Source organism: Cibotium barometz, chromosome 9 (assembly GCF_041138505.1).
Source record: "Cibotium barometz isolate CiBa-2024 chromosome 9, ASM4113850v1, whole genome shotgun sequence".
Lineage (NCBI taxonomy): Eukaryota > Viridiplantae > Streptophyta > Polypodiopsida > Cyatheales > Cibotiaceae > Cibotium > Cibotium barometz.
This window is the reverse complement of record NC_141054.1, coordinates 58,978,021-59,050,109: the sequence shown is the minus strand read 5'-3', so window position 1 is coordinate 59,050,109 and position 72,089 is coordinate 58,978,021. Positions and strand designations below refer to the sequence as shown.

Here is a 72,089-nt window from a genome sequence, read left to right as displayed (position 1 = left end):
TGGTACTTCACTCTAATTTATTAGAAATGATAAAGTACGTATGTCACTTCACTCTTATGTATGAATTACAATTGCTGGCAAAGGTAGATCCATCCAAGTGACCTCACAATCAACTCTATTGGAAAATAAAGCATGGTTGAGCTCATGGTGGATCAAAGTAAATGAGAGACATGATTTAGCATACAAGGTCAGATTAAACTAATAGAAGAATAATGACAATGATTAACTAAAAACCCACATAAATCTCTTGCATTAAAATGATCCAAGTACATCATTATATAGCTCTTCATGGAGTCCCAATCCATGCTTTGTGTGCACCCTTGTGCCTTGCATGTGTCAATAAATGCTCACACTACATGTGCCTCCTTGCACTTTCCATGTGCTACCTTTTGACCTTTGACTTCACCTTTTACGAATGACCATACAAATAAACCTTTGACATTGGACCCTTCATCTATTCCTTTTATAACGTGCTCCCGCCCTTGCTCTACACATGTTGCACTCTCACACATTGCATTTCTTAACACCTCCCCCCCTCAATGTGATGAGGTTCTAACACCTAACATGCATTGATCTAAACTACACTCCAATTTTTCTCTATGAGCTACAATGTTGGCTTTGTCGTGTTACTTTACACATCAAGAGAGTGGGGTTACAACTAGGGGTTTGGATCCATGCTCCTCATATCATCTAGAAAAGATGCTCGATGTTGCCTCCATCTTGGGAGGCCTCATTGCTATCTTTCTTCTTTGTCATTACATTGGCTCTTTGACTCTCTTCTTATGCCAGTAATCCTTTGCAATGTGAGCAATTTTGCCACAGTAATGGCAGGTCATCTTTATCCTTGGTCTTTCTCTATTTCTCGTTCTTCCTAGTCCTCTCAAGAAGAGTGCTTTTTCCTCACTTGATGTAGCTTGGGCTGTCTTCCCGCGAGATTCCGCTTCTCTTCTTCTATGAGTTCTACTTCCACTCCTATACTGGTTGGATCCCCGGAGGTTCTTCAAGGTGGCCCACCAAGGGGCCGTACTCCTCATATGTCATGCTTTTTAACAATATGGCTATGGCATCCTCTTCTTACTAGTGCCCTAATGCTGGCCAATCGTTATGTTATACTCTTGATTTTGTTAAGGTTTGCTGAAAAAGAGTCACTATCTTTAATGTCCAAGCCAAAGAATTGTATTTTTAAGCTTATTTTTTAATTCTTCTGGTTTGCCCCAAACAATTTCTCTAGCTCATCCCAAGCACCCTTAGATGTATCTTGTGATGCAATATGATGAATAAATCCATCTCTCAACCCTAATGCAATGATGGCTAATCTTTTTTCATTCCAGCTTAACCACTTATTCTTTTCATCCCTTTCATCCTCTAGATACTTTTCCCTTCCATTTACAATGCCCCATAGTCCATTTCATTAACATAAACTTGATCTTAACTTGCCATGTGTGGAAGGACTCCCCTTTAAGTAGTCATTTATAGGGTTTTGAGAAGGTCTTAACACTTGAGTATCACTTAAGGTTAGTTTCTAATCTCAAAACAAGAATGATTTGAATGGAATGATTAGTGCTAATGCAAGTAATTATGAAAACCCAAAACCAGGCTCTTTGTTTTTATGAAAAAAAACTACCAATGTTAAAGTGATCAATTGACCCTTCAAATAAAGAGAGAAATTGAATGTGATGATATAGATTTGTAGAGCAACTCCCAAACTTATGATTTGAGCTCTCACCTGCCCAAAAACGCCAAGAAATGAATGAATTAAAGGCCTATTACAGAGGCGGGTTTAAGAGTAGAGCCAGTTTTGACTAAAAACCCACATAAATCTCTTGCATTAGAATGATCCAAGTACATCATTATATAGCTCTTTATGGAGTCCTAATCCATGCTTTATGTGTACTCTTGTGCCTTCCATGTGTCAATGGATGCTCAAACTACATGTGCCTTGCACTTTCCATGTGCTACCTTTTTTACATTTGACTTCACCTTTTACAAATGACCATATAAATCAACCTTTAACATTGGACCCTTAGTCTATTCCTTTTCTAATGTGTATGCTCCTCGCCTTTCTCTACACATGTTGCACCCTCACACATTGCATTTCTCAACAAAATCCTTTCAGTGTGCATACTAAATACCTAATTTCGAGGGGGCTCTCTAAGGCCATAATACATTGAAAATTGGGCATTTAGAACGTACATTACAACAAAATGTAGTCCGATGGTGACCAAAATTTGCAAGAGTGAGGGTGGTGTCCACATATACACTCTTGTAAAGTTTGGTCTCATCTTGGGACCACATTTGGTTGCAATGTGTATGCCAAACACCCAATTTCAAGGGGGCTCTCTAAGGCCACAACACATTGAAAATTAGGGGTTTGGCATGCACATTGCAACCAAATGTACTCCAATGGTGACCGAACTTTGCAAGAGTGAGGGTGGGGTCCACATATACACTCTTGCAAAGGTTGCATCAAAGCACATTTGGTTGTAATGTGCATTTCAAACGCCCAATTTCAAGGGGCTCTCTAAGGCCACAACACATTAAAAATTGGGGTTTGGCATGCACATTGCAACCACCAAATGTACTTCAATGGTGACCAAACTTCGCAAGAGTGAGGGTGGGGTCCATATATACACTCTTGTAAAGGTTGGTCATCACATCAGAGCACATTTGGTTGCAATGTGCATGCCAAACGCCCAATTTCAAGGGGCTCTCAAGGCCACAACACATTGAAAATTGGACCTTTGGCATGCACATTACAACCAAATGTGCTCCGATTGTAACCAAACTTTGCAAGAGTGAGGGTGGGGTCTAAATATACTCTTAAAAAGTTTGTTCATCACCATTAGAGTACATTTAGTTACAATGTATGTGCTAAACGTCTAATTTTGAGGGGACTCTCTAAGGCCATAACACATTGAAAATTGGGCATTTGGCATACAAATTATAACTAAATGTACATTGATGTGGTGACCAAACTTTACAAGAGTTAGAGTGGGGTTCACATATATACTCTTGCAAAGTTTGTTCACCATCAAAGCACATTTGATTGTAATGTGTGTGCCAAATGCCCAATTTTGAGGGGGCTCTCTAAGGCTAGAACACCCTTGCACATTGCAACCAAATGTGCTTCGATGGTTAACCAAACTTTGTAAGAGTGAGGGTGTGTGTGTGTGTGTGTGTGCGTGAGTGGATGTTCATGTGTATGTGCCCCTTGGAGAGAGAGAGAGAGAAATGGTACACTTCTATATGTAACTAAAATGGGATGATGTATAAATATAAGAGAATAATACATGGAACAAATCATGAAACTATAAAATAAGGGTGCTAGCCCAGTTATCTAGGTTTAGCACTAGACAACAGTAAAAAAACATCATATAAAGATTACAAAAGTAAGTACTAAATCCAACTACTATGGGTTTAATCACTATCACTATCTAAGTCTAGCCAATCTGGATCATTATCTATAAACCGGCCTCGCTATTGGAGGAGCCTCTATAACCCACTATGCAATAGTAGAATCCTGCCATGCAGTCTCTACGCTAGGTGCATACGGTATTATGCCTGTATGTTATGCCTCTGTCTCTCATGATGCTTGTAGTCTGTCCTGTTTCTCTAGCCCAAGAGTGAAGTTAGCACACACACGTGTAACCTACTCAATAGTCATAACTCTATGTTGATAATTCTTGACAGATGTGCCACTAGGTCTAGCACCGCCAATGTGCTCAAGTGCTATATGTGTGCTCTCCTCTAGAACAACCTATAGGTGCTTGAACTTTGTCTCAATCCACTCCAACTCTGTTGGCTCCTCGAAGCCCTCTAGGAGGGTCGATGCCTGACTCTGAGTAGTGGTCCTCTTGCATCACATGTGAGAAACTGGCCACCTTGTCTGTGGATCAATCTCTGCTATTGTGGAAAAAGATCGTCAATACCCAAAACTTGATAGGTGGCTAGGTCACTGTCATAACTATAGACTGGGCATTTAGCCCATCATAACAATTGGAGGAAGATGCAAGAGAGGTGGAAGAAGTGACTGCATCCTAGCATATATGCACTTGTTGCATTGAGGGGTTGAAAACATATTGAGCACTCTCCCTCGCCTAGAATCTACAGAGGCCTATGTAGTAAATGGTTATCAGGCCAGGATATCCGATGGAGGCCGAGGATATAAGGCAGGGTAAGGGTCACTATGAACTCCTCGACTATGAGCAATCTATCGAGACTACTAAAAAAAAGTGCCCTATCCTATTCTTGGCTATGCGATGCCTCATGACTTCCTCATATAGCCTCTACCTCTACTCCCTCATCTGTGCTTTCATCTCCTCCATCTTTATCCTCATATGCTCGACCTCTGCACAGTCAGTCTTTGCATTGCCTCTAAAACGATGTTGGCTCCATTGTAGGATGTCTAGGTATCTACACAAAAGAGCAAACATGAATAAGATATGTAAAAAAAAACTACACAAGACATGAACATACATGTAAGTAAACAAAACAAAAATAGGCACCAACCTCGATCACTAAAGGCGCTGTGTGTGAAAATAACTACACCACATGCTAGATGCTCTAAAAAGATCTAAAATAGAATCCCTAATGTCAGGGTTTCTTATCCAACAAGCCACATGAAACTCTAACAGTACGCTACATTTATAGCCACTCGTCTACTTCAGACACGATACTACGTAGGCTGCATAAGGAGGACAACATCGCCTAAAGGTTTGCCATGATGTGTAAGGTGGATGGTGTGTCACCCACACTCGCATAGACCATCAATAGCTTGTTGGTGAATCATGGCTATGAGTTCCTCAATGGACTCGCATGAGTCTATGCTAAAGAGGATTATGTGAGGATGCCCCAATGTAAAAACTAACCTAGGTGTGGAAGGGACCAAAATGTCTAATGGAAATTAGGTGAATAATTATGTGAAAGCTCATGTAGATTAGGGAGAGAGGAAGCTCTAAGAGTGAACATTGCAAATGGGGGAGGGGGGGACATTAAAGCCTATATCTCGACCAAGTTAGGGTTAGGATTTTGAGACAAGGAACAAGTGTCACTCTCCCATTGGCTCATTGTAACACACATGTCATACATAAGTTGGTATCCACATAACTTGGTCAAGCTACATGGACATTTGAAATTTTGTTTTTTCTAGATTTTTATTTCCTTTGCAACATCGTCGAAGTGGACATGTGTCCATACTCAATTGAGTCTCCATGTAACTCGGTCAAGTTATTGGAAAATTAAAAATTGATTTTTTAATATCATTGAGCTTTACACGTATTGGGTATTCATGTAACTCGATCAAGTTACGTGGAAAATTAAACATTATTTTTTTCTCGTTATCGATCTTTACATATGATCATCATCGATTGGGTATCCACGTAACTCGATCGAGTTACGTGGAAAATTGAAAACTTATTTCTGAGAAAATAATTTTTTTCTTCATAAATAAAAATAATAAAACATGTGTCTATACACAGTTGGCTGTCCATGGAACTCAGTTATGTGGAATTTAAAAAATTGATTTTATCCTGCACGAAGTGGTCAAACTGCCCATGTTTCCACTATGGTTAGGTATCCCCATAACTCGTCGGTCAAGTTACGTGGGATTTCATTTTAGTTTTTTGGATTTTTTTTTCTTTATTTACATGTGCATGCTTAATGTACATGTATGCCATGGTGTATGTATTTAACTCGATTGAGTTACATATTAGACATCCACGTATGTAGCTTGTAACTTGGTTGAGTTCCATGGTGGATGTCCAGCAGGTAAATCTCTCAATATATGTGACACATACGTGGATATTAACCATGTAACTGAAGCCAGTTACGTGGATGTCCAGCTCGTACCTCGATCAGCCATACATGGATGTCCACAATGCTTTGTGGATGTCCTCCTCCATGTAACTCGATCAAGTTGTTGCGTGGTATGATCGATATTATCCTAGGTGGAAGTTTTGATAACTCAATTGAGTTACCTCCTGAGCCTCTACTAACTGCCACTTGGGATGCGGCAATTGGATGTATAACTCGATTGAGGTACTTCAAGGGTGTCTCATCCACACGCCCATGATCCCAAAGTGAGGACAGTTATCGTACGACCACCAAGTGGGTAGCTTGATTGATATAACCATTACTTGGCCAAATTTGAGCTATGATATTTGACTTGTGAGTTAGTTCATACAAGCCCCCTAGGAAGTCACACTTGGATGTGGCTAGATGGATTCTCAAATGCATAAAGTCCACTGTTGATTATGGGCTTTTCTATGAGGCTAATAGAGGGATACAGCTACATAGGTGTTTAGATGCTAATCTGCCTGACATGAGATCTACTAGTGGCTTATGTTTTCTTTTAGGAGTGTTGATGTGAATTGAAGCAACAAGAAACAGTCACGCTAGTTGCCTTGTATAGAGAGAGAGTACAAGGGTAGAGTACTATGCACTGCTATGGCACCTTAAGAGGTAGCTTGGTTTGAGAAGTTACTTAGTGACATGGGTGATCCTATGGCCATTGTCATTTATTATGATAGTATGAGTAGCATACAACTACGAATAACCCAGTCTATCATGCTAGAATGAAGCACATTGAGGTGCACTATCATTTTGTGAGGGAGCAGGTTCTAGAAAAGGTGATGTGGATTTTGTATATGTCAGCCAGCATAGAGTATCAAGTAGCTGACATCTTTATGAAGGCATTGGATATAGAGAATCCCCACAAGTTTAGGAGCTTACTTGGAGTGCAATGTGTGGAGTTGAGCTCCAAGGGGAGTGTTAAGATATCGAGCTCAATTTGTGCTCTGAACATTGATGATGCGCCTGGGTGATGGCTTCCACACTTACACCACTGGCATGGTTGGTGAGATTATGCGTGATATGCCACCATGGGTTATAGGATGGTTTTTAGGTTGTGTAACAGCCACTTTGGTTACTAAAGTTACGGCATAGTTATAACATCAGCTCATATAGTCGGGTTCACACTATGGACTAACCTAACCTTTGTATGTTATAGTAAGAGAGTACTTTCCCTTATAGTATGTACCCTTATCTACTTATGTTATGGCTATAGAGAAAATAAGAGAATAGAAGCAAATTATGCCATCCATCTCTTTTGTGTGCTCTTGTCTACTGTTGTGTGTGTGTGTGTGTGTGGGTGTGTGTGTGTGCTTGCAACATGGAGCTTAAAAGCTCATCCTTTCCCCCACATTCGTCTCAAATGAGAATAAATTAGAAGAGGAATCTTTAGGCAAGTCAGTATTCAATTGAAAATGAGATTAAAAGATCTAGAGAGTTTATGATGAAGGATGTTGTTACACCTCATTTCGGATTTGCAATAGGCAACACAACCCCATTTTATGATAATGTAATTTCCATATTTATACCCCTCTAATCTAATCTAATCGTGACTTGTATCGAGATCTAAAAGCTTACATCAAAGGATATTCCAATGTTGCTTGTGAGCCTTGAAGGTCTCTACAAGCTTCTAAACAAGTCTCAATAAATGCAATAAAGGGGACCTATAGTGCCATTGTACAAGTTGAGCACCACATTGGGTACTCTTGAGAATATTGAGAGCCAAAATGAGGAAAACCGTGCTTTAGACCAACACTTTGGGAATAAATATGGGAATGAAGGTTCAATGCCACCATCTTAGGGTAAATGGGTAAATCAAACTGAAAGTGAATCTAAGACATCTGTGATTATGTTTGAGGAGACTATCAAAGTTTGGCTAGACTTCCCTCTATGAGTAAGAATGTTGACCGAAAAAGTAAAAGTTTGTCTAGACTTCCCTATGGGAAACAATGTTGCCCGAAAAAAGAGCAGTGATTAGTCCTAGATCCAGGTATCCAAGGAAACTTGGGTAGTGTCCTTGGTATAACCATAGTCACTCGTAGACACATTGAAGTGATAGATGCTAATGAGGGATACATAGAAATATGGGGTTATTTCACAATTCTTCTTGAGGGGGTTGACATAGAATGAGCATTCCATGTTACTCTCAATGACTTTGAATAAATCATCTTGTGGATAACTAGTTCTCGGCTCTCCATTGACCAATTAATAAAAATTGTCACCTTAGAACACCTAATAAGTATAGGAGCCATTGTTAGAAATGAAACCTTTACCACCAAAACCCATGGAGCTTGAAACCCTAGTACCTGAACTAGACCCTACTCTGAATCTTCCAAGATTTGATGTATGATTTAAAGCCTTTGGAATATCAACACAATTCAAGCCCAACTTTATCCATGGCATAAACATAATCTCATGACCCTTGAACCATGGAAATTATTAGGTTAGCCTACACTACAAGATCATCCTAATGGATTCCTTTCATGCTAGACATGAATATGCCATGTTTGGATACTTTTTGAACATACAATATCTACATGCAAACTAACCCCCTTAACTATAAGTTTTTTGTGATTGGGTTTGTGCTGGAAGTAGAATTAGTTCTGGAATGGGAATGGATTATTGCTACCAATGCAAAACCGTGCTTCATGAGCAATACAATCACCTTGAAGATTCATAACACAGAAATGGTGATACCATTTTGTGACAGATAGGATTCGACAATGAAACATTTGTATGATGCTAAGCATAAAAGGCTACAAGGTTCTCCAAGAAAGCTCCTTAACTTGGAATTGTGTCTTTTGCGTCAGAAGCCCTTTCTAACAAAGTCTCTTCCCTTCAACTCCATTCTCATAATAAAAAAATCAGCTTCTCTCTCTAGCTTCATAACCTCATAGTCGATAGCCACTCTAGAATATGTCCCTTCTTATACCATGCCAACACCAATAACACATATTGAATCTTACTCTAATAAGGGTAGCCCTCTATAACCTTCAATGTCAATAAACCCTTCGTCCGATCAAATAGCCTTTCTAGTAACTCCCATTGATAATAAAGACCTACCCTCTATAGCAACAATAACATGCCAACACCAATAACACATATTGAATCTTACTCTAATAAGGGTAGCCCTCTATAACCTTCAATGTCAATAAACCCTTCGTCCGATCAAATAGCCTTTCTAGTAACTCCCATTGATAATAAAGACCTACCCTCTATAGCAACAATACCTAAATTTTCCAAACTCGAGGGAACCTTGAGAAATACTTGGTCACATTATTCAAATGTGACCAGTTTGCGGTCTTCATCCACATAATCATTGTAACGATCTTGGGCCCATTTAACATTTTCCTTAGCATATCGTATGATCTTACAGAAAATCTTAACCTTTTGAATTATTTCAGTAGCTAACCCCACAACTACTGGAGATCAGGGTTGAAACCCATACATAAGCATGAAAGGACTAAAGCCTGTAGCTACATGCTTCTCACTATTGTAGGCAAATTTTAAAATTAGTAAGTAATCTTCCCAATTCGTTTGCCGTTAACTCACATATGCTCTTAGCATATCCTGGAGTACTTGGTTGACCCTTTCTGTCTAACCATCACTCTGGGGGTGGTAAGCCGTGCTCATACTGAGCATTGTGTCCAACCTTTTGAACACTACTCATCGCTAAAAGTGACTATTAAACTTGTGGTCTCTATCACTGACTATATTGGCTGGCAGCCCATAAAGTTGATAGATATTCTCAATGAAAAGTCGAGTTAACTTTGGTGTTTTCACTATGGTTTTAGTCAGAATAAACCGACACATCTTGGTCAACCTATCTACTACAACCCAAATGGCATCATGGTCTCTGCTAGTTGTAGGTAGACCTACAATAAAATCCATAGAGATGCTTTCCCACTTACCATCAAGGATCTCTAAGGGTTGTAATAGCCCGCCTATCTTAAGACGCTCAGCCTTATTGGCCTGGCATTTTTGACAATACAAAATATATTCTTGGATGTCCTCATGAAGTCCAGGCCAATAGAATTTCCTTCTCACTAAGGCATAGGTCTTCCTAATTCCAGGATGACCTCCTGCACTTGGACTATCATGACACTCGTAAAGTATTTGGCACCTAGTGTTGAAGTATGAGGGTACACACACTCTTCCTTTGTATAAAAAGTACCCATTATCGATGGAAAAATTCTTCCAACAACGATTAAGCTTGTCCCTAGAAAGAGAAGAGCTAGGTGTGGAACTATCATTTGCACTTGCTATTGTGGAGTAGGAGGGATCCCTGCGTGTAACAACTTTCCACACCTATGCATATGATTGATCATGTTTGCACTTGCCTTTGAGTGAATCTTAAAATTCACTTTTCAACTCCGTGAAACTCAACGAGTTAACTTGAGGCATGCGACTTAAAGCATCAGCCACGACATTGTATAGGGCATTGTGATACCTTAGTTGAAAGTCAAATTCTTAGAGAATTTTTGCCCACCAAGCTCTCATGATCAAAGACAATCTCAAACTTTGCACCGTAGAGATAATGTCTCCACTTGCCTAGAGCATAAATGATGGCATAAAGCTCATGCTCATATGCAGAATAAAGTTGTGACCCTTAGCCTTTAATTGGTCCATCATGGGAACCACTAACTTAGCATAATCTCAGATGAATTTAGGATAGAACCCTGCCAACCCAAGGAATATATGTAATTCCTCCAAATTGGTTAGATAGGATTGCCTCTACTTTTGCAGGATCCATCTCAATTCCCTCTACGAAGATTATGTGACCCAAGTAATGGATCTCTGAGGCAAAGAACTCACACTTGCTCTCTTTATCATAAAGTGTGTTTTGCCTTAGCAATTCGAACACTAATCTTAAGTGTTGCAAATGCTCTTCCTCGGTGTGACTAAAGATCAAAATATCATCAAGAAATACTACAACGAATCGACCAAGATACGAGCGTAAGACGCTATCCATAAGCGTCATAAACATAGCTGGAGCATCAATTAGACCAAATGGCATAACTAAAAGCTCATAATTCCCAAATTTGGTATGAAAAGCTATCTTAGGCACATCCTCCATGCGGATGTGAACTTGATAATAGCCTAACCTTAAGTCAATCTTGCTAAAGTAGCGTGCACCTTGCAGTTGATCAAAAAGCTCATCAACTCATGGTAACAGATACTTATTCTTTATCGTGATTGCATTCAAACCATGATAGTCCACGCATAAATGCAGAGATCCATCTTTCTTTCTTCTTCACCAAAAAAATTGATGATGCCCATGGCAAATTGCTAAGCCTAATGAAGCTCCTGGTGAGGTAGTCAGCAAGCTGATGCTCTACCTCACTGGCTTCACTGGCACTAAGCCTATACGAAGGCTTGTAGACTGGCTTACATCCTTGAGCACTTCAATGGCATGCTGGACATTGTGCTTAGGGGGCAAACTAGACGGCAAGTCGCTTGGAAACACATCATGAAATTCATGAAAAAGAATTTGCAAAGAATTAGAAACTTTTAGTTTGTTCATTATTATGCATAGTACTAACATATTGTTCAATACGACAAAATTGAGAGATTCAATACTTAAACTGGAAATAAAATTACCACCACTAGCATCATCATGAGACAACACTAAAGGAGACATGTAACACAAAAAGAGATTTTCTATTTCATGAGCATGTATAAGGCGATCCACTTTAGCAGAATAAATGAGTAGAGATGGGGGCACATCACATTCACCTTGCAAACGAACTTGTTTACTAGGGACCTCAAAATCAAAAAGTATTATCTAAATAACTACGAGAAAGAGATGGTCCTAAATGAAACAACCATTCACGACCCAAAATAACATCAGCTCTCGTAATATGCATAACCTGAAAATCTAAGTGCATTTCATGTCCGTGAATACTAAGTGATACTTGCTTAACCACCATGTCCCATACATGTTTATCATGCCCATTAGCAAGAGACACCATGTATTTATGATCACTAGGGCTTTGTGGTAATTTTATTTTTTTAACCAAATGGTAATTCAAAAAGTTATGTGTAGCCCCATCGTCAATCATGACACAAACTCTTCATCCGTTTGATGTGTCCATGCATCCGAATCAAATCATAAGGCCTGAAAGAGGGTACCCACATCATAGAGATTACACAACACTCATGCGTGCCATCAATCTAGCATACTTAAACTTCAAATCATAAGGCCTGAAAGAGGGTACCCACATCATAGAGATTACACAACACTCATGCGTGCCATCAATCTAGCATACTTAAACTTCAAAAAACTTCTAAGAAGCTTTAAGTGGCAAGACTTGCACTGTGTGCACTGCCTTACTACCACCCTTATCGACATCTTTGCCACACGATTCTTTGGACAATTCTGTTTATCATGATCAGCATCCATGCAAATAAAACATATTTTTCCTTTTTAGCTCTCTCATAATCTTGCGGAGATAAGGGCCCCCTTGGCCCCTTAGCCTTCTTAACCGCATCATTACCTTGTTTGGCCCCCTTCCGTTTGTTCCCCTTAGAACTACGAAACTCAGATGCTCCAACCCAAGGTGTCTTGGTTGTGCGTTTCTTCTCAATATTATCATCGAAGATCTGCACACTTTTTATGCCCTCTTTCGAAGTTTTAGGATATTGTGTTTTAACCTTAGTTTTATATTCATTATCTAAACCACGTAGAAAACCCCGTACTTTCTGAAAATCATCCAAACTTTTGAGCTTGAGAATTATCTCGCGATACTTGGAAATATATTGGGTCAACATAAGACCTTCCGTCTTACAACTGTCCCAAGCATCCCAATTGCGATCCTTCTCATTCTCAGGTAAGAACTCTTTCTGAAAAAGTGCCTCAAAAGCAGCCTATATCATAGGTCGATCGCTCTCAGTGAGAATCATCCACCACTTATAGGCCTTGCCCTCAAGCGTGAGACTTGCCTCGAGCACACGAACAATATCAGGAGAATGCTTCAAAAGATGCAAGTCTGTCCACTTTTGTAAAAAAGTGTTCAAACTGCATCTTTATTACGCTCCTTCTCTTTTCCACGGAACACAAAAGGCTTCATGCTCTTGAGCATAGCTACCGCTTCCTGATTCCTAGGCGTTTCGGTGTCTTGAGTTGACCCCCCCAGGAGTAGATGCCCCTGGAGTATCAACCGGGATACTCCGAAACCTTGAACTAGTGACCAACTGCTTAAGAGTCTCTTGCATGGTCTTTAAACTTTAAGAAAGAACAAGTAAACTTTGCTCAATCTACAAATACGTGATCACCCACATCCAAATTAGCCATATTGGTATCCAAAGATGGATGACCGCCATGCTGTTGACCCTCATAGTGCTCGGAATCTTCTGAGGTCATGGTAACAAATCAAATTCAAGTGCAAGATGAAGATGAGTACTTGACCAAAACCGGCTCGACTTGCTCTTGATTGCTTCTCTCCTTTTGTCGATATACAAGAGAGATGCTTCTCTCCTTCCACCAATAAGAGAGAGAGAGAGGTGTTTCTTCTCTAGAGAGAGAGAGAGAGAGAGAGAGAGAGAGAGATGCTCCTTCTCTGTTATTTGTCTCCACGACTAGATACAACAGTCGTTTGTTTTTTTGTTTTATACATATTTTTTTTTCCTCAAAAAATCTTGGCTAGCTGACGTGCACTTTAAAGCGCTGTTGTTGCTGTGTATGGCGACTGTATGCCCGTTTTGTTGTTGTCAGCTGTTGATAGGGATGTTATACGCCTACTTATTCACGACGATGGTGCAACTGCAGAAACAAAACGGCGCACGCAACACGTTACTCTGGCCGGCTGCTGTAGACTTGGCACGGTTTTGCTGCTTTCGTGGCCAGCGCTTTTTTTAAAAGATATATCCTGCTATACTCTCCTTGCGGCTCGTGTCGGCTGGGTCTTATACGCCGGTTGTTGGCTGTCTTACACACCAGAGCCGTGGGCTGTCTTGCACGCCGTTGAAGCTTGTGGGGCTTCTGCACTCGCAATACAAGACTGAAAGCAGCACTGTTGTTGTTATGTGGGGCAAGTCTTGATGCTCCTTCCTCCCTCCAGCGCTTATAGTTAACGGAATAGAGAATAGTTGTGAAAAATACAGAATAGTTGCTCTCCTCCTCCCTTGTGAAAACGCAAAGAGAGAGAAGATGGCCTTCCACAACTATGGCTCGCTGCGCGCACCTTCTATGAGATTTCGCAGAGAAAGCGGAAGACGAGAAAGAACTTTGCTCTGATAACAGTGTGAGATCCCCATGAGACCTCCATGAAAACTCAATGTGAGATCCCCATGAGACCTCCATGAAAACTGCTAGAAGAGAATATGGCAACTCTCCACCCCGACCACTGGATATAGGAACCCTAGTCGGCTAAAATAGCCCTGGCCGTCCACGCATGTCCGGACTTCCTTGAACCGCCTGACTCTCGCCTAGTCCTACCGGTGTCCTGACAGTCTGCCTTCTTTTGCATTCCACAATGACCACCAAACGCTTTCCCCAAGGGCTCCATCGTTAGTAAGTAGGCGTTGTCCAACCCATTTACGAGAGGAGACAGTTTGCTTCCACCCAGAGACCAGCCCATGAATCAAGGGGGATGCTTTAATTTGACATTTGCCTCTAGTGGCTATGCGATGTCTCCATGTCAGTCCTGGCCACTGTCCTAGGAGACTGGCCACTATCCTAGGAGACCCTTAGCTTGTTGGAGAAAAAACATGGTTACTAACCCCCAAGGGTGATCTATCTCGATCCTCTGCAGCCATTTAAGTGTGAGGGCTTTAGCATGCAGAGTTAAGCCAGGTATCCCCAACCCCCCTATCTACCGAGGGGTGCAGACTTGATCCCATGAGACTTGATACCCTATAAGAAGTCTCTAAATAGCTTCTTTGCTTTTGTTCCAATCGATGCAGCTGAATGCGGATACAGATGCTATAAACACCATGTATGAAGTGCAAATATATTTGAGGATCACCAACCTCCCTACAAATGAGACTTGGGTTTTATCCTAGTAAGACATCTTCCCTTGCAGCTTGGGATAAAACCAGTCAAACCTATGCTTGTTGCTTACAGTGCATGGGCATATTAACCAAGAATGATGGTATCTTGGGGCACATTAAGCTCAATGGGATCAAGTATTGCTACCAAAGCTTCATACTTGTCCCAATATGAGCGCTTGACACTTGGCTCGGGCTTCTTTCTTGAGAGAACCTCTTCCTTGACTTTGGGGAAGGATATTTGTGTGCTTGGGTTGGAGTGGGGTGCAGAAGAGTGTAACCTTACCTCCTGAATTAGAGCTTTGTTCTCTGATAACTTCACGCTCTCTCTTACGAGAGGATTCCGCTGGTGTTGGGTTTGAGGGCGAATCTGAATGACTACACGAGGCCTCCCCTGTAGGGGAATTTGACATCGAGCCACCAGAGCTAGATGTACGGCCTTGTTGTTGGGTAATCCTTGGCAAAGTGTCCTACTTGTTTACACTTATATTAGAAGTCTGGAAAAGTTCCACACTTAATAGAAACAATAAACTTGATACCTTCTGGGGTCGACAGGGAAAGGATGTCAGGGGTGTCATTCCGCCTATCCTAGAGTATGTAGCAGCGTTGCGGCCTTTGGTTGAACTCCAGTGGAGGGGCATATAGTACCCTGCCAAGGATGCCCACCACACCATGGGTACCTTTGCCCATAGACAGCATGGGAAATTCGGGAAGCTAACCCATACTGGGCATTCATTTTGAAGCACATGCTCTGGCTTGAAGGTTGGGTACCACGTATGAGAAAAACTTTTGAGCCAAAATTGGGGCAAATTTTGAAATCTTGTGAATTTGAAATTAGGTGGGAAACCTTGGGAGAGATGGGCTAAAGAGTCTAAATTGAGAGTGTGAATTTCATTTGGGTCTAAACTTTGGGAGAGATGGGCTGAATAGTAGATTTGGCCCTAGCGCCAATCTCAATTTACATTGGCCTTACGGTACACAAGAGAATCTAGAGTGGCCCTAGGACCAAGCTACCACACACAAGAGAATCTAGAGTGGCCCTAGGACCAAGCTACCACACACAAGAGAATCTAGATTGGCCCTAGGGCCAATCTACCATGAACAAAGCTACATCATTGAACTACCATTGTAGCTAGGGGGACTAGTGTGCACATATGGTGTCTCTTTGAGCCAATGATTCCACGAGTACTTGAAAGAAGCCCTTTCCTACGAAGTGAAAGCAAACAAGGGTGGCTTTGCCTTGGAAAGCCGCTAACGAACTATCTTTTAAAATCTTCTTTCAAGGGTATGCGCCCCGTGAAGTGTAGGTAGGCATCATAGTGAGTAGATTTCTTGAATTCAAGGTAGACTTTGTCCATAGAGAGCGAGCGTTTGCTAGTCGAGGATTGTGGGTCATCTATATGGTATGCCTTCGTCACTTTGAGGTCTGCAGCCCCACTGCTTCTTGAAGGCTTTGCATGGTATTCGCATCCATAGGACCAAAAAGATAGGGTGTCAGCATAGGAAATTGACATCGTTAAGATGCCTTGTCCTCTGCTCTTAAAAAGAGAAACCATCACCTGTGGCGTGAGAGTTGTCTCACTTTGTCCTTTGGACGATGGTGAATCTTCATGTGAGACAAATTCTTTGCACGAGGGAAGGCCACGTGTCTTTTTTTGCTCTAGCTCTAACTCTAACGCAGCGTTGGCACGCTTACCACCACAGGGGCTGTACCTAACCCTACTGGGAGGCATGCACCACCAGTGACCAACATCGCCAACCCTAACTAGAGCTCAAGTTCACTTCTGAAAAAAAACTTGTTTGATGCATTCATTTTTCAAAAGTTGAGTAGGCTGCAGGATAAAGCAAACCCATCTTTTCCCAAACCCTAGATTCAAGAACGTCTAGCCGACTCTTGACCTGTTTGAGATGGCTACCCTAATCTTTATGTCTTCACACTTGCCGAGAAAAAAAAGTTATCTGATGCATTCATTTTTCAAAAGTTGAGTAGGCTGTAGGATAAAGCAAACCCATCTTTTCCCAAACCCTAGATTCAAGAATGTCTGGCCAACTCTTGACCTGTTTGAGATGGCTACCCTAATCTTTATGTCTTCACACTATAGCCCCGCAAGATTTTTCTAAGCAAGTGGCCCACAACACTTTCAACTTGTCCGTTGACTGTTTGTGAAACAGAGGGCGGACCCTTTTTGGCTGGCTGAGAGAGCAGAGAGACGAGCGGAGGCTTCGCTAACAGCTTAACGAAGCGGCCCAATTCAGCTATGGCGGACGACATAGATGCGATGGATTTTGATAACGAGGTGTGCCTTCCTGTCTATTCATCAAATTAAAGGTTCCAATCCAGGCGTTTAGGACATAATTGTCTGAACTTTGCGCTTGTTCATGACTGTGTTTTGATAGGCGCTGCTCTTTAGCGGTGGCCTCGAGACGATGCAAAATCCTTGGGCATTGACAAATTCGGTTAAACAGAGATCCTTTGCATCATCATGCATTCCCCAATCCCCCCTTCTCTCCTTTTCCCAAAAGATCTCATTAAGTCGCCTGAGAAATAAAGCTTGGTTGCGAGGTTTTGGCCTGGCAAGCAGAACGTTGATCTCACCAACCTTCTCCTCTTTGTCATCAGCAAAGCTATCCACTGCCATACCAGAAATGCCTCTTTACAACTACATGAAAAATGTTGAGTGGTCTCTACTTTAAGGTTGCAGCGATGGTAAATAGGTGAGATACCATGTGTGAGAAAAGAGTGATCTTTCTTCATGGTATGCTGTCCCAAAAGATCTCTTAAGTACATTGGTTGTGGTAGGAGGCAGATATGTTTGTTGAATGGGGACAGTCGAGCTCACCAGGCAAGGTGGACAGGATAGGTAGCAGGTCTGGCGACAGATGGGCAACAGATTTGGGGGTGGGGGGTGAGGGGAGTGAGCACATTCAAGCATGGGGTATTACCAAGTATGGCTGCACTGTGGGCCATGTGGGCAGCCCAAACAAGGTGTGGGCAGGCTGCACAGCCATGGCACTCAAGTAGGGCAAGGCAAACTGGTCCAGTGATAGCCTGATTAGATAGGCAGCTGACAGCGCTTGGCTTATCACCCCTAGTTAAAGGGTATACCGACGAGTGTCATGGCTGCCCTTGTTCTGGTTGCCCACGTGACCTGAAGTGCAGCTCCTCATGGCAATAAATCCAACCCATGCTTGATTGAACGCAGTCTCCCCACATCTGTTACCCATCTGTAGCGCTGGAGCCCTGGCTGGTGAGCTATGCTGCTGCTCCTGGTTTTTGTTGTTTGTTTGGTCATGGTATTTTCCAAAGTGAGCTTGTATGAAGCTTTACTGTCACGTGCACACCTTAATGTGGTACCACGTAGACATGATTATTCTTTTCAACCACCTAAAGGGAAAAGTTAGAGGCTGTATATGGGCAGTTTTGACAGCCTTATAGGTGCCCAGGACATGCACCAATGGTAGGGACAAGTATTGGGCACAATAGGGTTGACCTCGACCTGAATACAACTTGATATCAAAATCCCTATATAAAGGCACGTCAAGTGTCATTCGTGAGCATTTAGAGATATGTTGCATAGGGAAGGCCAAGGGCATGGAGCCATGATGTTATGTGCACACCTTCTGACGGTGCCACATAGACATGATTATTTCTTGCAGCCCCGTAAAGGGCAAAGTGAGAAGCCGTATATGGGCAATTTGGAGCAGTTTTTGGAGCCTAAATGGTGCCCGAAGGTGTCTAGGACATGGACCAATAGTTGGGACACTTTTTGGGTATAATTTGGAGGCTAAATATGACATTTTGGACATTATTTTGTAGATTAATGAGGCAAAACCGACCTGAATATTGCTTGCTATCAAGAGCCCTATAAAAAGGCAAGTCATTGGTCATTTGTAGCATTCAGAAATAGAGGTTGCAAGCCAAAACCAAGGGCATGTAGCCAAAACATTTGGATCAACCAAGTACACCTCCACATTAGCGTTTTCCGCTTATGCACAGAGGAGAACAATAAGCATTTAGTTTATGCATAGCATTCAAGAGTTAGATTTGTGATCCGCACTCATTGTAATTACTCATTCATTCAGTAATGTACATGTTGGAGATGCAATCCACACTTCTAGAGAGAATTAGCTCACGTGGTGAGACTGGGTTTGAATCTTGGCAAGTTGAGGTTTCTACAAATTGGATTACTGAAGGTCACCTAACACCTTAAGGTTTTGGAGTCTGGATGGCTAGACGAATTTGTGGAACACCTCAGTTAAGCGCGCTTGGGTAGGAACACAACTCGGATGGGTGACCTCCCGGGAAGTGGGAGGATCCATGTTTCCAACATGGTATCAGTCTTTAGAGCCCAGGTTGTGATGTTGGAAGCTAAGACCTCAACCAAAGTGTGGCTTGAGAGGGGGTGTTGGAGATGCAATCCACACTTCTAGAGAGAACCAGCTCACGTGGTGAGACTGGGTTTGAATCTTGGCAAGTTGAGGTTTCTACAAATTGGATTATCGGAGGTCACCTAACACCTTAAGGTTTTAGAGTCTCGATGGCTAGACCAATTTGTGGAACACCTCAGTTAAGGGCGTTTGCGTAGGAACACAACTCGGATGGGTGACCTCCCGGGAAGTGGGAGGATCCATGTTTCCAATAGTACATTAGTAGGTTGGGAACGGCCACATTAGAAGATATCGTTTGCTTGTTTCTTCGCCTTTGGTATCCCATATGTGGTTTGCCAAGGACAATTACACCTGACAGGGATCCAAAGTTTACTTCTGAGCATTATTCGATAACTTTGGAATCAAGTTACAATCGTCTAAGCACATTCCATCCTCGGATAGATGGCTAGACAGAGATATATAATCAGCTGGCATTTGATGTTCGCAAGTTGTATTGCCATGATGAGCAGTGAAAGTGAAAACATTATCTTCCTTTGGTGCAGGCAATCGTGAACGATACTCACTCATCTAGTATTGATTTGACTCCTTATGAGGAAGCATTTGGTGGCCGTTTCTCATCACTCTTACGAGGATGGTGTCGCCTTCCTTGGAGGCCAACAAGACCATAGAAACATTTTCAGAAATCATTGAGTTAGTAAAGGAGCATGTCGCCAAAGCTCATGAAGCATATACTAGGCAAGTCAACAAGTCTAGAAGACACGCCAACTACAAAGAGGGGGATTGGGTGTATCTCCAGATCATGAAGGAGAGATTGAAGCAAGTGGGCAAGCGTTGTCCCAAGCTCTCGTTTTGAAGCTTTGGCCATTTTCCGTCATCCAAAAGATCAGTGATGTCTCCATGAAGCTAAAGCTACCAGGTAGTTGGACTATGCATAATGTCTTTCATTTTTCTTGGTTTAAGCCCTATGTTGGACCAACATTGGAGGTGGTCTTCGACAAGCAATAGCCTAAGATGGTTGACGAAGCTGATGTCATCTAGCCCAAGCAAATTCTCCTCCACAAATGGAAGCATGGTTCCGGTCATAGACAAAGACACTTCTACACGAAGTTCAAGGATTGGGGCACTCATGAAGCCGTATGGTTAGATGAAGAATTCTTCTAGGAGTACCTGCAGATATTTTTGACTACTTGGAAGCCATGAACCTGCCGGAGATAGAAAAAGGACTTGAGAAGTTTGGTACTATTGGAACATACGTTGCGGAAGAGTGTTCATGATTACCGCCGAGCAAATAAGATTAACACTAATCCTATGTTTAGCAAAGACACAGAAGAGAAGGAGAGATAGACCTAATCTACTGTATATTGCCAAAACATGCTATATATACAATGATCTTGCTGATTCACGGCTTTATGATGCATACCAAAGATCCCTGCAGCCCTCTACTTGCAATCGGCCAACAGAAGCTCGTGTTGATCCACCATTGTGTCCTTGCTGCTTTGTAGACTCTGACAAATGGATTTTCTTGATCTTTGAATGATGATTCTAATGAATGCCTAGTGATCCTATTTATAGGAAAAAGATATGAATTCGTAATCAAGTCGGTTTTACCTATTTTGCCCACAAAACATTGTCCAAAAAGTCATATGTTGTGTCCAAACTATGCCCAAAAGGTGTCCCAACCATTGAGCTATGTCTTGGGCACTTCCAGGAGTGTGTAGGGCTGCAAAATCCACTCTAAATCTGTCCCTAAATCTACCCATATATTTGCTAATGAGAATATCCATGTCTATGAGCATTGGGATTAACGGATGCACATGACATTCCCTCCTGCTAAGCTTCTCTGGATCTTCTGAAAACTCCTCTGAAACTGTCGAGATGACTTTGTCTCCTCCAAATAGGATTTGAAGAGATCCACCTCATTGGGAACTATCGGGTTGACCTCATCCTCCTCCAAATAGGATTAGGAAAGATCCACCTGCTCGATCTGTGGTTCTGGTTCTGGTTTGGCTTCTGGCTGTAGCTTTGGCTCTGGTTCTTGTTCTGGTTTTAGCACGTGCATCTTGTTGGAGGAGAATGACTCAAACACAAGAGCTTTAGCCAAGGAAGTGCAGAGGAGATAGAGAAGAGTGAGAGTGAGAGAGAGAGAGAACTCACACAATGCTCAAGAATATCTTGAATGTCTTATTGAGGCTCAAGGGAGACCTCGTATTTATAGTGATACAATGGTATGGGCGGGCGCCCAACTTATGGGGCGCCCGGCGGACCAAATACAAAGAATGCCGTTACAAGGCCCAAATGGGGGCCATATGTACAAGTAAATATATGGCCGCGAAGCTCTCGAAAAGAGCTACGCGATGATCAAGGTCCGGAGGCGAAACTGGGACTTTATACCCAACAACCTCCCACTTAAAGGGCCAGTGAAGCTCCTCTAAGCTATGTAACTCCCACCCGCTGTAGACACATATCAAGCTGTGCTTTTGGCAAACTTTTGGTGAGAGCATCTGCAGGGTTCTCATGAGTGCCAATCTTGACCAAACTGACCAAACCATCATCTAGCACCTGTCTGATGAAGTGGTACCGTACATCAATGTGTTTGGTACGAGCATGAAACATGGCATTCTTAGCCAGGTATATGGCACTCTGGCTATCACAACCAAGGACCGGAGCCCTCTCTGGCAATCCAAACTCCGTGACAAGGCGTGCTAACCAAATGGCCTCCTTAGAAGCCTCTGTGACGGAGATGTACTCGGCCTCAGTAGTAGAAAGTGCTACTATCCTCTGGAGTCTAGAGCACCAAGAAACAGCACCACCTGCAAGAGTATAGATGTACCCACTAGTAGACTTGCGGGTATCAGAATCACCTGCCATGTCTGAATCACAATAACCCTGCACCTCAAGTGGACCTTTACCATACATAAGGCATTTCTTCTGTGTCCCCTTCAAGTACCTCAAAATAGACTTTATAGCATCCCAATGTGCTTTGCCAGGGTTGGACATAAAACGACTGACTACTCCCACTGAATGAGCAATGTCTGGCCGTGTAGCAACCATAGCATACATAAGAGATCCACAAGCAGAAGCATAAGGGATCCCACGCATAGTACTGGCTGCATCATCATCTTTTGGGCAATCATCCTTGGATAGTTTAACATAGGGCTGCAATGGAGCACCCAAAGGCTTAGAATCAGCCATGTTAAATCTATCAAGGACTTTCTGGATATACTTCTCCTGTGAGAGAAAAAGCAACTTCTGTGCTCTGTCCCGTCTAATCCGAAGACCCAAAATATGTTCAGCTGAACCCAAGTCCTTCATAGCAAAAGCTGACTTCAGCTGGTCCTTAAGAGCTTCCAAAATGCTCTTATTCTTCCCTGCAAGAAGCATGTCATCAACATACAGCACAAGTATCACTGGGCTGCCATCTGCATCAGTTTTAGTATACAAGCAATGATCTGCATGGCTACGATTAAACTTTTGGTTAAGCATGAAAGCATCAAACTTTTTGTACCACTGCCTCGGGGCTTGTTTCAGCCCATAGAGACTACGCTTCAGCTTACAAACCAGATGTTCTTTGCCAGGAATGACAAAGCCTTCAGGCTGCTTCATATACAGCTCTTCATCTAAATCACCATGTAAGAAAGCTGTCTTTACATCCATCTGATACAGTTCTAAATCCAAAACAGCAGTGAGAGCAAACAAAACACGAAGGGTGGTCATTTTGACCACAGGAGAGAAGACCTCCTGAAAATCAATCCCTTCCTTCTGAGCATAGCCCTTAGCAACAAGGCGGGCTTTATACTTAGGCTGGCCGTCAACTGTCTTGACTTTGTACACCCACTTGTTAGGAATAGCCTTCCTTCCTTTGGGCAACTCAACCAAGTCCCAAGTGTCATTTGCATGTAGAGACTTAATCTCCTCCTGCATAGCATGCTCCCACTTGTTTCGGAGTTCACAAGACTTAGCCTCTTTGAAAGTAAGAGGCTCACCCTCATCTGTAAGCAAAACATGTTGCAAAGAGGGATCAAAACGCTGAGGTTCCCTCCGAAAGCGAGTAGACCTCCGTACCCAATGATCATTGGCTGGTTGGGGGTCAATATCGGGAGGAATCATAATTTCAGCATCAAAAGGCTGCGGGTTTTCACGAACAGCCTGATTTTCAGCATATAGGGGTTGCTGCCCTACACCTCCAGGAGCATGAAGCGGCTGTCCAACCTCTTCTGGCTCAAATATCACGGACTCATTATCTTCAGCCCTTTGTGAAGCATCCTGGGGCTCATTTTCAGCATCAATGGGTGGCTGCCCTTGCTGAAATTTGACCTTTTTCTGATCACCATGAGAGGCACAAACATTACGGAGCAGCTTTGCCTCATAAAATACAACATCCCGGCTGCGAACCACTTTGTTGGTTGATGGCAACCACACACGGTAGCCCATCTCACCTTCATCACCGTAGCCAACGAAGGTGCCCTTCTCGGACTTAGCATCAAGCTTGTTCCGGTCTTCCTTGCGGATATGCACATATGCATCACAACCAAAGATGCGTAAGTGGGCATATGAGGACGGTTTGCCAGACCAAACCTCCTCAGGGATTCCACCTTTCAAAGCTGTGTGTGGAGATCGATTGCAAACATGAACTGCAGTTTTCAAGGCTTCTCCCCAAAAATCCTGAGAGAGATTAGCTGTGGACAGCATGCATCGAATTCTTTCACACAGTGTACGATTATACCTTTCAGCCACACCATTTGAAGAGGGGCTATAGGGGGGTGTAAGTTCCCTCTTAATGCCATTATCATCACAAAATTTCTGAAATTTAGTACTAACAAACTCACCCCCATTGTCAGTGCGTAAGCATTTAATCTTCACTCCTGTTTGAGTATGAACAAATGCATAAAACTTTTGAAATGCAGCAAAAGCATCATCCTTAGATTTCAACAAAGTGATCCATACTTTTCGTGAGTGATCATCCACAAAAGACACAAAGTACTTTGAACCACCTTTAGATTTAATGGGCATGCTGCACACATCAGAGTGGACCAAGTCCAACTTTTCAGCCTTGCGAGAGGCACGAGAGGAGTAAGAACTCCTATTCTGTTTCCCATACAAGCAATCATTACAAAAATCAAGCTTGCTTTCTTTTGCATCAAATTTGTTCAAAGAGGACAAAATGGAGAGACCCTTTTGGCTCATGTGGCCAAGTCTCTTATGCCAAAGCTCCATGTGGGAGCGTACCTCTGCAAAAGCAATAAACTTACCAGACAAAGCCTGACCATGAAGGCTATATAATGTTCCTTTCTTGCATCCTTTTGAAATCAGCCTTGTGCCTTTGGTCAATTTCCATGTGCCATTTCCAAATATGGCCGTGTATCCCAAGGCATCAAGCTGGCCCACAGACAGGAGACTGGTTTTCAAACCAGGCACATACCTCACATTTGGCAGCACAAACTCACTACCATCCTGCAAAGTCAAATTCACGGTGCCCATACCTTCAATATTGCAAGCATGATCATTCCCCAAGAACACCTTTCCTCGGGAGCCTGCAGTGAAAGTTGCAAAACACTCCTTGATAGGAGTTACATGAAAAGAGGCACCCGTGTCAATAATCCAAGTCTGTGAAAGCACATCAGATTCATACATCAAGGCATGAATAACATCTGGTTCTGTGACATGCAAGTTATGAACATCAAGTGCATTAGCAGAAAAAACACATAGCACATCATCTGAGTCAGACAGTTCCTCTATGAACTGCAGAGGCCACATTGGCCTTGCTCTTGTCCTTTTCGAACTCTTCTGCTTTGCTGGAATTACTCTCTTTTTCCTTCTTTTTGTCATTTGAGTGACTGGATTTCTTCTTCCGGTCTTGCTCCATCTTGTAAAACTTGCAATCTGGCTTCTTGTGGCCTTTACGACCACACTGGTAGCATGTAACATCAGATTGCTGGCCCTTGCTCTTGCTTCTACCCTTTGAATTGGTAGTAGTATTTCCCCGCTTGGTCGTCCTCCCTCGTGAGACATTTGCAGAACCGCTAGTCTCTGAGGTCTTCCTCCGGATATCTTCATTGAGAATAGCACCCCTGACTCCATCAAAAGTTAGGTTGGGATTTGTCCCAAGTGACACCACAAGTGTTTCCCAAGAGTCAGGCAAAGTAGTGAGCAAAAAGATAGCTTTCAACTTATCATCAAAAGCAGGCAATCCAGAATCCTGCATCTGATTAAGCACCCCTGTGAAAGTAGTAATATGCTCTACTGCATTCTTAGAATCATCAAGTTGCATATTCATGAGTTTCCTGATGAGATGTACCTGGTTCACTGGCGTGGTGATCTCATAGGTGCTTCTCAGCTTCTCCCAAACGGCATAGGCTGTTGTCAGCCCTTTGAGGTCTACAAGAACCTCATCAGCAACAGCCATCTGGAGATAGGCAACGGCCTTTCTGTTCAGGATTCCCCATTCATCATCTGTCATAGCAGCGGGTTTGAACTGCTCAAGTGCAGTATCACATTCCCGCAGATAGAGGATATTCTGAATCCTCACCTTCCAAAGATCAAACCCAGTGCCTGCAAACTTCTTAATCTCTAGTAGACCCTTAAGATCACTTGTAGACGCCATGACTTAGAATCATCAAGTTGCATATTCATGAGTTTCCTGATGAGATGTACCTGGTTCACTGGCGTGGTGATCTCATAGGTGCTTCTCAGCTTCTCCCAAACGGCATAGGCTGTTGTCAGCCCTTTGAGGTCTACAAGAACCTCATCAGCAACAACAGCCATCTGGAGATAGGCAACGGCCTTTCTGTTCAGGATTCCCCATTCATCATCTGTCATAGCAGCGGGTTTGAACTGCTCAAGTGCAGTATCACATTCCCGCAGATAGAGGATATTTTGAATCCTCACCTTCCAAAGATCAAACCCAGTGCCTGCAAACTTCTTAATCTCTAGTAGACCCTTAAGATCACTTGTAGACGCCATGACTTATCAAACTGACACTTCAGAAAGTAAGCAATAGCAAGATGTTATGTACCAGATATGGGTTGAATGTAGGATGCTCGTAGATTGATGAAACAACTTCAAGTGAAGGAGACGGCGGAAGAGTATCACCGAATGTCGATGTAAACCCGAGGGGCAGTATGTTGCTGTCTTTTGAGGGTTGCTCGAAGATCCTGGCTGCTGGAGGCGACGACGGCTGCTGCTAGTGGCCGTGGGGCTGCTGGCTGCAGCCCGGACTGCTTGTTGGTGGCCTTGGGGCTGCTTGCTGCAGCGTTGGCTGCTGCTGGTGGTCGTGGGGCTGCTGGCAGCAGTGTTGGCTGCTGCTGATGGCAGCCGTACAGTAAGGAGAGGACAGAACAGCAAACGCAGCAAAGAGGGGCAGCAGAAACGCAGCAAAGGGGGGAAGCAAGGGAGAGGAAAAAGCGCAGCAGAAGGGCAGCAGGGGTGGAGCAGAAAACGCAGGAGAGGGAAGAGCAAGAAAAACAGCAAAAACAGTCTCCTGCGTTAAAAAAAAAGAAGAGCAGCACTCTAAAAAAAACGCACCATCTTGATGATAGAAGGGAGGTGTTTGACGATCCCGTAGTCAAGTGGTGGAAGACACCTCTAACTCCATAGCTTCTGCATACAGCTTCCCTCCATAGCTCTGATACCAGTTGTTGGAGGAGAATGACTCAAACACAAGAGCTTTAGCCAAGGAAGTGCAGAGGAGATAGAGAAGAGTGAGAGTGAGAGAGAGAGAGAACTCACACAATGCTCAAGAATATCTTGAATGTCTTATTGAGGCTCAAGGGAGACCTCGTATTTATAGTGATACAATGGTATGGGCGGGCGCCCAACTTATGGGGCGCCCGGCGGACCAAATACAAAGAATGCCGTTACAAGGCCCAAATGGGGGCCATATGTACAAGTAAATATATGGCCGCGAAGCTCTCGAAAAGAGCTACGCGATGATCAAGGTCCGGAGGCGAAACTGGGACTTTATACCCAACACATCTTGGGTAATGGCACCTCCTCGGAAACACACCTTTCTGCGATCACGTCTCCTAAGAACTCGTCTTAGAAGCTCTCTTTTCGTTGGGTAAACGCTCTCGGTCATGGGTTGCTTCACAACCCTAGGTGATTCCTTCTTGGCCTTTGTTGATGCTGCCATGAACTATGCCCATGTCTCCTTGAGCTATGCCCATATTTGCTCGTACAGAAGTTGGCCTTGACGCGCCTCTTCTTGAAGCTTTACTTGATGTGCTTCTTTCTCGCGTTGCCGACGGTTCTCTTCTACGAGTTGTTGCCTAAACCCGGCGATGATTTGGTCATACTAGGCATAGCGTTCTTGTTCCCTTTTGTATCGTTCTTTATCATCCCGTTTCAAACGACTTTGCATAGTCTCATACTCATGCTGTAACTCTTTGTTGGATAAAGTCTTGAGAAAGTCGTCGTTCATTGCCTCTGAACTCATGCTGTTTTTTCTGTTGTAATCAACCCAAAAAACCTAACCCTAACCCTAACCCGAGTTCTACATACTTTCTAAACTCCCTAGGATCATGCTAGGCTGAAATCTAGACTTTCTATTAACTATACTATGCTGAAAATGAGTAAAAAGCTGATGCAAAAATGCAAATTTAATGCAAAAACGCAAACCCTAATTTAGCATGCAAAAAACAACAAAGACATAGACACAGAAGAGAAGGAGAGATAGACCTAATCTTTGTATATTGCCAAAACATGCTATATATACAATGATCTTGTTGATTCAGAGCTTCATGATGCATACCAAAGATCCCTGCAGCCCTCTACTTGCAATCGGCCAAGAGAAGCTTGTGCTGATCCACCACTGTCCTTGCTGCCTTGCAGACTTTGACAAATGGATCCTCTTGATCTTTGAATGATGATTCTAATGAATGCCTAATGATCCTATTAATAGGAAAAAGGTATGAATTCGTAATCAAGTCGGTTTTCCCAATTTTGCCTACAAAACATTGTCCAAAAAGTTATATTTTGTGTCCAAACTATGCCCAAAAGGTGTCCCAACCATTGAGCGATGTCTTCGGCACTTCTAGGAGCTTGTAGGGTTGCAAAATCCACTCTAAATATGCCCCTAAATTTGTCCATATATTTGGTAATGAGAATATCCATGTCTATGAGCATCGGGATTAACGGATGTACATGACAACTACCCACGGGTGAATCTCATGAACATGTCAGGTACGAGCTATGGAGGTCAGTCTCCCAGCCTTAGATCTCAGGGTTAGTCCCTTAACCTACTCGGAGAACAAAGCATGTAGGTCACCCTAGGCTAGGTCAGTCACATAGAAGCACATACCAGGCATGTAGGGCATTGGCTTAGGCTTGCCTTAGGGCCAGCTAAGGGTCCTTTTTCATCCCATGGAACATCAAAAAGGGATAGATATGGGCCTGAGTGTCGAGTTGGCCAGCCCTTGAAAGCTGTGCCCAGTCGGCCAGCAGTGTTGGTTCCCTGTTAGCCAGCACAGGCTTTGCACAGCCACACGTGGGGGTTAATTTTTAGTGTTTATGAGCATCAGCAGCAAGCACAGCAATCAGTAGGTCGTGGGCTAGAATAACTAGCCGACAGCCATTTGTTTCCACCGACTAGCAGCCTGGACTCGGATAAAAGCAGCCCCTCATCCCATTGCATAAAGCATCTCATAATTCATTCTCTCAATCATAGAACACAGTGGAAACATGTATGCCTAAGATCTTGGTCTTTGCATGCATAGATCACAACCAAGCACCTAGTGCTTCAGTCCAAAGGAAGCCCCCAAGTTTGCTTCAACAGTTTGCCTTCAGTAGTCATCTCCCTCAGCAGATGTTGGAACCGGCCTGACGGGCGGTGAAACAAACACTCGCACATAAAACACTTCAACGCCATTGAGGACCTAGAAAAGGAAAACAAACAGGGGGAGCTAGAGTGCTCCTACAAACAGTACACGGACACCGATTGGCCCCAAAACGCAGTGGCGCCCCTTGCGGTATTTCTTTAATTGATTATAAGAGCTTTGATTACAATAAGGCTGGGAACTCAGCCGTCATAGTAGAACTCCTGAAGCCTGCAAATACCCTGCATCATGGCTTCATATCCACTCGGCATCCACAAACAAGTCCAGCCGTTGTTCACATCAAAACACTCCCACACATTGAGTCTGCATACAGAAGCTTTCTCCCATGATCAGGACTGCCACAACCATCCATAGCCTCTCACACTATGAACAGCATCACACCCTGACACATCCAGTGCTTCTGCATCACAACACAGACTCCCAAACTGTCTCTCAAAAGAGAACTTGTATCACAGCACAGCATACCATAAATCGACACACCTGTACCAACCCTCTCTACCTTCCAAGGGTACTATCCATCTCTGTCATGGATTCCCTGTCCCTTGCCCAATCAGTAGCAAGGCTGTACCAAACATGTGTCCATTCCTGTACCTTCTGCCTGCATGTGACCTATCTCCTGGAGAAACCCAAAAACATGTTTCCTCGAGAAACCTATGACCTGTTTCCACATGAAACCCTTAGGCCTGTTTCCCTTTGAAACTTCTGTCTTGTTTCCATACAGAACCATTCATGGCACCATTCAACAACAATGCCAACAACGGCATACATCTAGTTACCTGATCCCTCATGAAACATCTGGAAACATAGAGATGCCCATAACTGTAGATCCCTCTGTTCCTTTCTAGCAGGAAACAATCTGCTCCATGAGCACGCAGCCATGCGAGTTTGCATCACTCTCATGCCAAGAAACACTACCAGGTGACCTTGTACTTGCAGCCGGAAACCCAAGTACATAGCTGAATTTGCAGCCAAACAAAAACAGCCCATAAACAGTCTCAAAATTGCTCATGTTCGTAGCCGTATGCACTGCCACGAAACAGTCCATAAACACCAAAGCAAAGGGAAGCTGAAAGTTCCATGAGTTGAATGCCATCGACATGATGTCTATGTTCATGAAAAACCAGCCCCTATCCGCCTTTATGTCCAGTAAAACCTGCCCCTATCCACCCAGGAGAAGAGCACACACTGTCTGTCCTGCGCTGCCTGCAGCCGCTCGTTTGCCAAGGGAAAGAGAGAGAAAACATGACGTGCTGACACCCGTACCTGCAGTGGCTATTCAGTCCACCTGCAGCCAGTCCAGCAGCCACCTAACACTTTCCCTTCTGCAACCATCAAGAGCCTGCAGAGCCTACTGTCCTTGAAAAAGAGAACCAGCCCACGTGTGCTCCTCTGTCCAGCAGCCGCCTCTGTGCACAAGAGGAAATCAGCGCATGAGCAGTCCAGTCCTCCGCTTTTGCACCAAGAAAAATGTAGAGAAGCGCCTGCAGCCATGCGCTTTTTCTCCTATCAAAAGGCGCCCTGAAAACTGCCCGCCAGTGCGTCCAGAGCAACCAGCCCCTGGCCCACTGACTGTTTGCAAGGGAGAGAAAGAGAGAGTTCTGCCCGACTGAACCTCTTGCTGTCCGCCTACAGTTCTGCGTTGCTTTCCATGAAAGAGGAAGATGCGCTGCAGCCCTGCTTCTCAGTCCAGCCGCATGCAATCCAGCCCTCCGTTTTCAAGAGAAAGAGGAGTCGGCAGTTTAGCCCTCCGCCTTTTTTACCAATAGAAGAGCGCCTCCCTGTAGCCCTTCAGCCCCTCTTCAGAAAAAGCACACACGTGGCCCCAAAATAGCATATGGGCCACGTTTTCTTTCATAAAAGGCATTAAAATGATTTTAAAGGTTTTTAAAAGTTAAAATCTCTTTGCCCCCTTCACACTTGGGGTTGTCCACACATGGGTTTCCTTTTTAGCTCCAATCTGATGCCATTCACACTGTCCACCATGTCCCCGTGCACACCTGCATACTGTCCAGAGAAAAACACAGGGTCGTGACATACCCCCCTCTTGAAAAATAGCAAGCGTCCTCGATTGCACTCAATGGCACAGTAAGGCATCTTATGAGCAAAGACTCCCCATATGACAAAAGCAATGGCCCTCAAATGCATCTGGGTGATGAAAAAAAAATCATCCTGCACAATAAGGTCACACCATCACGTCAAAGTGACAAACAACTCTTGCTTGTTCCTTCAGAACTTGCAGCAAAAGTCTAAAACCAAGAGGAAACACGTTAACTGTGTTAGCCAAAAACAAAACCATGCATCATTCTACATATGACACACATATGCATGACACATAAGCATTCGCAAACAATATGCTCCTCAAGATGCTTTACCTACTCTAAAGTAACAGTCTAAGGGCTGCTTGCAAGCCTTACGCCCATGCTCAGGACCCACGACTGATGGTACAACATGAGCATATGAAAGCACTCAATGCATCCAAACACTACATCCACTAAGTACTTCCCACATATGTCTCATGGCCATCCCGCAGGAGTCACACCCAGTGGTGCATCCATGAACATAATAAAGCACTTGATGTATCATACCAATATACATGCAGCACACGACACAATCCAGAGTATTACCCAATGTATTCTCAATGGTACCAGGATCCAATGGCACCAGAATACAATAATACCACAAAAAGAGTATGCATACATGCACAAATAGAGTTCGATCCATATAGCCATGAACCAAACCAACTCTAGGGCTGCTCGCAAGACTTATGCCCTCCATAGAGTTATCCATAGTTGCAGTTATAGTTCAAGGTGCGCGCGACTGTGAACCATACTCAACCATCATCTCAGGTGTCTAGAACACAAGATCATAGAAGTCCCATAAGCAGATGTACTGTCAGCCTCCAATACCTTCGGGTGAATACAAAGATGTCACCAAGCGACTCCTAGATAATAAATGAGCCTGTCTGTAACAAGGGAGCGGAGGTGCTACCCCCCTCTTGAGCATCAGGCAATGCTCCAGACCTATGCTCTGCTGAACCTGAATGAGCCGTAACAAGAGTTGACTCCAACTCAAAGGCATCAAGATAAAGCTGCAAATCCTGAGGTGAATCTGCTAAGTCACCCTCCTCCATCCACTTTGCATCCATCAGTGAACAGCTCTTGAACTTCACAGGGTAGCGACGGGAAACTTTACCCTGTACCTTTCTTTCCTTATGTGCCAGTATCTGCTCGGGAATAAGAACCTCATCAAGTTCCTCCACTTCCGTCTGAGCCTCATCTGATACATCCTCAGGCACCCAAAACCTGCTTGCACTCCACCCAAGTGGTAAGCACAAGTCCCCGATGAAGCATAGTAGATCACCACTGCTAAACATAGAAAGAAACTGTCTTCCGAACCCATGAAGCCTCTATGAAGATACGACCGGTGACAAACTGTCGAAAGCCATAGCCTTCAACCCATGTTTTGCACCATAACACTTCAACTGCTTCTTGTTCTTGGCCGACTACTTCTTGTCCTTGGTGTCTTTTTGTCATGTGCATCACAGATGCCATGGACATGCTCAGGGCTAGATCCAGAAGAGGCAGCCAGATAAAGAGAGCAGAACCAGACAGAGCCAGGGATTGGAGCACAAGTGGCCAGTTTGGATGTGGAGAAGAAACAGGGTACAGTCGGCTGAGTAAAGGAGCTGCTGGCTGTACCAGAAAGCATGTCGGCTGACGTGGCAGCAGCAGGCGCATCAAAGACCAAAAGCACATCCAGACGGCTGGATTAAAGGGGTATTAATGAACATGTAACTGGCCGACCAGCAGTCGGCCAGTTCATCATTTATTCCAAGGCCTATAAAAGGGCCCCCTTGCTCATAGCATTGATCATTCCACCCACTAGGGGTGAGAGTCAATAGGAGGTCCCATAGGGGACAGAATTTAGGGTTAGGAACCTTTTTATGAAGGCAGCCCATGGCTGCAAAGTCATGTACCTTTTTTGTACAATAGATATACTGAAATTCCAGCACTTCTAACTCTCTCTCTCTACTCTCTCTCTACCTGCGTTTTTGCATCAGATGGTGCATTTTGCATCAGAAGGTTTTCAAGAGTGTTTAGGGTTGAAAGAAGACTCCCCAGAGCTTCCGCGTGTTACATTGGTATCAGAGCATCAGGCCCAGCCAATCTAAACACTGATTCAGTCCCATATGATGGTGTACAGGTCCAAGGTACAGGAAAGTACACGGATTCGAAGCCCAAGGCAGGAACACAGATCGGGAAGAACTCCCAAGAGGTTTGTTGGTGGTGTTCCACAGTGCCAGATGGGGATGGCAGTTCCGTGAGCCAGATGGGTTCTAAGGGAACGGTCCCAAGGGAGGTTGATCCTCCAAGGGTGATGTGAGAGTGCCAGACTCAGTTCCAGACCAAGACCGTGTTCAGAGCCAAGGCAGGAATGGATTGTGGACTAGAGGAAGACCAGATGCATAGATCTTCATCAGAGACAGAGTGGTTTGGAGAACAAGACCGGATTTTCAGAGAAAAAGGTTTGCCAGGGATGGATGATGACAAAGGGACTTCGGAACAGGATTGGGATGATGACAGTCATCCAAGAGCAGATTGGATTCCCGTCATCAAGTTTAGCAGAGGGGGATGTCATGTGCATCACAGATGCCATGGACATGCTCAGGGCTAGATCCAGAAGAGGCAGCCAGATAAAGAGAGCAGAACCAGACAGAGCCAGGGATTGGAGCACAAGTGGCCAGTTTGGATGTGGAGAAGAAACAGGGTACAGTCGGCTGAGTAAAGGAGCTGCTGGCTGTACCAGAAAGCATGTCGGCTGACGTGGCAGCAGCAGGCGCATCAAAGACCAAAAGCACATCCAGACGGCTGGATTAAAGGGGTATTAATGAACATGTAACTGGCCGACCAGCAGTCGGCCAGTTCATCATTTATTCCAAGGCCTATAAAAGGGCCCCCTTGCTCATAGCATTGATCATTCCACCCACTAGGGGTGAGAGTCAATAGGAGGTCCCATAGGGGACAGAATTTAGGGTTAGGAACCTTTTTATGAAGGCAGCCCATGGCTGCAAAGTCATGTACCTTTTTTGTACAATAGATATACTGAAATTCCAGCACTTCTAACTCTCTCTCTCTACTCTCTCTCTACCTGCGTTTTTGCATCAGATGGTGCGTTTTGCATCAGAAGGTTTTCAAGAGTGTTTAGGGTTGAAAGAAGACTCCCCAGAGCTTCCGCGTGTTACACTTTTCTCCTGAGCTTCATCTTCAGCGCTTGCTGTTCACCTCATATAGGCAAAGACACACAATCCTGCACTGCCTTCTGCACTTCCTTTTCACTTTCCACATGTTGAAGCTTTTGATGTGACAACCACGGGGTTGCCTCCTTGAGAAAGTCGACGATGTCCCGGCAAACGGAACCTTGGAACCGGCCTGACGGGCGGTGAAACAAACACTCGCACATAAAACACTTGAACGCCATTGAGGACCTAGAAAAGGAAAACAAACAGGGGGAGCTAGAGTGCTCCTACAAACAGTACACGGACACCGATTGGCCCCAAAACGCAGTGGCGTCCCTTGCGGTATTTCTTTAATTGATTATAAGAGCTTTGATTACAATAAGGGTGGGAACTCAGCCGTCATAGTAGAACTCTTGAAGCCTGCAAATACCTTGCATCATGGCTTCATATCCACTCGGCATCCACAAACAAGTCCAGCCATTGTTCACATCAAAACACTCCCACACATTGAGTCTGCATACAGAAGCTTTCTCCCATGATCAGGACTGCCACAACCATCCATAGCCTCTCACACTATGAACAGCATCACACCCTGACACATCCAGTGCTTCTGCATCACAACACAGACTCCCAAACTGTCTCTCAAAAGAGAACTCGTATCACAGCACAACATACCATACAGTCGACACACCTGTACCAACCCTCTCTACCTTCCAAGGGTACTATCCATCTCTGTCATGGATTCCCTGTCCCCTGCCCAATCAGTAGCAAGGCTGTACCAAACATGTGTCCATTCCTACACCTTCTGCCTGCATGTGACCTATCTCCTGGAGAAACCCAAAAACATATTTCCTCGAGAAACCTACGACCTGTTTCCACATGAAACCCTTAGGCCTGTTTCCCTTTGAAACTTCTATCCTGTTTCCATACAGAACCATTCATGGCACCATTCAACAACAATGCCAACAACGGCATACATCTAGTTACCTGTTCCCTCATGAAACATCTGGAAACATAGAGATGCCCATAACTGTAGATCCCTCTGTTCCTTTCTAGCAGGAAACAATCTCCTCCATGAGCACGCAGCCATGCAAGCTTGCATCACTCCCATGCCAAGAAACACTACCAGGTGACCTTGTACTTGCAGCCGGAAACCCAAGTACATAGCTGAATTTGCAGCCAAACAAAAACAGCCCATAAACAGTCTCAAAATTGCTCATGTTCGTAGCCGTATGCATTGCCACGAAACAGTCAATAAACACCAAAGCAAAGGGAAGCTGAAAGTTCCATCAGTTGAACGCCATCGACATGATGTCTATGTTCATGAAAAACCAGCCCCTGTCCGCCTTTATGTCCGGTAAAACCAGCCCCTGTCCACCCAGGAGAAGAGCACACACTGTCTGTCCCGCGCTGCCTGCAGCCGCTCGTTTGCCAAGGGAAAGAGAGAGAAAACATGACGTGCTGACACCCGTACCTGCAGTGGCTATTCAGTCCACCTGCAGCCAGTCCAGCAGCCACCTAACACTTTCCCTTCTGCAACCATCAAGAGCCTGCAGAGCCTACTGTCCTTGAAAAAGAGAACCAGCCCACGTGTGCTCCTCTGTCCAGCAGCCGCCTCTGTGCACAAGAGGAAATCAGCGCATGAGCAGTCCAGTCCTCTGCTTTTGCACCAAGAAAAATGTAGAGAAACGCCCGCAGCCATGCGCTTTTTCTCCTATCAAAAGGCGCCCTGAAAACTGCCCGCCAGTGCGTCCAGAGCAACCAGCCCCTGGCCCACTGACTGTTTGCAAGGGAGAGAAAGAGAGAGTTCTGCCCGACTGAACCTCCTGCTGTCCGCCTACAGTTCTGCGTTGCTTTTCACGAAAGAGGATGCGCTGCAGCCCTGCTTCTCAGTCCAGCCGCATGCAATCCAGCCCTCCGTTTTCAAGAGAAAGAGGAGTCAGCAGTTTAGCCCTCCGCCTTTTTTACCAATAGAAGAGCGCCTCCCTGTAGCCCTTCAGCCCCTCTTCAGAAAAAGCACACACGTGGCCCCAAAATAGCATATGGGCCACATTTTCTTTCATAAAAGGCATTAAAATGATTTTAAAGGTTTTTAAAAGTTAAAATCTCTTTGCCCCCTTCATACTTGGCGTTGTCCACACATGGGTTTCCTTTTTAGCTCCAATCTGATGCCATTCACACTGTCCACCATGTCCCTGTGCACACCTGCATACTGTCCAGAGAAAAACACAGGGTCGTGACAGATGTGGGTATGCATAAGGCTATCTGAAGTGGCTTCAAATCTGGCTTCATATCGCTTGATGGTTCAGCAGACGTTTGGTCTACAATGTCCTTGCGTTTGGTAGTCTCCGTTAGTCAAGTTTCAGAAAGTTCTCTGCATTGTAACAGTTCTCCAAAGTACAAGAAGCAAATACTTCTGCTTGCAGGCAAGGGGCCCCCTTCAATGGGTAAAATTGGGACCCAATCTAGTGTTATCTTTGCTTCTTCTCTCTCTCTCTCTCTCTCTCTCTCTCTCTCTCTCTCTCTCTCCCCGTAGCTCGATCTCATATAAAAGATCGCTTCATGCTCACTTCATAAAGGTATGAAGGTCTTGCTGTGCGTTACACGATCTAGCCAGTTGCATGTTACAGGAGAACTCTTCTCAGAAGCGTTGAGTGAAGATGCCTTCTCTGAAACATAAGAAGGAGAAGCAACTGCCAGAAGAGAAGCCGCCAAAAGTAGGAAGCTCCAGAATATGTGAGGATATCTCAACAAAATCATCCACCTGCTCTGTAGAAGAACCACTATCCTCCTCTGACAGAGAAGAGAGAAAATTTGCAATAATAGCATCAGCATGGAACAACACAAGAGAAGGAAGATGCTCATCCAAAGGGATGAGAGGAACTGATAAGGTCTCTGTCAGAAACTCTTGTAAATAATCCTCTTTTGTGGATAGGGCACTGACTTCTGAATCAGAAGTCTCCTGTGTGACCACTAGGATGGGCTCATCCTGCTCTTGTGAAGATGAAAGAATAGGGGGATCATAGATAGTAAGAAAAGCCATCTTAGCATGAGACTTCGTACTCTCCTCTGTCTCTGGTGAAGTATCCGAGCCATCTGTCGTGGGTGAAGTGTCTGAGCCATCATCGGAGGACTCCTGCTTTGCTTTAGCTTTGCGGGAAGCAGCCTGTCGGGCAAAACCTTTGGCCTCTGAATGACCAAGTCGGCCACAAAACTCACAAGAATCCTTCATCCTGAAACCCTTGATGCTGTTAGAATTGTCAGAATCGTCGTCATCGGAAGATGACCTTGTGGTGACTTTTCGCTTGTTATTGTTGCCACCACGTCCACCTTTGGTCTTGCCCTTGTCCTGGGTAACAAATGCAGATTCCGGCTTCCCTTTGCCTCTCATCAAGCACTTATCATGTAAGTAGCTCAAGACCTCCTCAAAAGAGGGGAGAGGTTCACGAAAAGATATGGTATCTTTGAAAGCATCAAAGGAAGAAGGAATTACCTAGTAACTTGTGGATAGGGTTATTGATATTGCCTCGTTGTCGTTTAAGCCGAGAGAACTCTCCAATCTTCTCAGTGACATTGTCGGAATCATTGATCATCAACTTCTCAAGGTCCACTTCCAAGTTGGCAATCTTTACGGAGGAAACATGACCATACCTCCTCTGAATCTCATGCCATATCTGTTGTGCATTACTCCCAGAAGAGATGAACTGAGCATTAATGTTGGGAGTCATGCAATGTGTGATGATGAGGTGAGCATGAGCATCCAACTGTCCTCGGAACGCTAGATCCACCGAAGAAGGTGTAGAGACAGAAGTCCATACACCAACACTCTCTAGAAGAAGTTTGGTATAATAGGACCAGGTATGATAATTGGTGGATGTCAGCTTCATAGAATCACTGACTTGGGGAGGAGCATAGGATGGTAGAGAAGAAGGTAGATATAGTGGATGAGGAGAACCAAGAGAAGTGGTGGGGTGGGTGAATGGCAGTGGCTACAAGAGAGAAGAAGAAGTAGTGGGTAAGGGCGTAGGAATTTGGGTAGAGGGAATAGGTATGTGTGTGGAGGACACCTGTAACTGTGAGTAGGGGAAGAGAAGAGAATCCCCGAGAGGGGAGAATGGTGATCTCCAGAAGCCATCACCTCCAAGAGAAAAAACGCAGCTCTGTAGGAAGACAAAAAAAAAACGCAGCACTTGAGGCAGTCTCGCAGTTCCACAGTAAAACATAGGTTACTGATGAAGAAACGCAGCAAGTGAACAGCTCCTATGTGCTGTAAACAGTCAACAGCAGCATGGGAAAAGAAACGCAGGTCCCTGTAGATGTTTCTTACTGATACCATGAAAGAATGGGTACTATGCTGTGATGCCCACAAAGAAATGCTGCAAGAACTGCACAACACTGTATGGACAGCAAGCATAAAGAAGAAAAAGAAGATCACTGCTGAATATGTCACATGCACTTTGCACTGTAGTGCATGGTGACAAACTGGCTCATTATCATCAGTGCAACAGTTGTACATTATTAGTTCCATTTAGGATGATATTTGTCGTACGCCGTGACCCCATTGTAATCCTTAGTCTAGGATAAGTCAGGCACGAGCTACGTAGGTCATTCTCAACCATAGTCAGTCAGTCAATCAGTCAGTCTAAGTCCCTTAACCCACTTAAAGAGATGCATTCATGCATATACAGTCCCTAGAAACCTTAGGGTTTGCATCAGAAAGCATCCTGCATATTGCACAACATTCATGCATAGCATCTAGACCATTGTAGGAACCTCAGATAGCATCCAAGATTGATCTAGGATTTTTCTGGTATTTTTCCCATCATTTTCAGCATTTACGCATCATCATTAAGCATTTAATGTTTATATAGCAGTCGGCCAGCATCTAGTGCCAACCGAGTAGTATAAATAGGAGGGCTTGACCCATTCTCTCATTCATCTCATAATTCAGCCAAGGAGCATTCAGGCGCATCCCATTCAGCCTTGCATCCACCTCAGATCCATGCGTTTTGGAGAAGCGAATCATCCTTCAGCAAGAGGAGCATCAACACTTGTGCTTTCATCCCGCCATTAGCAAACGCATCAGTCCTCAGCATTCAGCCATCAGTTCACAGCATTCAGCCATCAGTAAACCTTGCGTTTTCTGCATCCATGCAGTTTTCAGTATTCATTCATTCATCGTTTTGCTCCAGCCACTTGGTGAAGGTAAAACGCAGCATTCTCATTCATTTACAGCATTCATAGACAGTCTAGAACAGTCCCAAACAGCCTCTCTCTCAGCCCTAGCTTTGCATCCCTTCCTCATTCCATTGGGAAGAGTGCATAGGCTCGAGATTGGACATCTTTGGTGTTTCTACAGTAGTGTACAGTTCAGCCCAACACTTGGTCTTCAGAGGTCTTGCGTTTGGCTTATCGTCAGTCACACCGTCAGTCTCTTTAAAGACAATAAAGTAAATACTATCTCGGTAACGGGATAGGGGGCCCTTCAGTGGGTGATTCGGGACCCCATACGGTGTACAGTTCTCATCTCTGTCTCTCATCTCTCTCTAAAGTTTGAAGTACTAAAGTGGATTGCTAAACTCGCGAAACTCAGGATACAGGACGGTGTGAGCATTTGTGTGACAGGATCCTCCAATACGAAGACTTCCGTTGCATGTTACATTGGTATCAGATTCAGCTTGTCCACACACACCGTATCCTAGCGTGAGGGCATCCTTGGATGGTCGGATTGCGTTCTGGCACGACCACCGACTTCAGCATCATGGCTATAGAGGAGAGTACTCATCAGCCGAAAGACGTCTCCCCCGAAGGAGACCTTGCTCTTCCGTCTACCGTAGACACCATAGCTCTTCTTAGAGCTCAGAACCAGCTGCTCATGGAGCGTCTCCAACTCTTGGAGGCAGCAGTAGCACGTCCTCCTCCACCTCCAGTAGCACCCAACTACATCTCCCTCTTCTTTCAAATGGAACAACAAAGGAGAGAGAATGAGACCCGAAGGAGAGAAGAAAAAGCAGAAGCAAAAGCTAGAAAGCAACAAGAAAAAGTAGAAAGACGGGACTATGAGGAAGCCCAATGCAGCATCGACGAAGACTGGCGTTAGGCTCAACTCGCCGCTCGGGAGCACCAATGAGAGCTCGATTGAGAACGTATGTTACTTGAGCACCAAAGGGAAAAGGAGGCCATCCATCTTAGATACCACCACCTCTCTTCAGCATCCCCAGCCTCAGGTGCCACCAGCCAATAGTCCGCAGCATCAACTACCGTCATTCGAAGTCAACCTAATTTCAGTAAGTACGATGGTAAGTGTGATCATTTAGCAGTCAATCAGTTTATTCATCAATTTACTGCTCAGCAGCATGAGAAAGATGTGGAGAAAGTCTTGCAACTTTTGTGAGATAATCAGCTCTACATAAATGCCAAAAAGTCTGTCTTTGGTGTTAAGGAGGTTTAGTATTTGGGCTATATCATTGGTTTCTATGGGATTAGACTGGATCCATCAAAGGTTCAGGAAATCTTAGATTGGGACATTCCTAAGACCGCCCAAGAAATCTGCTCATTCGTAGGTCTTTGTCAGGCCTATAGTACCCATGTCCATCAGTTTTCCAACCTTGCAGCACCTCTTACCGACTTGCTCAAGGGGGTGAAGACTCGCAAGCAGAAAGTCTCAGTTACAGGCAAGGCACTTATGCATTCCGTGCACTCCAGAAAGCTGCCTCAGAAGCGCGTGTATTAAAGTTAGCATCTTGGGATGAACCTTTCGAGGTCATTACCGAAGCAAGCAATGTAGCCATAGGAGCAGTTCTCCAGCAGGACAATAGACCCGTGGCATATTACAGTAGAAAGTTGGATGTCGCTAAAAAGAATTATTCGGTATATGACAAAGAGCTTTTGGGTGTGATCACAACGCTCAAACATTGGAAGCCTTTTCTTTATGGACAGGTTTTCATAGTGAAAATAGACCACCAAGCACTTAAAGTGGCTTCAAACTATGCCAAGTGCGCAGTGGAGTGATCGACAGGCCAGGTGGAGTCAACTCTTCCAACAATTTGGAGGAATGATTGAATATATCCTTGGTAAGTATAACCCAGTAGCAAATGCTCTTAGTTGAAAGGCCAGCATCTAGGCAGTCCAAGAATCTACCATTCTCGAAATCACGGGGAAGGACTTAGATAGAATGAAAGACCAATATGTCGACTCCCTTGAGTTTGGTGCTTAGTACAGTTTGGCCTTAATTCTGAGCCGGGTCATTATTCCATCCAGAACGGTTAGTGGTTCTTTACGAACCGCCTCTGTGTCATTCGGGAAAAGCATTCCGCTCTTCTCCATGATGCCCATGACTCCTTAGCTGGAGGACATAGGGGTATCAACAGTACCCTCGAGAAATTAGAACGGTCCTATTATTGGCCAAAGATGAGGCGTGATGTCTATGTACATGTACAAGCCTGTAAGATTTGTCAAAAAGTGAAGGTTTCACATACAAAGAAGGCTGGTTTACTTCAACCTTTGCCTATCCCCGACGGACCTTTCATCGACATCTCTATGGACTTTGTAGGGCCTCTACCAGCATCCACCGGATCCCGTAACACTTAGTGTTTCACCATTGTGGATCGCTTTAGTAAATTCTGCATGCTCATCTCATGCAAGCATACGGCCACAGCTGAGGACGTAGCCCATCTGTTTCTCAAGCATTGGTACCCAATTTGTGGTTTGCCTAGCACCATCACATCAGATAGAGATTCCAAGTTTACCTCGCATTTTTGGAGGGCATTATTTGAAAACTTCGGAACTAAGTTGCAGTTTTCTAGTGCATTCCATCCACAAACAGATGGCCAAACAGAAATTTATAACCAGTTGGCTTTTGATGTTATCAAGTCATACTGTCATGACCAGCAGTCCAAATGGGAACATTATCTTCTATTGGTCCAAGCTATCTTGAACGACACTCATTCATCCAGTGTCGGACGGACTCCATACGAAGCAGCCTTTGGTCGCCGTTTCTCTTCTCTTTTGACGAGATTGGTGTCTCTATCTTTAGAGGCTAATAAAACCACGGACGCATTTTCCGAGATCATTGAGTTAGTCAAGGACCGCTTGACCAAAGCACAGGAAGCATATAGCAGACAGGCGATTAAGTCTAGACTAGATATGCACTTCAAGGAAGGGGATTGGGTCTATTTGCGTAACAAAGATTGAAACAAGTGGGCAAACGTTGTCCCAAGCTTTCATTCCGTAGTTTTGGTCCTTTTCCAATAGTTAAGAAGTTAAGTGATGTCTCCATGAAGTTAAAGTTGCCTACCAGTTGGACAATGCATGATGTTTTCCATGTTTCTTGGCTAAAATCATATGTTGGTCCAGAAGTGTTTGATGTTTCAGTTGAACAGCAGCCAGACGTGGTAGACGAAGCAGAAGTCATCGAGCTTGAGCATATCCTTCTTCATTGTTGGAAGCATGGTTTCGGTTGGCGGATACGTTAGTTCTATACGAAGTTCCGAGATCGAGGTACCCACGAAGCCGTATGGCTAGACGAGGAGTTCTTTCAAGAGTACCCCTAGTTGTTTGGCAGACTACTTGGAAGCCATGAACCTACCGCCAAGCTAAGTAGGAGGGAATGTCACATGCACTCTGCACTGTAGTGCATGGTGACAAACTGGCTCATCATCATCATCAGTGCAACAGTTGTACAGTATTAGTTTCATCTAGGATGATATTTGTCGTACGCCGTGACCCCATTGTAATCCTCAGTCCAAGATAAGTCAGGCACTGTCACGTGCATCCCGCACTTGGATGCCACGTAGACATTTCTGTACAGAAGGTGCAGGACCTGGGATGGTGAACTGGTCCCATGTGAGCCCAGTCCGGGACAAGTCAGCTAGGGATCCATCTCAGTCGTCCGAGGTCAGGTGTGCATTGTCTTGCACACGAGTCCAAGGTCAGGTGTGCACTGTCCTGCACATGAAGCAGTGCCAGTCCGCGCTGTGAGTCTCCCTCTGGAATGATGTCAGATGTGCTGTGTATCTGGTTTGCAACTGGATGCCAGGCCTCTGTAGGCATGTAGGTTTGCATGTAGAGATGGGGCGAGCCCTTAGGGCTACCCCAGTGCGAAGATTTTGCACTTGCACTTGTAGTGTGGGCATGGGGGAGGTGTAGAACCACCCCCAAGGGGCCAGGAGGGCCCAAGCTGTGCCCACCAGCCAAGGCATGGGCTGGAGGGGCTGTCGGCCAGCTGTACTGCTGCTGGACAGGCAGCCGACAGGGTCAGAAACCCTAATCAGCAGGTCGGCCAGGTGTAGGGGCAGTCCCACACCTCTGCGCAGCATGCCCAGCAGCCAGGAGCTGTCCCAGAAAGCATGCGCAGGCTGGACAGCATCTATTAAGTGTGAAAGCATTTATTTAATAAAAGACCCAGTCGTGGAGCTTCCTGAAGCCAGCCGACTGGATGCTAAGTGGAGTATAAATACTCCAGCCCATAATCCATGAATCCATCTCATAATTCACCAAGTGCTCCAAGCAAACAAGGGCCAGGACAGCCAAGAACTTGCTAAAGCAAAGGGGTGAAGGACTGAAGGTCAAGGGCAGGTTTTCTAGCCAAGAAAAGGTCAAGTACTTTGTATTTGTTTTCAGATTTACATCATTCTAATAAAGCAAATACACCATCCGTGGTGGGGGCCCTACAGAGGGTAATTGGGACCCAATACTGTGTCCTCTCCATCTCCCCTTTCTCTCTCTATTTACTGCACATCTCCTTTCAGTTTGTGCGTTAATTCCGTCGCGAAAAGAGTGCTGATTTCTGAGTTTTGAAGTACCGATCCTTCTCCGAAGCTTCCGCATATTACAGTGGTATCAGAGCTCACTTCAAGGACAAAGATTCAGCAAAGAAAACCAGAAATTTTTTTGCTTGTGTGGTTGGTTTTTAGACGCCGGTGGACTACCCCTTTCGGAGTGACTCCTGTCCCTCGAAGGACGGTTGGTTTTTAGCCTCCGGAAGCCTCCGGAAGTCTCCCACACAGATAGTGGATGGTCAGATTGCGTCCCGGAAAGGAATTGCATTTTCCCGCTATGGCGAACTTTGGCGGCGAGAGAGAACCAGAACCATGGGACCAGGGTGCACCAAGCAGCCCAGCTAGGGCACCCGGCTTGAGTGTCACAGACATGTTCCAGCAGATGATGCGAGCAATCGCAGACCAGACAACCAAGTTGGATGAGCAGAAGGCGCGGATTTTGGCTCTGGAGGAGCGTTCTCGCTCTCCAGCGTCGCGTTTTTCATCTCCTCCTCCCTCTCCTTCCGTATCCCAAATACCAGATCCTCGTCACAGGGACCCTCTCGCGGGGTCACAGCCGCAGCCAAGCTCCTTGCTTGAGATGCAGATGCGTGCATTGGAGATTCGACAACGAGAAGACGACGCCATGCGACGAGTGGAACACGAGCGTTACCTCAGAGCTTTGGACGCCAGATTGACACCGGCGGCGCCCTCGAATCATTTTCCCGAGAAAATGAATTTCAGTAAGTATAATGGTAAACTCGATCCCACTACTCTTTATTCATGGTTACATCAATTTGAAGCTTACTTTGCCGTAGTTAGGAAAACAGATATTGACAAAGTGATCTTAGCTAGTTGGTACTTGGAAGGTGAGGCCATTCCTTGGTGGACTCAGTGGGCTCATGCCCACACCAGAGCAGGTATGGCAGCTTATGTGTGGGACGAGTTCGTCCGCGACCTTAAGCAGCGGTTTCTACCGCCCCACTACCTTGAGCGACTCGAAGACGAGTTCAGGGGAGCGCGTCAGAACGCGCAACCAGTCCTTCAGTTTGCCAATAAAATTTCGACCTTGTGTCTACAATTAGGCTTATCTGATACGGATAAGAAAGGGCAGTTTTTGTATGGCCTGGACACGCAAATCCAATGGGAGGTGCGTATGTTTAGGCCAGCCACCTTTGAGGATGCACTCTCGCTTGCGCAGAGTGCAGAAATGAAACACAATGGTGGCAAGCCCCTTCCCAGCCGGCTTCTCCCAAGGCTAACGCCTCGGGGGGCAAAAGCCAGAACCAGTCGGGGTCTTCCCCAGGACAGAGCCCGGGAGCCTCTGGCTCCAAGAACTTGAACAATGCGTCTAAGCTTACTCCAAACCAGAAAGCGGAGGCAGGCAAGACAGGTGGCAAGTTGAGTGCTGAGGAGCTTGCTCAGTACAGGAAGGAGGGTAGATGTTACTTTTGTCACACAAAAGGACATACTTCTCGGGATTGTCCGAAGAAGCCTCCAAAAGTCGCCGCCGCCTCCACAGCTTCAGTGGTGAGCACAGCTCCCACACAGACCCCAGCGGCTACCCCTAGTTCTTCAACCCCCGGTGCTTCAGTTGGAGCAATTATTAGCCGGGAGCTCGAAGATAAGCAGAAGGGCGCCCATGACCAGGAGTATGAGCGCAACGAATTGCTCAAGTCCTTTGGCTACATAGGTGGCCAGAGAGTCGTCGTCTTGTTTGACAGCGGCAGCACGGAGGATGTGGTCACGGAAGAGGCCGCGAGGCGTGCCCGTTTCGAGCTGACTCTGGTGGACAAATAGGTTGAGGGTTTTAGCACAGGTATGACAACGAGCGTCAAGTATGAAGCTCTAGGTGCTAAATTAGTGATTCAGGGCATAGAGTTTGTGCGTGACTTTATGGTTGCCCCTCTTGTAGGAGCAGACATAATTTTGGGTATCCAGTGGTTTCACAAGTTTCTTCCTGATGTCAAGTGGGACAAGCACACGTTCCAAATTGATCGGAATGTGTCAAACACCCCGGTGACCATTAAGTGTGAGCCAGGTATTCCAAACTTTCCGCTCATAAGCCACTTGCAGGCTAAGCGAGCAGTCAGGAAAGGCGCACAGTGTGCGATGATTTACATCCAGACAGCCCAGACGGTGGCCAGTGCTTCCGAGAAGTACTCGGTTCTTCATGAAAAGTTCCAGAAGATTTTTCTTCGGGACAGTCTCCCTCCCCAGCTCCCCCCGTCCAGACCGGAGGATCACAAGATTGACCTCCTTCCAGGCTCGGAACCCCCGAGCAAGTTCCCGTATCGCCTTTCTAAGGCAATGGAATCGGAGTTGGACCGCCAACTCCAAGAATTGTTGCAAGCTGGCTTCATCCGCCCTAGCGTGTCGCCATTTGCAGCACCGATCTTGTTTGTCAAGAAGAAAGATGGGTCTTCTCGGTTGTGTGTCGATTATCGTGCACTCAACAAGCTGACTATCAAGAGCAGATTCCCGATGCCTCGAATTGACTATATTCTCGAGAGGCTGAATGGAGCTAAGGTGTTCTCTAAATTGGATTTAAAGAGTGGGTACCACCAGGTACGGATTGTAGAGGGGGACATCCCCAAGACAGCCTTTCGTACAGAACGGACCCACTATGAATTTGTGGTCATGCCATTTGGTTTGACGAACGCCCCAGCTACATTTAACCGCATGATGATGCGTATTTTCCGGGAGTTGATTGGAGTGTGTGTTCATATTTCTGGACGACATACTCATATTTTCAGCTACAGTTGAGCAGCATGACATTGATGTGGAGAAAGTCCTTAAGTTGCTGGAAAGCAACGAGCTCTATGTCAATGAAAAGATGTCAGAATTTTATCTGTTCCAGGTACATTACTTGGGATATATAATCAGTGCCGAAGGCATTCGACTTGATCCGGCTAAAGTGGGCGAGATTGTTAACTGGGAAGTACCTCAGACTGCTTATGACATTAGATCATTTGTGGGTATATGCCAGGCATATTCCACCCACATTGACAAGTTTTCTGATCTCTCGGCAGACCTCACCGATCTGCTAAAGGGAGTGAAAACAAGGAGGCAAAAGATTCGAATGACTCCACGAGCATTGGAGGCATTCCAGAACCTCAAGGTGGCTTTGTCAGAAGCGCCTTGTTTAGCCCTTGCCTCGTGGGACGAACCATTTCAAGTGATCACCGATGCGAGTAACATCGCAATTGGAGGTGTATTGCAACAGAATGGTCATCCAGTAGCTTACATGTCTCGTAAGTTACTGCCCGCCGAAAAGAACTACTCAGTCTATGATCGTGAACTCCTAGCAGTTATACAGGCCTTGAAACATTGGAAACATTTCCTGTATGGCCGTGACTTCGAGGTCCGCACTGACCATCAGGCATAGGCTGGATTCAGACGATGCCAAGTGCACAGTGGAGTGATCGACAACACCGCTGGAGTCAGATATTCCAGCAGTTCGGTGGTATGATTGAGTACCTTCCAGGAAAGGCCAATCCAGTGGCCGATGCTTTGAGCAGGAAGGGACAAGTATCTGCGATTTAGACCACTAGACTTGACCTTGTTGGTACAGGACTAGAAGACATGAAGCACACGTACGCGGAGGTACGCAGTGGGAACATGCATTGGATGCCACAGGACCATGCCATTTTCTGATACGCGATGGTTGGCTTTTCTACAAAGGCCGACTATGTGTCATGAAATCATTCCGGGCAGCTCTTCTCCATGATGCCCATGACGCCATTACAGGTGGTCATAGGGGCATGAATTCGACTCTGGAGAAATTAGAACGGCAATACTATTGGCCAAAGATGAGGCGTGATGTGTTTACATATGTACAACGCTGTGACATTTGTCAAAAGGTGAAAGCTCCTCGTGGAAAGAAGATAGGGTTGTTACAGCCTTTGCCAATTCCTGAGGGTCCTTTCCAGGACATTTCGATGGACTTTGTCACAAATCTGCCTCCCAGTCCGAGTAAGCGTAATACACAGTGTTTAACTATTGTTGACAGGTTCAGCAAATTTGTTATGCTTATTCCTTGCAGGGCCAATGTGACCGCCGAGGATGTTGCCCCGCTATTCATTTGGCATTGGTACCCGATTGGTGGGATTCCTAGGACCATAGTGTCAGACCGAGATGCCAAGTTTACCAGTCATTTTTGGAGGGCATTGTTTGATAATTTTGGTACTAAGTTGAATTTTTCCAGTGCATTCCACCCACAGACAGATGGCCAGACAGAGATATACAACCAGTTGGCCTTTGATGTGCTGAAGTATTATGTCCACGATCAGCAAGGTAAGTGGGAATCGTTTTTGCCTTTAGTTCAAGCTGTTTTGAATGACTCTTTTTCTTCAGCTATTGGCAGGACTCCATATGAGGCAGCGTTTGGAAGGCCTTTCCAGTCGTTGTTAACCAGGACTTCGTCTTCAGTACCGGAGGCGAACAGAGTAACGGAGTCTTACCAGGAGATCCTAGAGTCCGTTAAAGACAGATTGGCTAAAGCGCAAGAGGCCTACACTCGACAGGCCAATAAAGACCGAAGGGACATGAAGTTTTCGGAAGGAAATTGGGTGTATCTTCGGATTATGAAGCAAAGATTGAAGCAGGTGGGCAAGCGATGCCCAAAGTTGTCTTTCAGGAGCTTCGGACCATTTCCCATTCGGAAAAAGATTAATGAGGTGTCTATGCAGTTAAAGCTACCTCCGAGTTGGACTATGCACGATGTATTTCATGTCAGTTGGTTAAAGCCATATGCAGGTCCACTCCCTTCAGAGGTCAAAGACGAAGCGGAACCAGACATCATTGATGAAGCAGAAGTAATGGTTCCAGAACAGATCCTTCTGCACCGTTTCAAGCATGGCTCAGGCCGAAGACTACGACAGTTTCTCATGAAGTTTCAGGACCGAGGAACTCATGAAGCGGTATGGCTCGACAAAGAATTTTTCGAAGACTATCCGGCATTATTGACGGATTATTTGGAGGCTATGCAGCTTCCATCAAGTTAAGCAGAAGGGGATGTCACGTGCATCCCGCACTTGGATGCCACGTAGACATTTCTGTACAGAAGGTGCAGGACCTGGGATGGTGAACTGGTCCCATGTGAGTCCAGTCCGGGACAAGTCAGCTAGGGATCCATCTCAGTCGTCCGAGGTCAGGTGTGCGTTGTCCGGCACATGAGTCCAAGGTCAGGTGTGCACTGTCCTGCACATGAAGCAGTGCCAGTCCGCGCTGTGAGTCTCCCTCTGGAATGATGTCAGATGTGCTGTGTATCTGGTTTGCAACTGGATGCCAGGCCTCTGTAGGCATGTAGGTTTGCATGTAGAGATGGGGCCAGCCCTTAGGGCTACCCCAGTGCGAAGATTTTGCACTTGCACTTGTAGTGTGGGCATGGGGGAGGTGTAGAACCACCCCCAAGGGGCCAGGAGGGCCCAAGCTGTGCCCACCAGCCAAGGCATGGGCTGGAGGGGCTGTCGGCCAGCTGTACTGCTGCTGGACAGGCAGCCGACAGGGTCAGAAACCCTAATCAGCAGGTCGGCCAGGTGTAGGGGCAGTCCCACACCTCTGCGCAGCATGCCCAACAGCGAGGAGCTGTCCCAGAAAGCATGCGCAGGCTGGACAGCATCTATTAAGTGTGAAAGCATTTATTTAATAAAAGACCCAGTCGTGGAGCTTCCTGAAGCCAGCCGACTGGATGCTAAGTGGAGTATAAATGCTCCAGCCCATAATCCATGAATCCATCTCATAATTCACCAAGTGCTCCAAGCAAACAAGGGCCAGGACAGCCAAGAACTTGCTAAAGCAAAGGGGTGAAGGACTGAAGGTCAAGGGCAGGTTTTCCAGCCAAGAAAAGGTCAAGTACTTTGTATTTGTTTTCAGATTTACATCATTCTAATAAAGCAAATACACCATCCGTGGTGGGGGCCCTACAGAGGGTAATTGGGACCCAATACTGTGTCCTCTCCATCTCCCCTTTCTCTCTCTATTTACTGCACATCTCCTTTCAGTTTGTGCGTTAATTCCGTCGCGAAAAGAGTGCTGATTTCTGAGTTTTGAAGTACCGATCCTTCTCTGAAGCTTCCGCATATTACAGGCACGAGCTACGAAGGCCATTCTCAGCCATAGTCAGTCAGTGAGTCAGTTAGTCTAAGTCCCTTAACCCACTTAAAGAGACGCATTCATGCATATACAGTCAGTAGAAACCTTAGGGTTTGCATCAAAAAGCATCCTGCATATTGCACATTATTCATGCATAGCATCTAGACCATTGCAGGAACCTCAGATAGCATCCAGGATTTATCTAGGATTTTTTTGGGTATTTTTTCCATCATTTTCAGCATTTATGCATCATCATTAAGCATTTAATGTTTATATAGCAGTCGGCCAGCATCTAGTGCCAACCGACTAGCAACATTAGTAGTATAAATAGGAGGGCTTGACCCATTCTCTCATTCGTCTCATAATTCAGCCAAGGAGCATTCAGGCGCATCCCATTCAGCCTTGCATCCACCTCAGATCCATGCGTTTTGGAGAAGCGAATCATCCTTCAGCAAGAGGAGCATCAACGCTTGTGCTTTCAGCCCTCCATCAGCAAATGCATCAGTCCTCAGCATTCAGCCATCAGTTCACAGCATTCAGCCATTAGTAAACATTCTCATTCATTTACTGCATTCATAGACAGTCTAGAACAGTCCCAAACAGCCCCTCTCTCAGCCCTAGCTTTGCATCCCTTCCTCATTCCATTGGGAAGAGTGCATAGGCTCGAGATTGGATATCTTTGGTGTTTCTACAGCAGTGTATAGTTCAGTCCAACACTTGGTCTTCAGAGGTCTTGTGTTTGGCTTATCGTCAGTCACACCGTCAATCTCTTTAAAGATAATAAAGCAAATACTATCTCAGTAATGGGATAGGGGGCCCTTCAGTGGGTAATTCGGGACCCCATACGGTGTACAGTTCTCATCTCTGTCTCTCATATCTCTCTAAAGTTTGAAGTATTAAAGTGGATTGCTAAACTCGCGAAACTCAGGATACAGAAGACGGTGTGAGCATTTGTGTGACAGGATCCTCCAATACGAAGACTTCCGCTGCATGTTACAGAATATCACCAGAAAAGGTAGTACATCACATGGAGCAGCATGAGGGAGGTCCTGTAGATGCTGCCTATCACTGCAGAAGCTGAAAAGATAGATGATAATGAGGCTAAGCCTAGCCCACCTTTATATAGGTAGGAGAGGAGCTGGTCGGCCAATAGCAAATCAGAGGACTGACTGACAATGCATAAAAAATCTGAAATGATGCCTAAAAATAGGCAAAAAATAGCAAAAAATATGTAGTGCCTAGATGCATATGTAGGGCTTCAAATGGAGCCAGATGCAAGCATGAATGTTCACGGGAAATTCCATCTGGGGATGAAATAATTTCCAACAATCCCTACCACCTCTCATTGAGAGATTAAGCGATGTATGAAATCCAAGATAAGAAGGTGGCAAAGAATTCATAGTATTAGTAACACCACCATGAGTACGGTTGCCCCTTGTTTCCTCTACTTGTAAAAGCAAGCCCACAAGCTCATCAAAAGTGACTGGACCCTACCACCTCTTGTTGAGAGATTAAGAGATGTATGAAATCCAAGATAAGAAGGTGGCAAAGAATTCAGAGTATTAGTAACAAGCTGCCTATCTGGCATAACTTCATCAATGTTCAGCAATTGTTTCCTCAAATCCTTGACCTTGGTAAGATGCTCTATCATAGAATCTCCCTCATGCATCTCAAGAATACGTTAATCTTGCTTGCTTAGTGTTAATCATCATTAATCACACTTCCACATAGTTAGGATGTCACACTCGACATTTGGATCAGCAAAGTGAGCTTACCAGCGTTTTCTATTAGCGCACACAAGAAGACAATGTGCATTAGTTTATGCATAGCATCGATTCATGCACATCATTTAGGGTGCAGATTTGATTTTTGATGCTTTTGCAGAAGCATCATATGGTTGATAATATGCCGCCTCTTGAGTCTCCACGAAGACATGTATGTGAGGGGTGTATTTTGGGAAAGATGCAATGGAAACCATTCCCCAAAGATGGAGCTGTTAGAGCTGAAAGTAAATTACAGCTCATACATAGTGATGTATGTGGTCCAATGCGGACACCATCCATAGGGGGGCATCTTTACTTCGTCACATTCATTGATGACTACTCCAGGTTTGCTTGGGCTTACCCTTTGAAAGCGAAAGCAGATGTGTTTACATGCTTTCGACACTTTGTAGCAATGGCTGAAAATATGTGTGGATGTAAAGTCAAAACACTCTGCTCAGATAGAGGTGGAGAATACATGTCAAATGCATTCAATGATTATATGCTTCAAAAGGGCATCAAACACCAATGTACTGTGCCTTATACACCACAGCAGAATGGTGTAGCTGAAAGGAAAAATAGATCTCTCATGGAGATGGCAAGATGCATGGTGAAAGCACAAAAGTTGCCTCACAAATTTTGGATGGAAGCTATAATGTGTGCAACTCATGTGTTGAACAGGTGTCCAACAAAAGCTTTGAAAACCATAACACCATTTGAGGCTTGGTATAGCCGAAAGCCAACAGTGGATTATATGCGTACATTTGGGTGTTTGGCATATGCACATGTGCCAGAACAACTCCGAACAAAGCTTAAATGCATTTTTGTGGGCTACAGCAATGAGAGCAAAGGATACCGTCTTTATAATCCAACTACACGAAGGATTTTTGTTAGTAGAGATGTGGTATTTGCTGAAAATTTAGAACAGCCCATGTACAGCTTGTATAAAAGCAATGATACAAGCTTACAGGACATGTTTGATGGACTTTTACCCATTGCAATTAGGGGGGATTCAGATCAGCCAGCCCCTACACAAGAAAATCCACATGTAGAACATGTGGAACAGCCAGCCATTCAGCCTCCTTCTATGGAAGAAGTGGAAGATCTTGTCAGGGAAGAGCAAACAGCCATAGACACAGCCAAGTCAGTGCCAAGATGGTTGCTGAAAACTTTGCAAGAAAGCAAGCTTGCAGCTCCACTCACAGGTAGAACAACGGCTAGTTCCAGCCATGCTTTGAATGTACATCGTGGGGAGTCTGCATTCGCCATGGGTGGTCTCTTTGATTCAGAAGAGCCTTCTTCTTATGAAGAAGCACATGAGAATGAGCATTGGTTGCAAGCTATGCAAGCTGAAATTTCTTCTATCATGAAGAACAATACGTGTGGAATTGCCTAAAGGCAAGCATGTAATTGGAACAGAGTGGGTGTACAAAGTCAAAAGAAAGTCTGATGGTACTATTGACAGGTACAAAGCAAGACTTGTGGCAAAAGGCTACTCCCAAAAAAAGGGAATAGATTATGAAGAGACTTTTGCTAGAATGACCACAATAAGATCTGTGATTGCATTGGCTGCCCATAAAGGATGGAAAGTGCATCAATTGGATATCAAAACTGCATTCTTAAATGGGGATTTACAGGAGGAAGTATATGTAAATCAGCCCATTGGTTTTGTAGTTCCTGGTGAGGAACATAAAGTATGCAGGTTGCACAAAGCATTGTATGGGTTAAAGCAAGCTCCAAGAGCTTGGTATGATAAGATACATGCTCATCTAACCAGCCAAGGTTATGAGAATAGTCCAGCTGAAAGCACATTGTATGTGAAGAAAACCGATGCCGATATTCTCTCAGTCATCTTGTATGTAGATGACATGCTCATTACAGGTACAAGCAAAGCACAAATTTCAGATTTCAAAGCTGAATTTGATATGTCAGATTTTGGGGCCTTTACACTACTATCTCGGCATACAGTTTATGCATACAGATGATGGCATTGTTATGCAGCAAACTAAGTACATAAAAAGTTTGCTAAAAAGGTTTCACATGGATGAATGTAAGCCCATTTCTACTCCGGTAGAACCAAGTGTACGGCTTACTATGCATGATATTGGAGAGCCTTTTGAGGCCGGCATTTACAGCCAGGCAGTGGGATGCCTCATTTACTTGTGTAACACGAGGCCAGACATATCTTTTGGAATGTCTTTGTTGAGCAAATTCATGCACAGCCCAGGCACAAAGCATTGGTAAGCAGTCCAACACATTTTTCGTTATCTTAAGGGTACCTTGGATCTTGGTTTGTTCTATCCCAGGGGGGGCAGCTTGCAGCTTTATGCATACAGTGATTCAGATTGGGCTGGTGATTATGATACCAGGCAATCCACCAGTGGGAATTGTTTTTTTCTTGGTAGTTCATGCATATCTTGGTTGAGTAAAAAGCAACCCACTGTTGCTACATCTACTTGTGAGGCTGAGTACAGGGTAGTCTTTACAGCTACAGTAGATTGTGTATGGTTGAGGAGACTATTGGCTGATCTTCGTGAGTGTCAGCAGACACCCACCACCATTCTCACTGATAGCCACAGTGCTATGGCTGTGGCACGAAATCCAGTATTTCATGCACGTACCAAGCACATAGAGATTCATTATCACTATGTCAGAGAGAGGCTACATGTAAGGGAGATCAGTTTATCTTATTGCCCTACACAGGATAATGTTGCAGATCTATTCACAAAGGCTTTACCTCGAGAAAAGTTTGAAGCTTTTCGCAAAGCTTTGGGCTTTGATACAGAGAGTGATCTGCTACCTTGTACAGGTTCACACTTCCACTACAGGGGGGATTTGTAGGCATATGCTCACTTATGGTAGTGCTGTGTGTGAACAGGGCTTAACCAAGGGCACTTTTTTCCCATGTGGTTTTTCCCCTCGGACATCAAGTGTGAAAGGACATATAATATTTTGTACTTCTATATTATATGGATGTGGCACACATGCAAGGGTTGACTTGCATTTTGTGGATACCACACTTTTGGCTCTCTCTCTCTCTCTCTCTCTCTCTCTCTCTCTCTCTCTCTCTCTCTCTCTCTCTCTCTCTTACAAGCAGCTATCCGAATGAGACACCAGATGGAGACACAGGAGAGGCTAGCTCGCTTTCATTCAGACTCAGGGTACATGTTCATGCCATTCACAACCTCAGCATCGGCGATGTATGATATCTTATATCCCTCTTATGGCACTGGATGGAGTTAGACATAGATCTGCATAGCATGCTTGTACCACCCCTTCAGCATATAGAGATGCATCTTGCCTTAGCACTCTATCCACATCCCCACCCCCCCTTACATTGTTTGTATATGGGCTCCACCGATCCATGATGATTCACAGTTGTATCCAGACACATGCACACTTTTTCTTTTGTTTCTTTTCTTCCGATGACCGGAAGAACAGAGTTGTATTATTTTTTGTCTCATAGGCCGACTTTGGCCTCTCGTAGACGTTAATATATCTTTCTTTCTTTCTTTCTTTCTCTCATTTCTGTGTGTGAGCTTCTCTACCCTGCACCTAACCCTAATGTGCAGGTTTGTGTGTGTGAGTGTGTGAGTCCAACACCCAACAGCAAACAAGCCCAAAAAGAAGGGCAAATGTCACTACTGCCATAAGCTTGGACACTATATCAGTGAATGTAGGAAGCGGATTGCAAAATAGAAAAAGAAAAGAAGCAGGCAATGCAGTAGCAGACTCTTCTGATGACAAAGCACAGCAATCAGCTAATGTAATTTAGGAAGAGTACACTTTTTTGGTCACATGCACTAGTGGCACACCGAGTGCTTCAGACAATGATATGTCTTGCATTGCATGTGACAGATAGGATGTATCATGGTATTTTGATAGTGATGCTTCGAGCCACATCACTTCATGCAAAGATGTATTTCAGCACTTGGTTTATGCTTCAAATGACTGCACTGTATCATGTGCAAATCATACCACATATCCAGTAAAGGGAATTGGCAATGTCATACTTATTGCAGCCAATGGTGCCAATATATATATGAAAAATGTATTGTATGTTCCAGGGATAAAGAAAAATCTGCTCTCCGTCTTAGCCATAAACGACCAAGGTTTAAAGGTTGAATTTGAAGATGGGAAGTGTTTGGTAAAAGACCCATCAAAGGGTTATGAAATAGTCACTTCTGGAACACGATACAAAGGCTTGTATAAGCTGGACAGCTATGACAAGCGTACTTATGATGCAAATACAATGACTGCCCACACTCCTGCTATGCATGATGCAGAGCTATGGCATGCTCGTTTTGGGCATGTAAATTTTCGGAGTTTGATGCTTTTGCAGAAGCATCATATGGTTGATAATATGCCGCCTCTTGAGTCTCCACCAAGACATGTATGTGAGGGGTGTATTTTGGGAAAGATGCAACGAAAACCATTCCCCAAAGATGGAGCTGTTAAAGCTGAAAGTAAATTACAGCTCATACATAGTGATGTATGTGGTCCAATGCGGACACCATCCATAGGGGACATTCATTGATGACTACTCCAGGTTTGCTTGGGTTTACCATTTGAAAGCGAAAGCAGAGGTGTTTACATGCTTTCGACACTTTGTAGCAATGGCTGAAAATATGTGTGGATGTAAAGTCCAAACACTCCGCTCAGATAGAGGTGGAGAATACATGTCAAATGCATGCAAGGATTATATGCTTCAAAAGGGCATCAAACACCAATGTACTGTGCCTTATACACCGCAGCAGAATGGTGTAGCTGAAAGGAAAAATAGATCTCTCATGGAGATGGCAAGATGCATGGTGAAAGCACAAAAGTTGCCTCACAATTTTTGGATGGAAGCTATAATGTGTGCAACTCATGTGTTGAACAGGTGTCCAACAAAAGCTTTGAAAACCATAACACCATTTGAGGCTTGGTATAGCCGAAAGCCAACAGTGGATTATAGCATCATACGCTGGTTGCATGAGGCGTGGACATATTGTCTTGTGTGCCACTTGTGCTGTCGTCTCTCCGCTGGATCTGGGAAATATAAATCCTCGAAATGGCTTGCGAGTCTGGCTCGGCTCATTCGAGTCGTAGCAGAAGAGACGATATGCTCGAAGGCGAAGGCAGTCATATCTTGTGACTGGGTGAGATCGGGAATACCGGATAAGCGTGGAACTTCTATCTATAAAACCAAATTCTTTGATTAAAAATCTTCATTAATGAAGCTTAAGGAATGAAAATACAATACGTAAATGCTCTTTCTGAGTTTTTATCATAAATTTTCTGATAAGAATTCATTTTTTCTTATTAGCTTTTCACAAGGCTTTGATACTAGCGGGGAAACCCCTGCCCCCTCCGAGATGCTCTCTCTGAGGGAGCTGGCGGCAAAAGGAGCATCAGCCTCTCGCGTGGGGCAGGGATCCACACTTGGGGCCTCGCCCACGGATATCCGGATAAGAGACTAGCCCGGCAGTTCCTCCGAAACCGAACGCGGAAAAACTTACCTCGCCCGAAAGGCACAAGCGATTCCACCAAGAAAATCATCTAACGGGAGGATTGATCTAACGAGTCAAAGCCTTAACTAACCAAACTGATCCGACTGAACCCAAAAGTCACATGGTCAGATCAAGGAAGAGACTTGTACTTGGTCCATAGAATCACCGCTTTTTTTTCCCTTTAGTGAGGCACAGCCGCTGATTCCCTCCCACAGAACAAGGGTCTTCCTAGGACTTAATCTAACTAACGTAACTGAATCGTAACTATTTGTACCGCAGGAATTCCCCGATCCAGCCTAATCCCAACCGACCCATGGGTTAGCCAACTGCCCAACCACTGTATTGGTGGGATTCCTTTATAAAAATTTGGTTATGTTTTGCCCAGGTACCGAGGAAAAGAGTTCCCAAGCTCCCTAGCCGACGCTTCAAGCAAAATTCAAGGTAGTTATACCACTTACACACCCAATATGAAATTATAAGGGAAAATTACGCTAATTTAACGGTAGTCTAACCTTTGTATCAAGAATTGGAATTGATCTCGAGGTTTTTGCTTGATTTAGATTCGAGAGATGGGTAAGTAGTTTACTGGTCGCATAGTCACAGGGAACGGAAGGGACGCGGGCTTGGAACGGAGGGACGCCGAAACGAGACGGACCGGTGACGAGGACGGCAGGGGACAGACGGACGTCCCCTAGGAATCGTCACTGATAGGGGACGGGGACGCCTTCAGGAATGGGGATGCCTATGGGGGGACGGCTCTGTGGGGGGACAGCAGGGAGCCGTTGCGCGTTTTTCTGCCTGTTTCTAGCAGTTTCGTTCGTTGTTTCTAGCCGTTTATGGCTGTTGGCTTGGCCGTTTGGGGATGGCTTGGGCCTTGGCCCTCTCTCTCTCTCTTGCTTTTGAGGCTTGTCTCTCTCTCTTGCCTATCTATATAAGAACAAGCCTCTACAAGGCTACAAGCACACACAACTTTCAAGCTTTCAAGCTTCTTGAATCTTCTAGCTTCCAACTTCCAAGTTCCAAGCCTCTCACACAAGGCCTGCGGGCCGCCGCCCTACTCTCTAGAGTCTACTATCTAGACTCTCTCTCTCTCCCTTTCTCATTCCTCAAGGCTCAAGAGTCAAGCCATCTTCAACCATGGTATCCTCCTCACGTGCCGGGGCTTCTCGTAGAAGGACAACGGGATGGACATGGTGGGAGGAGGTTAACTACACCCCATCCACTCATGGAGGCGGTTCTCGGCCATGGTTCTCGGCCATGGGCATGCAAGCTTTGCCTGTACCGGCGGACGGGTGGCGCCGACAAAGTGCGAGCCCACCTCTTGCATGAGAGAGGGCGTGAGGTGAGGTTTTGCACGAATGTCACGCCCGAGAAGAGACGGGAACTTCTTGACAAGCTTAGCATCTACGAGGCGGTCAAAGCGGCAAGAAGGACACCACGAGTGGCCGTGGATCCCACGACAATGGGGAGAGGAACTCAAGCCTCTACAATGGAGTCATGTGGTGGATCGGGATCATGCACACCATCACCTTCACCATCAAGTCGGAATGTTACTCCATCCACGACGCCGGCACCCTCCATCTCCACAGCCTCTCAACCATTACGTGGCCCACGACGACAATCTACACTTGGGGAGAATTGGAACCCCAAGTTGAAGGAGGAGGTGGGTATGGCGGTGGCCCGCTTCTTCTTCCACGACCACATTGCCTTTCAGGCGGCTAGATAAGTGCAATCGATCATTGTCAATTCATCATTCATGTTTTCATCATCCTAGTTCCCTTCTCATTAGTAAATTACTTTCTTGAATAGGTTAGAATACTTCAAGGTCATGGTTAAGAAGATTGGGGAGTATGGCTCAATCTATACGCCCCCCTCATCCGAGAGCTTGCGCACTACATTGCTCGAGAAGGAGAAGCGCATTGTAGAGCAAGCGGCCGACAACACAAAGCGGCAATGGGAGAGGAACAGAGTCTCCCTCATTGTGAATGGATGGAGTGACACCCACCGCAAGAGGAGCAGCATGCCAGTGAGGATGAGCTTGATGCTTCTTTGGCACACGCTACCCATGACCATAAGGCGAGCACTTCACGTGGATGATCATTCATGGATCATGATTCATAGGCCTTACAGTTTACTACTTAGCTCTAGCCTCTAGCCTCTAGTCTTTAGCTTTTTTTTGTCATTGACTTGTTTGAGTCCGTCCATGGATTCTGTCTCCTTAAGGCTTAGTCCTGACTCTTGAGTCATGACTCATTTTGTATCTACTTAATTATTAATACAATCAACCGTAAACGCCTTCACTCTTTGATTGGCGTATTTTGTTAATATGACGCACAAGCTTACCATTTGTGTAAATTTGTGCTCATTTTGATGTACTTCCAAAGTAGAATAAGTGCAAAGTAGAAAACTTAAAAAAAAAGTATTTTTTGAGGGCCGTTCTCTCTCCCGTCCCCGTTCCCTACTTATGGCCGTCCCCCGTCCCCGTTACCGTCCCCCGTCCCTTGTGACTATGACTGGTCACCCCTTTCACAGTCGTGGTCTAACCAAAATTATTCAGTTTACTTCTAACTTTGATTCCTAAGGATTTTCTTCAGATAAAAATCTACTGAACTTATAACCGTAAGGAAAATTTCAACTCTATGAATTTCATTTCTTCCATAATAGATTAAGAAATTATAAAAATACGCTTCTTCCATTAATCCAATTTTGGGTAAATATCAATTTGGTGATTTATCCTCATAAAAATATCTAAGAATACTCTTTCCACCAATTTAATTATCAACCCTAATTTTCTAGATGGAATTATGGTGAAAATTTCTCTTTTGTTATCAAAATTAATTTAAACCTTTATCTACTTAAAATACCATTAAAATCTCTTTTAATTAAATACAAATATCTATTTTTTTAAATATGCTTTTTTTGTATTTAAATGATTGAATTTAAAATGTCATGAAAATTTCTCTTTTATCATCTAAAAAAATTCTTATGTATAAAATAAATTTATAAATTTTTATTCTTTTTCTTTTTAAAATTAAATAAAAATATCTATTATTTTGAATATGTCAAAAATTTCTCTTTTAGCATTTAAATGATTGAATTTCAAATGTCATGGAAATTTCTCTTTTATCATTTACAAAAATTCTTATGCATAAAATAAATTTATAAAAAATTTCTCTTTTTTTAAATTAAATAATTATGCATAAATACAACAAAAAGTATTCTTTCCTAAATATGATCAAAATCATTCTTTTGCTTTAAATTTTGAAACCTACAATATGGTAAGAGTTCCTCTTTTAGTATTATGTATAAAAATAAGATATGTATTTTTTTCAAAAAAAATTATCATAGCTTCGCTGCTAATATTGATAATTTTTAATTTTTCTAAAAGAATAAAGCCTTGTAATGAAAATATGATAGAAGATCTACTTTTAAGCATAAATCTAAACTATGAATTTAAATCATAATTATAAACTTAATTATGATTATCTCACTAGATTAAGCTAATTCCATTATTTCTCTTTTTTCAATTTGATAGGATAATCTATTTCTCATTTAGAGTCAATTAACGTAGTTTTTAATAATCTAAAAGAAATAACCTTAATACAAAATCATAAAAATATCATTTTCTTAATTTCTAGGTTATCAAGCCTAGAGTTTGGTTTAGAAATAAGAATTTATCAATGAGAAGCATTCTTTTGCTAAAGAATTAGTCATAGAGATGACTATTCTTTTTGAGAGAGATATATACATAAGAAAGTATTCTAAATAAGCATAATAATTAATTTTCTCTTAATTAAACATTAAGATTCTTAGGAAAAGCTTGATTTGAATTAAAACAATCATTTAGAAAATTTCTTAAGCTTGAGAGGGTTTGAGAAGAGAAGTCATATGAGAAAATTAACAAAAATCATAAAAATCCATTGTTACCTCAAGGATTAGCTTGTTTCTTTCTCTAGAAGTGAAGCTCCCAACCAATCAATAAGTTAGCAAGAGAAGAAGTAAACTCCAAGAGTTGTTGAAGAGAGAGAGAGAGAAGTTCCAAGCTCTCCAAAAGTAGAGAAAAATTAAGAGATAATAAAAAATATGATTATTTTAATGTAATATTGGCATGGTATAGCTCATAGATGAGAATACAAAGGAATGAGGATCTATTTATAGGTGAGGGAGGCCTCTAACTAAGTCGAACTGGATTCTAGAGCTTTTCAGCTTCAGTTTGACTCAATTTAGATGAGATTTGGATCAGTTTGGCTCCTTTTTTGATCTAGTTTGGTCCAGGAGAGAGGAGAGAGAAAATCTCTTTTTTTTGGATTAAAAAGCTCAAGTAATCATGAGAAAAAAGACGTCTCCTTGAGATGATATTCTCTCCTTACTAAGGTGTCAAAAATGCATCATTTTCTCTAAATATCTCATTTTTTTACTAATATCTCTTAATTTTTAACTAATAAACTTTATGCAAAGTCAACTCTTCATCTTGTGTGAGCATTTACTTATTTTTGGATATTTTCTTTTATTCTTTGGATTTATCTCATCCCAACACTTAGATTAATCCTATTGGCCCATAGGAACCTTTATTGGACCATAATTTAGAAATTTTTGAAAATCTGGACCATTAGACTTAGGTCTTTTATATCATTTTTAATTGATTTTTAATATACATTGGAGAATTTATTTTGAACTTCTGTTTTAGGGAAATATATTTTAGATATTAGTAGAATTTTTATATCCAAAAATATCTCAATATTGAATTACCTCTCTCTAGAATTTTTCTTCTCTCTAGGCAAAAACAAGTAAAAATAATATTTTCTTGCATTCAGAAATAGGGAATGATTACAAGGGATTAAGGTTAAAGTTTATTCATTATTCAGGCTGAGGAGGAATCTTACAGGAGGCGGCAATGCCGACAGGTGGGTGCTGGGATAAATGCTCGAAACGGTTCTCTGACAGTACCGAATTCTCCTGTACTCTGTCACCCTGGCGTGCACAGTAGTGTCACTCAGCTTTGGAAGTCGGCTGGTGGCTCTGGCGTGGGCCAACAGTTTGCCACTCCCAGTAGCTGAGTTGTTCGCGGTCGGGTCCTAGTGCTCGGTTGCCTGGGGGCATGCCTCTCTCCCTACCCCTTGATGATGATTTGTTGGGGGGGGAGACACTAGAGGGGATCTCCTAGACTGTTGCTGAGAGCAAGCTCTGGCGAGGTGTCCCATCTGCCTGCAAATGAAACATTGGCAAATGAAGAGGTGTTCCATCCCTTCGCATCCTGCAAACTATCTGCAGGATGGGGTCTCCTCGGAGGCAAGGAAGGGATATGATGCGTGTCTTTGGCAAGACAATGCAGATGCGAAGGGATGGAATCCTGGCAGTCTGTGCGAGGGACGAAGGGGCGGTGGGGGGGGGGGGAGGGGAGGGGGGACTCCACTCTCCCAATGGCTCCACCAATCACCGGGAGAAGAGGAAGTTGCCAGCCAGTGGGTCGGATGCGGGGTCAAAGCCGTGTTGCCACCTTGAAAAGAAGGCCTGGGCCGTACACAATGCGACATGGCTCAGCTGCATGACTCTATCTGACACCACTGGCGAGTCAAACTCAACCTAGTAGTAGCCGCACCCCGAAGGATGAATGTCTGTGATCTTTGTAGGCGCTTCAAGGAGGCTAGCTTGTAGAAGATCTCTAAGTTGTCCGCGCGCCGGGTGGTTGCCAACAATCTTGCACACCAAAGTTGAGGCCTCTAGAGATGCAACTGTCGTAGTGAGGAGCTGGAGGTCCGCTCTTGAGAAGGATAGGCAAGGGACGGCGGCCTCGGTCGGGGATGATGGAGCGGCTGCCATGGAGTCCTCCTGAAGGGTGAAGACTAGAAGGGGCCGAGGCTTGCCAAATGAAGATTACCCAAGAACAAGAGAAACTGCCCGAAGAATCGGAGAGATGGAGCCAAAGAAGAAATGGAGGGGGGACTGGATAGGATGTGGGGTAGGGGGGCCGGGGGCAGGGGGGTGGGGGCAGAAAAAGAGCGCAAAAAGTGGGGGGAAGAGAGCGAGAGAGGGAGAAGACGCAGGAAGGGCGGGACAGGCGGAAAGAGGGAGGGGGGCGGGACTCGCAGCTCACGCTCATATGCTGGGTTTACTGCAGGTTGCTGCTGCCATGCAGCTGTTTTATTTTTGTCCTTCTGTCTACTTCTATGTCATCATTGTGCTTTGAAGTTGACATGTAAATCATAATGGCAACCTTAAAAAATAAATATTTAGGATGTTTAGTTGCTGTGCAGGAAATTTTCAACACAAGGAGACCATCGACTGGTTTTAACCCTGCTCTCACTGTGCTTGTGGTGGTGGTCAGTGTTGTTCTAATTTTTGTTGTTGGTAATTATGCCCTCTATATGTACGCACAGAAAACGTTGCCTCCCAAGAAGAAGAAGCCGGTGTCCAAAAAGAAACTCAAACGAGAGAAGCTCAAGCAGGGCATTGCACCGGCAGGAGAATAGAGGTGCCATGAGCTGTTTGAGACTGCAGTTTTGTTCCATTTAGTCTCTCTCTAGGGGTAATTTGTTTTACAAAGCTGTGGGTTTTTTGACTTAGGAATAATTGCATTGTTGATGGAAGTGGACAGTTTTAAGTGTAATGACAGCTAGTGATACATCTTTAAACATTTTGAGGAACAACATTCTACATTTGAAAAAGCAGTGTAATGTACTTTATATTTCAAATCTGTTGTTGTTCTCTTTATAAATAATGCAAAAAAATGAGTGCCAGTATGCAAGAAAATATGAGGTGAGTGCAGGGGTGTCCTGGGCATGCATCGTGGCCAAATGGGTCTTGTCGACTTATTTTCTGTTGGGAGATTTCTGTTTCTTCTTCAGCACTGGGCTGCTTGCAAGCATGCACAAGGGCTCATTTGTTTTCAACTTATACTGTGAGTCGTGTGGTCTTTGAGTTCCTCTTTTGTGATTGAACTTTCCACTGGTGGTTGAGTTGCCTATGTTTAACACTTCTCTCTAGCTGAATTCTGTCCTTCATATTGTGTTCATGCAAGCATTCTTAATTGCTGAAATGTATGCTACTCAAATTGAGCTCTTGTTGAAAGGGAAAATTTCAGTGTTTTTGCCATCACAGTGGGATGGCACCACAGGCAACAGAATGTCTCTCTGAAATAGACAAGCCTTCTATATGATAAATACAGGAGATTCATGAAGCAAAGCCAATGGAATATACGAGTTCTTTGGGGATAGAAGAACTTAAATTCATCCTCCCCCTTTATGTACACCTGTGGGCATATCCATAAATGCATACGTGAAGGTATGCATTAGTATTCTTTTATATTGGAAGTTGGAAGAGAGTCGTTTCACACTGAAGCAATTTCATCAGCTAGTGTACATAATCATGAGCATGATTTGCATACAGAACAAAGAGAGTGATCTTATTTTCTGCTTAGTCAATTTCCAAGGTCCATAAGAGGTCAGTACTAATACTTGAAACTTACACCATTGCCTGCATTTTGGTAAGGCCCCTTCAATTGGAGCTCTTGTGCTAGGGGTAGGCCATGCTCCAAAGTTGTGACTAGTCTTTAAATACAGTTCCCAACTATGGGTAGGCCATGGGTTCCTCCTCTTAACAAGATAACAATAGGTCTTTACATGACACGAGTCAAGCTTCATAAATTTAACAACTGTATTACATGTACATAGATATACAATAGCACTGCCTACTAGTGGTGTATCCCAACACAACAATGAGCTTGTTTCCACGCATTACCACTGGTGTAATGGTCCACTAGTGGTATTGTAAATAGCCCTCTCTTTCTATGGCTGAAATATCACCGTAGGAAAATCTAAGATGTGCTCTCCCTCTGCAATCTATGTAGCTTTTCCAATGCTTTGTTTTTTCTTCTTTAGTTTTCACTTTTTCTACTCATGTTCAACCTTGAGATATTGTGGGGAGCACTTCACTAGGTTCTAATGGTCCACGAGTTAAGCATATAATTGAGAGTAGTATAAAACATAAAGAAATCATATAGATACTAATAAGTTGAGAAATTAATTTCTTTTACAAATATGGAAACTTAAAAAGAGTGTATTTTAAGTGATTTTTAATTAATCCAACTTTAATTGATCATTATTGCTTTTTTCTCTTCTAAAATATCTCAATACTTTTGGAGGGTCTCATAAAATAGTCATTGGGCTAAAAATAGTCCCTATACTTTGCCATGGTTGAGAAGGTTTCGAATACATATTCATGTCAACAATTGCAGCTAGCATGAAGGAATAGGGCTTATGGTCTTGATGTATGCTAAGGAGGTAAAGAAATGTTTAGATTTGGTGAGCTTAAGGAGAATCAAAGAGCATAAAAGACATCATTATAACATGATTAGTGACGAGACTAACATGTTAATGATGATACTTATTCACAATAGAAATGCAACATGGTGGAATAATCTCTCACAGCATATGACACCAGAGGACTACATTTGTTGCCTACAGTATCTCTTAAATCAGATCCATGATTCTAGGGCAAAAAGTCAACAATATGGGGGTTAAATTAATGCTGTGGAATCAATCCTAATGCCACTTGTGCTAGGCGCCTTCTCTTGGTGATTTCCTGAGCTTTTACGTGAGTAAATGCCAAAGGTTTGAGAACCCCCATTAACCTTGGTGCATGGGCATGTATTTTTTCCACAAATTCCCCCTCAACCAAAATTCATGACAATGCTACACCCCCTCTAGCTATGATGGCACTTATAGTGCTCATTAGACTTACTAGTTATGTTTACAATACCGTGCCTGTCCAGTTATGGTGATAATGCTAGATGGTCATCTGATAAATCCTAATGATGCTTAAAAAGCATCATTAGGCTTACTAGTTATGTTTACAATACCGTGCCTGTCCAGTTATGATGATAATGCTAGATGGTCATCTGAGAAATCCTAATGATGCTTAAAAAGCTTCAGGGGTTTTCTTCTTGCAATAGCTTCTTCTTCTTCCCATACCTTTTGTGAGAGAGGACCATTACGAAGGACCATCTCTTCTTGCCTCCATCTAAGCATTGAGAGCTCTCCCTTCACCCCTTTAGCAAAGGAGCATTTTGGTGTACAATGAGTGTGAGGGTGCGATGTGGACAAGCTAGCACACCCAGTTTTGGAGCATGTTTATGTGTTTGATTTTGATTCGAAGTTTATTTTATATTAAGGGCATTCTACATTCATCTATTGGTAGGGCAAAACCTTGGTTTGTTGGTGATTTACATAAAATTGGAGCCCAAAAGGCTTAGATTTCATTGCTTTGATCCAAGGGTTAGCTTAGCAATTATGATTAGGAGTGAAACCCACTCTGAAAACACGAGCATTAAGCCCCACTAGGTTAAATTAGAGCAGGATTGTCAGTTTTTGTTCATGCATTTCATAATTTCTCATGCATTGTGAAATTGGTAGATTAGAAGCATGCTAAATCATAAAAAGATAATTAAAACCATTAAATTAGTTATATAATATTCATTAACTAGGATTAAGACAATTAGTTACTCCTCATCAAGTCGAAAGCCTCTCAAAAATCACTAAAATTAGACCAAACTAGCTCTTAGATAGGAGATACGTGAGCCCATATTCCTGCACAAAAAGATGCGAGTCTGGAGACTTGAGCTAACAGACATGAGCCATGAGTCTAAAGGTGTGAGACTTGACACGTGAGATGGCACGTAAGTTATGAGTTTGGATACGTGAGCCATGAGCCTAGATATGTGAGCCGTGAGTGTGTGTGAGACCCCCTACCCCTCTATCTATGGCAATGAAATCACATTAAGAGTACTCGACGGGGCCTCAAATCACAATTTCCTAATTCTTGGCTATTCCATCAGCTCTTCTGAGTCTGACTAGAACACCCTAGATCACAATGTCCTAATAGTTAGCTATTCCGTCACCTCTTTTGAGTCTGACTTGAACAATCCTTATGCAAGAAAGGTGAATGATTCCACCAGGTGTTTTCCCTTCATAATTCTCATAAGCGTGTCACATCAAGTGGCTCCCCGAGGCTCAACAAGATGTACAAACTTCTCGATTATGAAGATAAATCTTCTATTCTTGTTATGATTTAAACTATTCGTCCTAGGTTTTTCTCATTCTAATAACATAATTTTGTTTTGTTCAAAGTACCCACTTCTCTGTTCCACCCGAACACCCACTTTACAGAGTTTATTCCTTTTTCTACTTCGACCAGATCCCTTAGGCTCAGCCCCCATCCAGTCCCATGGGTCTAGCCTTCTGCCCACCATTGCACCTATGGAGCCGGTGTGAACTCACGTATCCATAATTGAAAATTTCCACTTTTTTACTCTCTCTCTCACACACACACCACGTAAAACAAGTTCACACACACACTTCTTTGTAAAAATAATCTTTTCAAAAGAAAACATACATCATAATGTTCCTTTCAAGTCATCCATATATTATATATCCTTGTCACACATCATACATACGTATGACATGGACATATGAAGACAACTGTTCTATCCTTGTTATGACTAGCCAACTAAATTGTTCGTCCTAGGTTTTTCTTCTAATAACATACTTTTGTTTCATTTCAAAAGTACCCGCTTCTTGGGTCCACCGGCCTGCCCACTTTTCAGTGTTTAATCCTTTTTCTACTTTGACTAGATCCATAGGCTCAACTTAACCCGTCCAATCTTATGGGTATAGCCTTTCGCCCACCATTGGACCTATGGAGCCGATGTGAACTCATGCATCCATAATTGAAAATTGTCACCTTACTCACACACACCACTTAAGACTTCACATACACACTCCTTTGTAAAAATAATCTTTTCAAAATAAAACATACATGATAATGTTCCTTTCAAGTCATATCATATATCAAATATATGATATATTCTATCATATACCATATATCCATGTCACATATCACATATCTAATATCCAAGTCATATCATATATCATATATCATATATCATGATAATGTTTCTTTCAAGTCACATCATATATCATATATCCATATCACACATCATATGTCAAATATCCAAGTAACGCATCTGTGTCACCAAATCATCACTAATCTCGTCACATAACGACTCTGATCCTTAGCCCAGGATGATACACACACCAATAAGTCCAAACACTTCTAGAACATTGCAATGACTGCTATAATGTGTCACATTCACCTCAACACTAGTGCCAAGTAATCCTTGGACTCGCTTCTATTAGTCATCACCTATCCTAGAAGCACAAACACTACAAGTACAAGCATTGGGAGGCACATATGTCTTGTACGAGTATGCATACTTAGCCACCACATGCACACTACCCCACCTGTTTCACTCCAGGTTTTCTTCATGTCCTCACACCAATCATGCCAGAAGCACATCCACATTCCGACGAGAGGGATCAAGGTCTCGGGCGACCATGTGTGATCCACCTCGCAGATGACACCCATACGACAATACATAAGCCTCTATGGTACCTTCACATGCTTCCACAAACAAACACATGCATCACATGAGTACAATATTCCAAAAATTTAGCAAGATTCCAATAAAATACATAATATTCTCACTCGAAGCACTGCAAACCATCACAAGCTCAATAAGAAACACAGCTCTGTAGTCGAAACTCTAAGCAACTGAGTTCTTCCAACTCACAACATATCTTAGCGAGGTCTTTTCCAAGTCTCAATTCCATAAGCTAATCCAATCAATTTCTTTACGTATAAAAAAAAATGGTCCATTCTAGGATCGTTGGTTTAGTTCTCTTATTCAGCTTATGTTGAAAATCTCTAAGGATCTTTTGTTTACTCCTAATCAATTTTTCTTAAGGTCCTTTACATAGGAAAAAAAATGGTTTATTCTAGGATCCTTTGATATCATCTCCACAAATCTTAAGGATTTGTCCTCTTGAACTACGCACATCAATCCCTAGTTTTCATAATCTCGGCTTTGATCCTTGAATTAGGGAAGCTGAAGAAGTATTCCAAGCCGGAGTATGAAATAACGAGCCAAAGGATCAAGTAGGGCATATGGGAACAACCGTCATATCTTCAAGAGGTCATAGCGAGAAGATCAAGACCACCAGGTTGAGTGTACTCACATAACCAGCGAAGTGGACTTGAGAATGTGAAGACCAAGAATACGAGTGTGAAGGCCAAGAAGAAACACATTCAACTAACATAACAAACACAAAAGAATAAGAAACTCGGATAGAAGTAACCAAAGGAGTAATTTGGGATAGGATCTTCTGTTTAATGATTGTAACCAACCATATGATGACACGTTGCAAGGCTACAATGGGCTGTCAAGGTCCTAGAAGGGTATATATACCCCACAAATTTTGTAAAGGGGGTTCTAAGAGTTCTGAGAGGTGTACAAAAAGATCTTGAAGAGTGGAATATTCATTAGTTAACAAGCTGAGTAGTTGGCCTTTTGGCTGATTGTAACCCCATCATTGTAAGAATCTATCAATGTACGGTGACTCTTTATGAATATGATGTCAAGTGTTCTTGATTGTATTCTCTGATTACATACTAGAGAGAGAGAGAGAGAGAGAGAGAGAGAGAGAGAGAGAGAGTATGTTTGTCAATTCTCAGGAGTAATATCAATCTGTAAATGTTTCTAGTGCTTATAGAAGATCTTTAGGTAATAACTATGGCTATCTCAATCTGGACCCAATCCTCTCTTAAGCCAAAGGGAGGAGTAGACTACTGGCTGGCAAGCTAAACCTCAAGAGAACACAATGAGGACAGGTGGCACTAGTTAATTCTTAAGCAAAAGTTTTGCCAACAAAGAACCGTCAACAACAAGAAGACGCGAGAAAGGCAAGAAAACTCTCCAAAAATGAAATTTGAAGGTTTTCAAACTATCCATTCACAATGTTAAAATTCTATTAGGGAATCGTCCATTATTACAACAGATTCATGCCAGAGTTAGCACAGGTTAAGGATGTGCTAGTACAAATAATTAGGGAGAATAGAAGGCATTAGGTAGATTTAGAAATTGCATTGTAGATTAAGACTTCATCTATAGGAATCAGGAATAGAAGTATTAGAGAGAAAAATAGTTAGATATGGGACGAATACTAACTCCTCTGAAAAAGAGGCAAGAAATAGTGTCTGTGTGACAAGATTTCAACAGAGGGAAGAATGAGCGCAAAGAAGAGCTCACAATAACTAGTTGTGGGGAAAGAACAAGATTATGATACTAGTGTAGAAGACCTATAGACAAACGAAGAAATCAAGCAATCAATGGAGGAATACTAGAAGACATCCAATAGACAAAGCTCTAGAGGTCTTACTGAGGGAAAGAAACGAGCCAAAACCTACAGCAACAAAGGTAAAAGTGGAGCTACCGATGTATAAAGAAGATAAAAAGGACCTTGGCATTCACTGTTGCCATATATATATAGGCAGTGATGTGTGTGAACACACTTAGGACCGCCGGGGTACTTTTTCCCTCTTTAGGAGGTTTTTTCCCTCGGCTTGTATATACGCCCATCCTTCTAGGGCTAACTTATCTTTTGTACATTGACACAATCTAATACATTTGTGTGTTGTGTGCATTCTTGCTTCTTCTTCTTCTTCTTCTCCAAGCTTTGTGTGCTTTCCTGCAACCCTAATTCCAACAATTGGTATCAGAGCAGGCATCGGCTCCTAGGGCTATGCCGCCAGCACCCTCCGACTCACGTTCTCCGATTGAGGTGAGCTTTCACGAGCGCTTGCAAGTCCCTATACTCTGCAAAAAGCCCATCTAAGGTCGTTTCGGGCTCCGTTTTTGCATTGCAAGTTCTGCACAGGTGTTTTCGTCATTTTTTGTAAAAATTTTGACAGTGCAGTTTTCTCCAAAACAGGCATACGTATTCTATTGTGGACCGTGCTACATAGCACGAGTTGTTCTCTGTTCAGTCTTTGCTTCATTACAGGTAGCTTTTGCATCAGTTTCAGTCAGTGGCCATGGCTGATAACAGTAATGATGTATTTCGCATGTTGTCTGCTGATGAGATAAATTGGATGGAGACAGCAACTACCCACTTTGGGCATATCTGATGCAGCATGTTTTGGTTGCAAAAGGAGTGTGGAACATTGTGCAGGGTATGGATGTACGTCCAGGTTCGGTGGATGTAGGATTAGTTGAGGATGTTGCAGGTTCTAGCAGCTCTACTGTTGCTGCTGTTTTACCCACTGCTGAACAAGCTCGTTGGGATGGTAAAGATGTGTAGGCTTATGCCTTGATTGCACTTTCTGTCAAACGTAACATCACCCCACATATTCGTTCAGCTAAAACAGCAAAACAGGCTTGGGATATTCTAGCTGGTTTGTATGCAAGTCGTAATAACGAGGCAAAAATCTCTTACCTGCAAAAAAGAGCTAGAATCGAAGATTATGCAGGAAGATGATGACATGAATGTTTTTCTTGCTGAGATTAAGGATCTCAAGGAACAGTTGATTTTTGTAGGTGAGATTATTCCTGATCATTCTGTTGTGCAGACTGTTCTTGATGCTTTACCTGAGTCATATCAGACTTTTGCTTCCACGTGGAGACTTGTCACTGAGTACAGACCTGATGTTGTCAAGTATGATACTTTAGTCAACAAGCTCTTGCAAGAAGCGCAGTCCAGGCAAAACAGGGCTAGGCAGCGTGCAGTTGATCAGGCATTTGTTGCTGCCCCCAGCAGAGAAGAACTAGTAAGGCAGCCCCTTCCACTGTTTCTTCTCCTATT

General features: G+C 43.8%; 1 long non-coding RNA gene across 2 annotated transcripts; it reads left to right on the top strand.

Moving 5' to 3' along the window:
• Nucleotides 1–16,975: 16,975 nt before the first annotated feature.
• Nucleotides 16,976–64,146, top strand: LOC147635770 (uncharacterized). 2 transcript variants are annotated; one of them, XR_015266703.1, is made up of 3 exons: nucleotides 16,976–17,132; nucleotides 63,651–63,868; nucleotides 63,961–64,146. It is a non-coding gene; the product is annotated as an uncharacterized LOC147635770 (long non-coding RNA). The 2 variants fall into 2 exon arrangements; XR_015266702.1 differs by having other exon boundaries at nucleotides 63,651–64,146.
• The last annotated feature ends 7,943 nt before the right edge of the window (nucleotides 64,147–72,089 follow it).